This window comes from Quercus lobata, chromosome 2 (assembly GCF_001633185.2).
Source record: "Quercus lobata isolate SW786 chromosome 2, ValleyOak3.0 Primary Assembly, whole genome shotgun sequence".
Taxonomy (NCBI): Eukaryota; Viridiplantae; Streptophyta; class Magnoliopsida; order Fagales; family Fagaceae; genus Quercus; species Quercus lobata.
In genome coordinates this window covers 89815611-89871426 of record NC_044905.1, presented here as the reverse complement: position 1 = coordinate 89871426, position 55816 = coordinate 89815611, and the positions used below count along the sequence as shown (strand labels likewise).

The 55816-nt window shown below is 34.7% G+C and overlaps 4 protein-coding genes and 1 long non-coding RNA gene across 12 annotated transcripts; 2 read left to right on the top strand and 3 right to left on the bottom strand.

Annotated features, from left to right (window-relative positions):
- The first annotated feature begins 3012 nt into the window (after positions 1-3012).
- On the top strand, positions 3013-9380 carry LOC115977108. Its single transcript, XR_004088492.1, has 3 exons — positions 3013-3444; positions 4651-7650; positions 7736-9380. It is a non-coding gene; the product is annotated as an uncharacterized LOC115977108 (long non-coding RNA).
- A 3883-nt stretch (positions 9381-13263) lies between these two features.
- LOC115957124 (oligopeptide transporter 3-like) lies at positions 13264-16037 on the bottom strand. Of its 6 annotated transcripts, none has more exons than XM_031075365.1 (6): positions 15963-16037; positions 15646-15755; positions 14718-14854; positions 14354-14451; positions 13895-14000; positions 13264-13799 (listed from the first exon to the last, which is right to left on the bottom strand). In XM_031075365.1, exons 3-6 carry the CDS (start codon positions 14727-14729, stop codon positions 13776-13778), a joined length of 240 nt encoding a protein of 79 aa, XP_030931225.1. In that variant the 5' UTR covers positions 14730-14854; positions 15646-15755; positions 15963-16037; the 3' UTR covers positions 13264-13775. The 6 variants fall into 6 exon arrangements, 4 of the variants coding, with proteins under 4 accessions (XP_030931225.1, XP_030931217.1, XP_030931211.1 ...); XM_031075357.1 differs by lacking the exon at positions 14718-14854 and adding an exon at positions 15186-15268 and having other exon boundaries at positions 13265-13799; XM_031075351.1 differs by lacking the exon at positions 14718-14854 and adding an exon at positions 15186-15268 and having other exon boundaries at positions 13267-13799; positions 13892-14000; positions 15963-16036.
- An 8861-nt stretch (positions 16038-24898) lies between these two features.
- On the top strand, positions 24899-29210 carry LOC115977105 (probable galactinol--sucrose galactosyltransferase 6). 2 transcript variants are annotated; one of them, XM_031098766.1, is made up of 6 exons: positions 24899-25098; positions 25216-25277; positions 25367-26709; positions 27042-27251; positions 27389-27523; positions 28394-29210. In XM_031098766.1, the coding sequence occupies exons 1-6, from the start codon at positions 24966-24968 to the stop codon at positions 29007-29009; spliced, it is 2499 nt and encodes an 832-aa protein (XP_030954626.1). In that variant the 5' UTR covers positions 24899-24965; the 3' UTR covers positions 29010-29210. The 2 variants fall into 2 exon arrangements, with proteins under 2 accessions (XP_030954626.1, XP_030954627.1); XM_031098767.1 differs by having other exon boundaries at positions 24906-25098; positions 25232-25277.
- Positions 29211-29619: 409 nt separating this feature from the next.
- On the bottom strand, positions 29620-35378 carry LOC115977107. The gene is made up of 8 exons (XM_031098768.1): positions 34799-35378; positions 34517-34592; positions 34305-34431; positions 33859-33972; positions 32668-32866; positions 32511-32556; positions 31368-31443; positions 29620-30608 (listed from the first exon to the last, which is right to left on the bottom strand). The coding sequence occupies exons 2-8, from the start codon at positions 34571-34573 to the stop codon at positions 30358-30360; spliced, it is 870 nt and encodes a 289-aa protein (XP_030954628.1). The 5' UTR covers positions 34574-34592; positions 34799-35378; the 3' UTR covers positions 29620-30357.
- An 8629-nt stretch (positions 35379-44007) lies between these two features.
- On the bottom strand, positions 44008-49855 carry LOC115977104 (zinc finger BED domain-containing protein DAYSLEEPER). 2 transcript variants are annotated; one of them, XM_031098764.1, is made up of 2 exons: positions 49464-49855; positions 44008-46848 (listed from the first exon to the last, which is right to left on the bottom strand). In XM_031098764.1, exon 2 carries the CDS (start codon positions 46828-46830, stop codon positions 44302-44304), a length of 2529 nt encoding a protein of 842 aa, XP_030954624.1. In that variant the 5' UTR covers positions 46831-46848; positions 49464-49855; the 3' UTR covers positions 44008-44301. The 2 variants fall into 2 exon arrangements, with proteins under 2 accessions (XP_030954624.1, XP_030954625.1); XM_031098765.1 differs by having other exon boundaries at positions 44008-46845.
- Positions 49856-55816: the final 5961 nt, after the last annotated feature.

Here is a 55816-nt window from a genome sequence, read left to right as displayed (position 1 = left end):
AGCAATATTAAAATAACATTAAAAAAACCAACAATATATATATATAAAAAAATCACAACCCAAGCAGAACACCACAACCCAAGTAAAACACCACCCCCACTGCCAACACCCATAAACGCCTCAAATCCCACCCCACCACCGTCTCACACCAAAATCACCACAGCAAAACATCACATAAACACCCAAAATTAAACCCACCACATCAGAAAATCACAACCAGAACAAAATCATTGTCTATCTTTTATTAAAAAAAAAAAATAGAAAAACAAAAACAAACCCACCCACTGTCGACCTATCCATCAGAACCCATCCACAGGCCGGCCCACCCACCACCGAATTTGCACATCAAAACCCACCACCACCGATTTGCCCATCACCATCGCAACCCACCCACAAGGCGATCCACCCACTACTGAATCTGCCCATTGTAACCCACCACCACCGATCTGCCCATCACCATCTAAACCCACCCATTGCTGAACACACCCATCAAATCATCGTTAAAAAAAAAAAAAAAAAAAAAAAAAAGCCACAGCAACAGAGATCAGCATTAGGTCGAGGAGGTGGCGTGACGAGGCTAAGAGGAAGAGAGAAAAGCAACAAGAGAGAAGAAAAAAGAGTGAAAGAAGAAAAGAGGAGAGGTTGATAGGAATGTTTCAGGAAGAATGAGAAAGGAGAGAAAAAAGAATAAAGTGATGAGAGAGGAGAGAGAAAAGAGAATCAAAAAGTAATAAAATTTGGGTTATGTTAACGGGCACCGCATGGTGCCCGTTAAGCACACATTTTTTCTGGAAAAAATTGTGTCTTCTTTCTCAATTTATGTTACTTTTTCAATTTACAGGTACTATTTTATGATATTTTTTACTTTTTCTGATAACATATTTTTTGTTTTTTCTGCCCTTAACTAGCACCAAGCGATGTTGGTTAACATTCTCCATAAAAATTTTACCATTTCTATCCGTACGCTTTTATTTTTGAGATTGTACTGTTCACTCATGCCAAATATTTTGGCATTTAGAACACTTGATGTGAGTGGTTTTTTGGTATTTGGTGTGTCAAATGCCAAATATTTAGTATTTGACACACCTGATGGAATGCTCTAAAAGCATTTTTATCAGCTCTTTCATAAAAAATGTCATTTTAATACACCAAAAACCTACTTTATCATTGTAGGTGCTCAAGAAAATGATCCTTTTATTAACCAAACTAGTGGTACTCTTCATCCATTGGTTCATGCCTTATAAGGCATGAAGAGGAAATAGATCTTTCCAATGTGGGACAACAAGAATTCATGCCAAGGTAAGGTTAGGCAATCAAGCCAAAAATACCAAAGCCAAAGGCAAAAAATTCTTGAGCACCTACAATAAAAGGATCATTTTATTAACCAAACTAGTGGTACTCTTCATCTATTGGTTCATGCCTTATATGGCATGAAGAGGAAAGAGATCTTTCCAATGTGGGACAACAAGAATTCATGCCAAGGCAAGGTTAGGCAATCATGCCAAAAATACCAAAGCCAAAGGCAAAAAATTCTTGAGCACCTACAATCATTTTAGCACATCATTTTACAATATCCCATTTATCAGATGTTTTATTCTTCAATTCTATACATTAAAATAATATTTACTACACATTAAAATAATATATTTACCTAAAACCCAGCAAATATACAAATGCACAGCTAGTGACAGTCGCCACCACCCAAGAACCAACAACCATCGCCATAACAACAACCACCGCCACAAACTACAACCACAATCACCAGATCCTCCAACAAATTCCAAATCAAAAAATCTCAACAAAATAAATAAATAAAAACTCAAAATCTTCAACAAAATTCCACCCCAACAGATCAATCAATGACCAAACTCAACCAACCATCGGCTGTGAGAGCTGTGGAGGACAATGAGCAAAGATCAGCGACTATGGAGGACGACGAGCAAAGATCGGTGACTGCCCCTAGGCGCGCAGAGCTTCAGATCAGCAAGTAAAGGTTCAAATTGGCGAGCTTCAATCAACGAGCTCTACTTCAAATTGGAATCGCCTTCTTCTTCGTGACAAGAAAAGAAAGAGAGAGAGATAGTGACAGGAAAAAAAGAAAAGAAAGAAAGATAGAGAAAGAGGCGCAGAGACGGGTTGGATCTGCGGCAATAATACCGAAATGCAGAGAGAGAGGAAGAGAGTGAGAGATAAAAAAAATGAAAGTGAGAAAGAAATAGGGAGCAACGAAGAGATGGAGACCAGAGAGGAGAGAGAAAGAGCTGTGTTGTAGACGGAGAGAGATATGTGTTGGGAGGAGAGAGAAAAGTAAATAAAATAATCAAAAGAATTATAGCATTTATGTCCGTACGCTCTCATATTTGAGAGCGTACTGTAACATGTCTCATAATTTTGAGACATTTAACAACACCTCATGAGGGGCTGTTTTTGGTGTTTGGTGTGCCAAATGCCAAATATTTGGCATTTGGCACACCTAATGAGAATGCTCTAAACTAACTCTCTCTTTTGCTAAATACACAACAACAACAAAAAATATGTATCCCTAACCAAAAATATCCTGCTCTCCTGACACTATCACTCTTTTTTGTTACAATAAACAAAGGGTGATTACTGAATATCATCAAAATCTGGAAGTGAAAACTTATCACAAAAATCAACATTGATTTCACTTCATACGCTATTGATTTTTTTAATATACTAATAAATTTAGTTTTTTATTTTTATTTTTTTAGGAGGCTAGAAAATACTCTCGCGTATCATTTATTTCAGTTTTTAATTTTTAATAATAATGGGCCTTCGAGTTGGACCCAACTATCAGCAGCGGATCAATCAATTGGATCAACCACTTAAGACGGGCAAAGGCCCATAAGCTTAACACAATGTAAATACGAGCGATCCAAGTCCAATTTTTTTTTGAATTTCACAAAAATGTTACCGTTGAGAAACTAGGCTATATTAAAAATCCCGTTAAGCACAAAGTCTCTGTTTTAGCTTTGAAAACACGGAGAGAGAGAGAGAGAGAGAGAGAGGTATCAGCAATGGAAGCGTTTAAGAAACTAAGAGAAAGCCTCCATTAATCAATTTAATGTTTAATTCTAATTACAATTCTGGGTTTCCGTTTTTTTAGTATAGGATCCTTCTTGGTTTCGTTTGATTAAAATTCAATTCTCTTAAACGTGGAAAAGATTGTTTCCAATTTTGTCAGAAACAACACTGATCTCAATTCTCAAGAAATTCTCAAGAGTACATTCATGTTATAGCCGTTAAAATTATTAGTATCATACACTGAAAAGTCTGTTGTTATCGGTTATGACTTATATTTCCCTCAAAGTACTCTGTCTTCTTATTCTATTCTTTATATGATCAAAGTTTTTGGTGACTTCTTTTGACGCAGAGTTTAATGTGGGTGTTGCTTTTTGCCCACGGTCATGGAATCTTGCACAGGTAATTTCCTTTTATTAAGGTTAAGATCCTTAAAATTATTAACATAAGTTGAGTCAGTGATTACTGAAAACAGTTTTGGTTTAAGGAAAATCTCATATAGTATTTCTTATCCTTTTGTCATATAGTAGTGATTCTAGTTTTTGCATCTTTTTTAAGTTTTTGATATATATCCACAAATTTCAGGATTTGGAATTTGATTTTCATTAATGAAAAGTTTCTATGATATTTTGAGAAACTGTTAGATTAATAATTGACAAAATAGATTTTTACTTTGGAAAATTGAATATGTAAGGAAAGAAATTATATTAAAGTCAGTCTTGTTCAGAACAGCGTGAAAGCATTGCATGTTAATAGGTAAAATGAGTGAATAGATTATTATCCCCAAGCTATATTCAAACTCAGTAAATAATATTGCTAAGGATCTTGTCAAATTCCTAATATGTCTTTGTAATCATGTTGATTCTGCTAAACTAAAAAAATATAATCCTTTACACAAAAATTATGCTAAATTGATATATATATATATATATATATATATAAAACAAAATTATTAGAGACTTAAGTTCTTAAATCATAGTAACTGGGAAGTAGGTAAATAGGCAAGGATGAGGCATCTTTATTTAGGAAAGTATCTATAATTGGATTTCCTCCCTGAAATTGTATAAAGATTCTGTTTAAGAACTTAAGAGCTGACTTTTTTTTTATACTTTTTTCTTTTTAATTTGCATTACATTATGACAAATTCTGTTGGCATTAACCATTCTGAAGTTCAAAGATACTCAGGAGTTTCAGAGGCAAGTTTGTTGAATGTAATGGTTGTTTTTCTTATTTAGTGAATTACTAACTACTACTAGTACTATTCTTTGACAATTTTACTACTTATTGAGTCAAACTTTACCAGAATTTCTTTGGACAATTAAGCTTTGCCTGAATTAACTATCGGGAAAATTAGATTTAAAAATAATTAAGGAAGTGTACACCAATCAAATTTTTCTTATTTTAAATTTGTAAATTTCACTGGCAAAAAATAATAATCTCTTTTACAGAGTTTTTGAAGAAATTATGTCAAGTATCTTTTTGATTGGAGTTTAATGTCACTTAATTTTTTGAAATTTAAATTCTTACATTCTTTGTCACTTTCAACAGTATCTATTATGGCTTTCACACAACAGTATCCATGCCACTGATTAAAGATTTCTGATGCAGTTATTGCAGCAATTGGAAGGAAAATTTTCATGGTTCAGATTGTGGTTAAATCATTGTTAAAGGGTATCCTTTACTGAGGTGTATTGTGAACCTTGAGGGCACTTCACATTATTGACTGTATATCTTATAGTAATTTGAAAGTAGGCCTCATATTCTAGGTCACTTATTCAATTTCCTAATGCACTTTATTAGCATGTCTTCCTTAAGGTAAACTGTTAAGGATGTCATGGCATTGTCCACATAGAGTTTTTAAATCTTGAGCTTGTCTAAGGTATTGAATAGTGGACATGCATGTGCCAGCACAAAGGAACCAACCTTGATCTCTTACAGTGCCTTACATATCTCATCCATCCTCATAATTGCTCTTTCAGGCAGATACTAATTTATATTTAAAAAAGAGGTAAAATTGTTTAGATTGAATAAGAATTCTAATAATTCATTGTATAGCTTGTCAAATATCAGTGAATTAATAGTAAAAGAGGCTTGTAGTTTGATTTTCTTTTTATTGTGATTTACAATTGGTTTTGCTACCTGACCTTAAGACAAGTGTCACCTTGTATCCCTTTTACATATGTTCACTATTTACACTCTAAAGGATGAGTTTATGTAATAATTGAAGATAATAGACCTTCTGTGCACTGTCTTTTTAGTAGCATATGCTTTTTACATTTTTTTTTTCAACTTACTTAGATAAGACTCAAATAATATATATTTTTTCTGTGACAAAGGCTTGTGTAATTTATCAATCCTAAGTTTTTAGTTTAACTGTAACCGTTAATTACCTTTTCATTCGAGAATTTAACCTTTTATTGTGGTTATTACTTGAACATTGTCTGGTCTCATGAGGATATGCCTGTGAAGGTGGTAGACCACATTGATAATGAGCACAGTATTGACATTAATCCTGTATACCATACGAAAGTGTAGTTTAAATGTTATGCCTATATGTGTGTTTCCTTTCTTATTAACATTCATTATTCCTAGAATATATCACTATCACAGCTAGTGAAATACCATCATGAAGCTCAAATTTCAATTTTAATCAACACATTGAGAGATGGAATAGTTGGAGTCACCACTTTTTCAACTTCAGTTGTTTTGGTTGAATTTCTTTCTGCTGAGACTGTGTCTTTGCAAACTTCCATTTTTCTTACCATCAATGTCTTTTCTTACTCACGTCTTTTAATTACTAAGATTATTTTGACTCCTGAAACTTTAAGTTGGCTATTTCTATCTACTTCTATGTACTTCCATTTTCTTACCATCAATGTTACCATCAATGGATTCTCAAAAAAAAAAAAAAAAATGTTACCATCAATGTCTTTTCTTGTTCACATTTTTTTAATTGCTGAGATTATTTTGACTCCTGAAACTTTGAGTTGGCTACTTCAATATATGACAATGATCCTCCTCTTCCTCTACCTCTTCTGGATGTCATCTGCATCATTAAACAAGATTAGAGTCAACCATTCTAGGATATATATACAAGATATTTGGGATTAAGTTTTCTTTTCCTTTTTAATGTCTGATGTCATAGTCAAACTCCTATGGAACAGGTTGATGGATGTGACAACAAGGTCAGAATTATGAACTGTACTTTGGAAACTGATCTCAAGAAATTCATCTGGAGTTTCCTTCTAGAGAGGACGTTCATGTGGTTATTAGTATCATACTTTGAAAAGTCTATTGTAATTGGTTATAACTTACAAACTTACAGTTGTTTTCCCTCGAAGTATTTCTTATTCCATTCTTTACATAATGAAAGTTTTTGGTGACCTTTTTTTATGCAGAGTTTAATGTGGCTTTTGCTTTTTGCCATGGTCACGAAATTTTGCACAGTTAATTTCTTTTTGTGTTGGAAAGTACAGAAGACCCTGCTTACAGTGTTGTATCTTCGTTAATATCAGATTTTAAGGTATATATGTTTTTACGATTTTTGTATACTTTTCTGAAAACATATGCTCTGGTAATACTGAGAACAAACATCACAACATATTTTTTTATAAGTAAGTTTTGGACCAAAAGGGATGGGGAAGTGGAGATTTTGAACTTAGCGACCTCTTGTTCTCAAGGCGCTGTCTAGAATTGATTGTGCTACCCCTTGGGGTAAGAAACATCCCAGCATACATTATGACTGGATACATAGTTTGTGATCCTGAGTGCCAATAGCACTGATGTTGAAAGGAAAACCTTGCCTTCTAGTATCTTTCATGATATGTGGGTGCCTAGTGAACTTGTTCGAACTTCTTTACCATAGTTACATTTCCTTACTTGTATGCATGTTCAATATGCGCAAGATGAAGTTGATGTTAAGGTTGTTGTAGCTGGTTTGTCAACAACTTGCAGTCAGAAGGTTCACAATCAATTGGTATGTAACAAGTTTGGAACTTGGTATATGGTCTTTGCCAATGCATAATGAAGGCGAAGGTCTCTAATTACACTTTTTTTTTTCTTTTAAAAATATAAGTATTATTTCAAAATATTTCTATAATATGAACTTCTGATATGTTGTCTTTGTTTCTATTTTCTAGAATAATAATAAACTTTTATTCTGTTAAAAATTGAGTTGGAATATACGATAAGGCTAGATGTTAAGCCAATGAGCTCTAGTTCAATTGGCACCTTCTCCCCTTATAAGTGCTAGGTGAGGGGTAGGGTCAAGGGTTCAAGATCCACTTACCAATATAAAAAAAATGATAAGACTATATTTTAAATAGGATTGACTCTTATATTATGTTTCTACAAGGCAGGCATGTTGAAAGCAGAGCAGCCCTGCACTAACAAATTAATTTGGAATTTTGAGCTTATTTAGAATAAAATAATCTTGTGAGATGTCATATTGACTTTCATAAATTATCTTTCCTATAAGCATATGTTTTTGTTAACACTAATTCATATATGATGTGGTGCTGGTTGGAGTGGAGAAAATGCATAAAGACAGCAAGTATGTGTTATATTTGGAGGCGTTTGAGACCATCATTGGAATTGCTGAAGCTGAAGGTACCTTCTTTCATTTTTCATCTTTTCTTTTTCTGTTTGGAAACTGAAATTAAAAATGTCGAATTTTATTATTATTATTTTTCAGCGAAAAGAAATGGAATGGAAATAAACGATCCCATTGTTGCTTGCATTTCCGATTTGGCCTTCAAATATGCAGGTTCATTATAATTAACTTTTGCTCATTTTATTCTCGCTCTTATGTAATTGCTATTTAGTTAGTATTTACAATATGGCAATTTAGTCACTAAGAAGCTCTTCTTCTCAAACTTATACCTAGAATTAGGATTTTGAGTGTTTGGGTGTGGTATGAATCTAATGGAAGATTAACTGATTGACTTGCAAAAGGAAAAAAAAAAAAAACACTTAGGTACAATTCCTTAGATACTATGATTTATGCTTCCTAATTAAATTCAATCTTGTGGTCTTACAAGTTGTAACTATACACAACCAAGTGTATTGCCAATAATCAACATGGTTTTGTTGCATTGGCCAGTTAGTTATATGGGTGTATTTAATTAGGAACTGTTGCCAAGTTCTGTACATTGCAAAATTGTGAATCAAGTCAGAACCATTCCTCTTTGGAATGCTAAATAGTTGCTTATTGGGCTATGCTTAAGCATGTATTGGGGTTTAACTAGAGAAGACATTCATGTCATAACTGTTATTAGTATCCTACTTTGAATAGTCTATTGTGTTTGGATATAACTTATATTTCCCTCAAAGTAGTCTGTCATCTTATTCTATTCTTTATATGATCAAATTTTTTGGTGACTTTTTTTGATGCAATGTTTAATGTGGGTGTTGCCTTTGCCACGGTCATAGATTCTTGCACAGGTAATTTCCTCTTAATTCAGTGTTTCTTAATTTTTTGTTAGTTCTACTCATCTTATTAAGGTTAAGATCCTTAAAATTATCAACATAAGTTGAGTCAATGATTAGCGAAAACAGTTTTGGTTTAAGGAAAATCTCATATCTTTCTTATCCTTTTGTCACTGCTAGAACTTTTCTTTCATTCGTAAGTAGTGACACTAGTTTTTTGCATCTTTAAAAGTTTTTGACCTATATCCACAAATTTCAGGATTTGGAATTTGATTTTCATGAATGAAAAAGTTTCTATGATATTTCGAGCAACTTTTAGATTAGTAATTGACAACAGATTTTTTATTTTGAAAAATTGAATATATAAGGAAAGAAATTAAAGTCAACCTTATTCAGAACAGAGTGAAACTATTACATTCACTCCTGCATGTTAATTGGTTAAATTGAGTGAATAGATTGTCTCTTCCTTGGATGCATTTGTCTCAAAAGCTACAATTGGAGGATGAATTAGGGCATCAACAAGACTTTCCCAAGCAACCTGCAAATTATGGTAAAAAAACATATAAAAGAATGACATTTAAAGCATTATAATGTAGGACTTCTGAAATATTTTAATCCAAAATGTTACCATAATCGATGGAAGAATGACTGACATTCTAAGTGTTGTAATGGAGTACTAGTATATTTTAATGCAGAAATTACCATAAGAGATAAATTGAACAGGTAACTAGGGAGTAATTTAGCTTTTTCTATTTGCATGGATTGCCATAAAAACTTGGGCAGACAGTCCTATGAGCTAACATACAAGGACCACAACCACTCAAAAAGTTGATAACTAGACACCCTATACTGACTTAAGAAAGGACCATTTATATTTTAATGAAATATATAATGCAAAATAAATAATCTAATGTGAGATGTTTTGAAAAGTAAATATGTAAATTTTTTTTTTTTAAATATAGATTTTTATATTAATATAAACAAAAAAGTTTGCACAAACTAATGTAAATATTTTTAATTGCGTTACAGATGAAGCCCAGCTCAAATGTCCAACAAAATTATATATTTTTCAAATTCCTATCCACCTTATTCCCAGATTATGGACCGCTTTGATTTAGATCGTAGAATTCATTTAAAAAGAAAAAAAGAAAAAGAAATGAGATGATAGAGCACAAATGTGCCATTTTGTAGAAATGGTACCCATCTGATGAAGAATTAGAGCTAGGGGAATTATTATTTGTTCCAAATAACTACACTGTTCTAGATTCCTCATTCTAGATAAAATGTCAAATTCTCTTCATTTCATATTGACCACCATTTCTTTTCGCTGTCAAAATTGAATTAGACAACATCAAAAGGTATTAAAACTTTAAAAATTTTTGATGTCTCCAAAGTGGGTGTACGAAAAGATAACTTCGCTCTTAAATACGATGAATATTATCCATACAGTCAACGGTATCATCGCAATCTAGATTCATTCACTCACACCAATCAATCTTCACCAAGTAAGGGTACGACTAATGAGTCTTGGCTCCCTAAAATCTCCCTATCTCCCACAGTTCCACCGTTTTCTTTTCTCGACAACCCTACTAATATTTTGGTTTTGTTAAAGGATAAAAGTTATTCCACATGTACATTGAAAAAGTAATTAAAATTATGATTTGCATTTTTATGTGTTTAAATGTGTACTTAATAGAATGTGTATAATAAACATTACTCGGACCAGTTCTAAGAAAAAGGTAAGATGGAAGTTCTTAGGTTACCCAAACAAGATTAATATTGATGCTATAATTTTTGAAAGCATCAGTTCTATTAGAGTAGGAGCTATCATTCGAGACCATGATGGACAAGTTGAAGCAGCTCTTAGCAAGGCACTTCTGGTACCTTTGGGGTCACTCGAGGCTAAGGCAAAGGCACTAGAGGAGACCATTTCATTTGCCTGGAACATGAGCGTTTGAGATGTTATTTTTTAGAGTAACTCTAAAATTGTTTATGATGTGGTAACTGGAAGTAGTGAATCACCATCAACAATAAGCACTCTAATTAAGGGGATTAGACTGAAATCGCAAGACTTTCGAAGGGTAAGGGTATCACATGTTCTTTGACAGGGTAATCGCTTTACTCATTTATTAGTACAATATGCTAGGCATGTTGTTAATTGTGTAATTTGGATAGAGGAAACTCCTTATATGGTTAAGTATGTTGTGACTCATGATGTAATGTTGTTATCTTCGTCTTAATAAAGATTACCGACTTCTTATAAAAATTAAAAAAAATATTACCTTTTGTTGAAGTGGTACTTTAAAAAAAAAAAAAACCAGAAATACAAAATAGTATTATGTCTCTTATCTTGTTACTACTTGCTACACCTCATTTCCTTATAAGAAAGAAAAAAAAAAAAATTAGCATCTACCAATAAATTGGCTTGTAAGTTGTAACCATTTATAAAAATATAAAAAATAAATTGGCTTGTAATTAAAATCTCAACTGTTGTAAATATTTCTGTGAAACATACTCTAACTATACTCATTAAAATAAATAAATAAAAAGTATGTCTCACAGACCACAGTTGATGTGAGAGACAAATTGAGTCATTTTAGTGCCAAAAAAAGCACCCCTTCTACTAACCACAACACACCACGTAGGAAAGTTATGGCTTTTTTTTTGGGTAGCACAAGACTTTTCCCGACAAATTTGTAGGAGGTAGAAATTTTTGTTCTCAAAGGAGATTAGCCACACACGTGTCCTTTAACGTTAAAACCAGTTACCAATATAAATTGACAATTGTACCAAATGGTGGCATTCCCCTGTCACTTCACACACTTCCATCAAATTGTCACTAACAAAATCTACAATGATTATTATTATATTATTATTTAAAACATCAAATCAAATTTAATGTAAGTGGAATTTAAATCGTAAATATTTTATTTAAGGACAAATTCTTTTACTCAAGATTTTTTTTTTTTTTTTAGAGAAACTTTTTACTCAAACTAGTAAATACAAAATAATAAATATGCTAAGATAATCGCAATATGAAAAATTATTAAATATGAGGGTGAAATAGGAAACACTGTAATAAGATGGTGATTGAGAGGATAAGCCAAATTATGCAGGCGTGAAAGCGTAAAATTAGTGTAAGAAAACAAGTTTCTTCTTATAATTTTTTTGTCTTCACGTAAACGTCCGAGATTAAAGGCAGAACTCAAGCCCATGTCGCTTCTTTTTTTTTTGCTGAATAAGCCCGAGTCGCTTTTGGTGATCGGGAAACCAATCTGCTGATGTTAATGGTGAGTTTTATAATTGACAAAAAGTTAACCACCACGTGAGCAATCAATATCAGTATCATAATTTATCTTTAACATTAAATTCTTAATGTTGTTTCTTGTCTCAACTGTATGAATCGTCAAAATATGGTTTTTTAATTTCATGAAAGATTTCATGGATTTTAATTTTTTTTTAATATATATAAGTAAACTAAAATATTATTAAAACAACATTAAGACCCAAATACATCCTAAATAAGAGCTTGTTGAATACAGTAAGGAGTCTCTTTAATCCAAATTACATCATTGACAAGGTTTTGAACTTGTCTAGTTAGAATATGAGCTGGCTGATTACCGGTCCTTCGCACATGAGTATAGTGAACAACACCAATTTCTGAGCCTAAAGCATGCATGAATCCCTTCCACAATAGTAGCAACCGAGATAGGGGGTTCTATAACCCGCTTGAGAGCATTAGAGATAGTTAAAGAATCTCCTTCCAACACCCCAACTTGTAGCCCCAAATGTCTTGCCAACAACACACTAGCTTCATAGACTTTGGCTTCAACTTCAAGCACCCCCAATGGGGCTCTGATTTTTCTGCATAATGCAGCTAGCAATCTGCCTCGCATGTCTCTTATAACTACACCAATGCCAGCCAACTTCTTAGCGGGAAAGAGAGCACCATCCACATTAATTTTACATGAACTCGATGGAGGAGGAACCCAAGCTAAATGCAGAGCCCTTTCTAGTCTTTCAGCTAAATGCAGAGCCACGTTTGAAATAGCAGCATCATGTGTCTCAACAACAGACCAGTACTCTTGAAGGTAGCTTGCTACCCAAAGAGCCACAGCCGGACCAGTTTTGCCTTCTCCTCCATGGCAAATTTCATTTCTATTACACCACAATGCCCAAGCAATCATCACTAGTCGTGGACACACTACAAAAAAAAGGTCCTCTGGCCGCGTTTTTAAAACGCGGCTATATGTCAAAAAAACGTGGCTATAGCCTATAACCACGTTTTTTTAGGCCGCGGTTTATAATGTGGCCTAAAACCTGTGACTATAGGACTAACGGTCCTATGGCCGCACTTTTTAACCGCGGCTCCAGCCCAGGTCCTATAGCCCCGTTTAAAACGCGGCCTAAGGTTCTGGTCTTAGGCCGCGTTTTAAACGCGGCCTAAGGTTGTGGTCTTGGGCCGCGTTTTAAACGCGGCCTAAGATTGTGGTCTTGGGCCGCGTTTTAAATGTGGCTATAGGATCGGACCAATGGCCACGTTTAAAAACGCTGCTATAACCCTTTTTTTTTTTTTTTTCCTAGGCCAGATGGCTTAAGAAGGACCTCCACACCTAAGTTTAATCTTGCAGAGTAAATGTACTATAGAACTCAAAAAATATGCATTGAAGGTAGAAAAATTAAAAACTAACCTTGTAGTCAAAATTGAAAACTAAGAAACAACTAACCTCACAGCAACTTGTAATGACTTTCTAGCAATACAAAACTCTTTAACATATTCATTCACATGTACAAATCCTATATTTTATAATCGAGTTATTGTAATTAAATTGAACCATCCAACAGACATAACAAAATGGACAACCCTGTCAAGAAAATTTGACATTGTAAGAATCAATATGAAAGAATTTGACATTGTCTTCCACATCAGTTCAAAAGTTACCTCATAGGAACTATAATATTTCACTATAGTGCACACTGAAGCAATGGAAAAGCAATAGATATTCACCGGTAAATTCCACTAATCCAATCTCCTACAACTTGTTCCCAATAAAATGAAAAATAAATTGCAAAACCAAAGATCAACCAGGGCTTTCATCATGAATTTACACATAACCTTTCTATAACTTTTCCTTTATTTATTTATTTTGATAAATACAATTTTTCATCTATCATCAATTGAACTCCATACAATTATATTGCCTTTCAATATGTCCAGGGCATTTGGAGCATTTAAAGCGTACTATTCATTTCAAAGCAAACCTGATAAAAGGCCAAGCATTGAAGCACAAACTTTTCCATTGAGTCTAAGCAGCATCATAGTCCTTGACCTATGACCATCAAAATAAACATTAGTACATTAAAGCACAACAACAAGAACCATTCGACCACTTAATAAAATAAAATTAGAGCTCCTTCATACCACCTCTCTATATTCGCCAATAGCGTGGTAACAGGAAGCTCGTAAATACAAACACTCAATGTCATCATTCTCAATGCCCAAGCCAGCTGATAAATCCTTGATTGCCTTCCTGCAATATTAAATAGAGGCATTTTACCACCAAAAAGAAAAAAGAAAAGGAATACAAAAGTGTAAGAAACAACTGTTGAAACAAAATTAGTGTCGAAGGTTATAAAAAAACTAAGTGGAGGTTTCTGTCAGCTAAGTGGAGGTTATAAAACACAAATTAAGTATCACCTCTATTAAGTCAAACAACTAAACTCATGTCAGCTAAGTGGAGGTTTCTGTTGTGTTCAATCTAAACTATCAAAAAATATATGGTCCTCTCAAAACTAAGTCACCGTTTGCTTTGTCTCAGCCTTTCTTACTACACTATCAATAAATCAAGGGACCAAAAAAAATGGTAGGCAGAGGAAAACAGACCTAAACAGAGAAACTTGAGCAAGATGTGCAGGCCACGACATCTCAACAGGATCAACAAGGTATCTCCTAAGCATTCCAGCCCATCCATATCCCAAAATCTGCACACCAAAAAATTAAATAAATTAACCAAACACACAAAATATCTTAAAAATTACACTTTTCAGAACTGACAAGTAATGGTAAAAAAAATTATTTTCAAAATTATTATTATTTTTTTAGATAGGTATCTTCAGAACAGCATCCCAATGGGCAAAACAGCAATTTGCATGAGAATGGCTGAGATAGCCAGTGGCTGTGTACGGTAGGTGAAGAAAGTGTTGAGGAAGATGAGCACAGTGCAAGTAGTTATGCCCAAGAACCATGCCTTGAAAGTCATCACTGGGATTGATGGGTCATCAGTCTCTGGCACAACCAATGCCACATCCTCAATGGGACACCTTTCCTCTGAAGTCCAACTCAAAACCCAATAGACTTCCAAAAAGGATCAAACTAAAACCAACACTGTGAGTCATAAACCATAATTTTGGTATCAACCAATCTGGCAAGTTGGTTTCAAACTAACTTTTTAAAAGCTATTAAAGCTATAAAAAAAATAAAAAAATAAAAATCTTACCATCATCAACCAATGATACAGAATTACAATGCAATGCTACAAAATTAGTATTTGAAAATTCGCAACAACAACAATAATCAGAATCAAGAATAAGAATTTAGAAAACAGAAATTCATAAAACAAGAAAAGTAAACCAAAAAAAAAACTACTACTACTTTTGCGTTATAAGAAAGTCAAATACTCTCATACAAATTGAATGCATCCAAAAAAATTAATTACCTTTCCATCGTATTGTCAAGCAGAATTCAAATACAAGAGTAAGCTTTACTATTGACTCCTTCAAACACTGCTAAAAGAAAACACTTTCGGAAAACAAAAACAATAAAAAATTTATTTTTTTAAAAATCAAACAAATTCATCATAATGTAACAGAAAGCAGTAAAACTTAAGAGTATTTAACAGTCTTCCTCATATACATTGTGTGAACTAACGGAAAAAATAAATAAATAAAAATTTTCTGTAAATAAAATAAATAATTTAATACGTGAATTTAAACATAGAGAATGATTATGATTAAAAAAAATTAAGAAATTTGAAAGTAGACTACAATTTTTAACAAAACAAGAAGAGCGGATCTGAGCAGCAAAAAGTGCCCAAAATTCGCGAAAATTTTAAAAAATCGGGTTTTGTAAAACAACTAAAACAAAAAGGAATCTGTAAAAGACGAAAAAAAAAATACCTGTGGATTAGAATGGGACCGAATCTAGGGTTTCAAAACGCCAGAGACGAAGAATTCGCTCAGAGAAAGAGAGAATCATTCTAGACCTCCAGTACGACTCCACCACTCTTCTACTCGAATCCATTTCGCCAAAAAATAAAAAAGCCTTAAAACACCCAAAACCCAAATACCAAATTCTAAAAAACAAAACCTACAAACCAAGCGGAAATCTAATCCACACAAATAAATAAATAAATAAATAATTGGTAGATCTAAACCCTAATTAAAGAAGCCAAACAAAAAGAAAATCAATTCAAGAAAGAGAGAGACAAACGTACCAGAGAGTGCGAGAGAGAGATGTGTCGAATTGTTCAATGAGAGAGCGATTGGAGAGTGAGGCGTTTTGGTGAAGGTCTGATCTATAAACTATTTATACAAAGCCTAAAGCCGCGTTTTTAAACTGCGGCTATAGGCAAAATCTGAAGCTGCGTTTGAAAAACGTGGCCCCATCCCAAACTAAAGCCGCGTGTTTAAAACGTGGCTTCAGACCAAATTTAGGCCGCGTTTTTAGCTCAAAAAAACGCAACCTCAGGACCCTTCTATGGCCCCATGTTTAAATTTGGGTTTCTTTTTGGTGTGCTATTACTATTGAATGGAGGTCCTTAGGCCGCGTTTTGAGCTCAAAAAACGCGGCCTAAGAACCTGTCTATGGCCCCGCTTAAAAAACGCGGCCTAAGAACCCGTCTATGGCCCCGTTTTTAAAATGCAGCCATAGTTAAGGAAAAGAAAAAAAAATTGCCAAAAAATAAAGTACGAAGGTTCTTAGGCCGCGTTTTTAGCTCAAAAAAACGCGGCCTAAGAACTTGTCTATGGCCCCGCTTAAAAAATGCGGCCTAAGAACCCGTTTATGGCCCCGTTTTTAAAATGCGGCTATAGTTATGGAAAAGAAAAAAAAAATTTGCCAAAAAATAAAGTACGAAGGTCCTTAGGCCGCGTTTTTAGCTCAAAAAAACGCGGCCTAAGAACCCATCTATGGCCCTGCTTAAAAAACGCGGCCTAAGAGCCTGTCTATGGCCCCGTTTTAATGAAACGCGGCTTCAGTCTATCTTGGGCCGCGTTTTTTATAGCCACGGCTTAAAAAACGCGGCCCAAGGCCCCCGCGTTTTGTAGTGACACTTCTCCTCCCCAGCTGCATTAGTCATCATTTCTAGCCATAAAAGGTCCTGGAAAGAATTGATATGAACATCTGGAGGTAGCAGGTGTAACTTTGAAGTAGCCCAAGCCTCATGGATTTTAAGTTGATTTGTTAATGTTGACTGGTTAGGACAAGTACGAACTTAGGATTTTAAGTAAGAGGGGTAAAGTATAAGGGAAAAAAAAAAATTCTAAATAGGTATCCATATGGTATTAATAAATTATAAATATACAAAATTATTGTTTTTTAATGCATTAAGATGCAATCATCTACCAACAAAGACAACCAAAAAAAAAAAAACAAAATAATGTTTTTTTTTTTTTAATACTAAGCTAGTTAGAATTTTTAATTTTTTTTGAAGTTAGAGCTTTCACAAAAGTAATGTTAAAAATTTTAGATTTTAACACCTTAAAAAGCTACTTTATCTATTTTTACTATCTCACTTTATAATAAACCAATACCAAATATTCTATTTTTTTACCACATCCTTTAAAATAATATAAACAACTTATTAAAATAATAAGGAAGAGAGAGAATTTGAGTTTTTTAATTGAAAGAAGAGAGATAATCTTTGTGGGGCCAAAAAATTTGACAACCTCGGCCCACTTTATACTAAGCCCAAGGCTCATGCCGAGGAGGAAGAAATGACCGAGGACGAACAAAGAAACCCAGATAGCATAGAAACGTTGTCAAGGACGATCCTGTTCTCGGCATTCCAGATCCCAGAAGGAAAGAACGGCACGTCGTCAATGGCAACCTCCCAGAACATCCCCAGAAAAAGGACAAGTACAGTAGGACACCCATGGGGGTATGGTATAGGAGCAATTCAAGGAGGAATTGTCACCTCCACATTAAATGCACCCAACTAACGTTCTGGCCGCATTAATGAGAAAATGACCCCTGAACAGTGCGGTCTTGGTTGTCGCAACTCACAGAGGGTTTGGGAAGGTGGTTGATGGGACAAACACTCGAGTAATGACCTGCATGATCAACAGATGAAGGGCCAAGATCGATTGGAAGGGGATATATAATGTGAGAGATCCTCCAAGAATGGGGGATCGAAAAGGGGTAGGGAGAAAAAGAGAGGAGAAAACTGTAGCAATCTGCATGATCTTGGAAACCTCTGTAACCTAGCACTGAAGAAAGAAGAAGAACACTAAATTCCTCGGACGAAGTGCCCGAGGACAGAATTTCATACTTTAGTCTGTATCCTTGTTATTCAATCCATACATAACCGTGTCTAGTTGTTGTAATCCTGACTAAGACCTAGTTTTTAAACCCATTCTCTATAAATTTATTGTATTGGGCTAGTTGGGCTTGAGTCCACTCATTCAATAGAAGAAGTGTTCGAATCCAGTCCCTACAATCTTAATAAAATATTGTATTTTATTCTTATCAATTGGTATTTATATTAGTTTACTGTAATTGCAAAAAATTTAGCTTTAACTTTTCTAATAACACATGATTTTTTAGTTTTTTGGTGGTAAAATAGTTTTTTTTTTTTTTAATACTAAAATACTATCATTATTGTGACTGTTTTTTATTATTTTTGTTAAGTTTTTGGATTGGATAGTTGCTAATTGTGCTAGGCTAAGTGAGGAGGAAGGGGGGCCTAAAGTTTTAGAAGAGGGCCAACTACAAAAAAAAAAAAAAAAAAAAAAAAAAAAAAAAAAAAAAAAAAAAACCTAGGCCAGGGGGCTCGGGCCAATTTAAGCACCAAATATTAGGGAAAGATTAAAAAGTCGAAGTGGCAAATTTGGTGAAGTCCTTAGACGCTAATTTTCTATATCTTGGATCTGTGGCTAAGCTTGTGATTCATGTTTGCAATGCACAGTAACACACAGGTTGAAGACTGAAGAGCATGTGCCATTAGACTAGTCTCTAGACCATTACAAATTAAACCGCAAGTTAGATTGGTCGTGTTTGCAAGTTGCAATTGCAAACCTACAAATACAAATATACAATGCACATCTCACTAGAAGCTGAAATTGAAATCAATCAAATGGATATAGGTCCTAACTCCTAAGGACCTGACTTTTTTTTTTTTTAATGGTAAACTGCAAAATTTTATAACTACTTGAAAGCAATTGTTACATCATGGAGAAGAACTTGCTCAATAAACTAAGGGGTCTCTTCGATCTATACAAAGAAATCTTCAATGTTAAGGGCATGTTTTGCTAATAAGTGTGCGGGCTTGACTTTGATTTGATTGATATGTGATATCACTACTGATATGCATGAATCAATTTCTCCAATAATTCAAGTATATGTCGATTTTAAAATCACATTGATCTATAAAAAACTTCAACACTTTGTTTGGAAGCTGTGGCAAGGGAAGAGAATGGAAAATATAAGAAGGGCAAAGAAAACCATTCTTTAGTTGTGTTTGGATATAAGAAAGAAAGGAGAAAGAAGAATATAAAAACATTTCCTTTATTTGGTTTAAAGTTTAAACTTTTTGGCACGTATATTATTATATTTATACCCTTTTACATTTGACATGGTTAAAATTTTTGGTTTGAAGCCACTTAAAGGTATATTAGCCTCATTACATGCGCTTTGCGCTACAATGAACCTTTCTTTTTTAGCAAAAAAAAAAAGTGTTTTTATTATATATATATAATTTTTATTTTGAGAATCTAATTTATAAGTGGAGAAAATAATTTGAAAATTAACAGGAGAGTGGTCCTATTTTTTAGGCAATGTTTTAGTAGAAGTTAAATTTATATTTTTACTAAATTATCTTTTAATTTTATTTCCACTTAAATTTAAGGGTGTATAGATATTTTTGAACTTAAAAAAAAAAAAAAAAAAATCTAAACCGGAAAAACATGTAAATTTAGCTAATGTTTTTTTGAAACTGGCCCACCAACAATTTGTCTTATTAAGCTTTTTTTTGTTCTTCCAGTCAATTTGGACAGACAAGTTTTTGTGGGCCCATAAAAAACATTTTCCCTTCAATTCTTTTAAATTTTCTTTCCACCGTTGAAACCAAACAATGAAAATATCTTCCTTTTTCTTCTTTTCTTTTCCTTTCCGCCAATTCAAACATAGTGTAAAGGTGCGTGTAACTGGAATTGATACTCAAACACTGTCAAATAATACTGTACAGATGAGATGCCCTCTCGGGACCAAGAGTTCGCCAAAGAAAACTACCATTTGCCAGATTCCCCATGTGGTGTTTATTTATTTATTTTGGGTTGCTAAGCACCATGTGGTGGTGTAATGACCGCGTATTGAGGTTGTTTTATGCTTTGATACTAAAATTCTCCACTATATATATATACATATGCCATTTGCAAAATTTAATGCCAATGCTCTAAGAACCATTGTTTAGGAAAAATCATACAAATGGTGGGACATACCTAAAAATGGACTTGCATACCAATCATTCACAGTGGTAGGCCCATTATCCTTCTGAATTTATTTTTCATCGTCTTCTTTGGTCCCATCTTAATTAATTTCAGAAGATATTTTTTAAAATTGTTTTGCACAATCCAGCAAGTAACATAGTCGTGATCATTACGAGCGTGTGTATATATATATATATATATATAAGAGATTCGATTCTTAAAAAAGAAGTATAAGAGACTTTCATCAAAAAGAAGTATAAGAGACTCAACGTTTAAAAGAAAGCGAAAATTACATTTAAAATCTAGCTAATGGTTTAAGGGAGTAATCAAATAAACCCTGGAATTAATTAAAAAAAAAAATCTTAAGATTGTTTTTATTTATTTATTAGAAAACATGATGAGAAATAATTGTTAGTTTAAGTACTATTTGTAACTTTAAAAGCTAGATACGTGTGTGATGAGGTTTTTTTTTTTTTTTTTTTTAAAGGTTTATTGTTATAATTTTTCATTCATAACCAAAATTTTTATAATACCCTTCATATGTTTAATGCATCATAGAAGATCACAGAGTTAGCAATTCACAATATATATAGTTTATAAAGTACACTACACGATATAATTCAATTGAGAAAGTAATATATAAATTTTGTTCAAAGACTTACCAATTTTGATAGGAAAACACCTTACCATTGAGAAGAATTCGGTATATAAAACAGTGACTACAGAAGAAGATAATATCAATTGGAAATAGGATGAAAGAATGAAGAACAAATTGAAGGAATATTGTGGGTTTGTGTAGATTCCACAAAATTAGAAAAGGGAAGAAAGAAATAAATGAAATGAGAAGTTTTTTTTTTTTAATTTTTTTTATAGGAAGTTGTAATTGGTTTTTGTGTGGATTTCCTTTTATTTTTATTTTTTTAATGTGACGTGGGTAGTTTTTTTTTTTTTTTTTTTTGGTGTTTTTGATATAGAATAATGCTAGAGATACAAATTATTTTACAAAAAATTTACAAATTGTTGATGTGGTGAGTGATTAGTAGTAAATGAAAAAGTGATATTAATAGTGGGTCTAGATAAAAACCAATAAAAGGGTGGTCACATCAACATTTTGTAAAAATATTGTAAAATAGTTTGTATCCGTAACATTACTCTTTGATATAACATGGGAATTGGTAGTTTTTGTTTTTGATAGGAACTATAGGTAGTTTTTTTTTTTTTTTTTTTTTTTTTTTTTTTTTTTTTTAATTTATAAGGACTTGGGGTGGTGGGAAGGAATAAGTAACCTTTTTAATAGGAACTTTTTTTTATTCGATCTATAGGAATAAGGGACGTGGGGTATTTTTTTATAGGAATATTTATAATTTTTTGTCAATTTGCAATTTTAACCTCATTTCTTAATATTTTAGGAATATTGATAAATTAATTAAATCATGGGCATTTTTGGAAGTTAAAAATGCAATAACTAACTTTCTGAATCCTCTTAATATAATATATATATATATATATATATGACAAAACTTATATATTGTACTTTAAATGTTGTTCTTTAGGTTATTTCTCTTAAAATTTTGTCATGTGTCGATTTAATTAAAAAATACACTTCAATCCTATGAGAAAAAAGTCATATGACAGAATTTTAAGATGGGAACCTAAAGAATAACATCTAAGTACTATTCTTAAGTCTAATTGATGGTGGGGAAAAAAATGTTGATTTTCAAGATTTTATTTGACTACGTTAGAAGAAGCTAACAAAAGATATTTAAAAAAAAATCATTTTATATCATTTTATAAATATTGATATGAATAAAAATTTTAGTTTTTAGAAAACTCTATTGAAAGTGCATTGTAAATTTCCTACATCGTGGTTTCATGAATAAAAATTTCATTGAGTTTTGAATGTAAAAGTTATATGATAAGTTTTAAAATTGAGAATTTGGAATAGTTTTAGATTAGTTGGAAATATATTGAAAGTAGTTTAAAATTTAACATACACACCTCAAAAAATTATAATAAATTTAAAATGTGGTTGGTTCGTTTAAATCTTATGGGTGGACTTTTATATCAAGTTTGAGAGCTCTTAATGATTAGTATATGTAGAAGAAGTGAAGCTATTAACCCCCCATGTTCTTAAACAAGTAGAAAACTTCGTATTTTCGATTGTTTGGGTAAAATAATGAGTTGCTTTTTGCATAAATTAGAAAAAAGCTTTACCAAATGTGATTGATTGCTCTTCCCTAGCCAATTTAGCCTATTGGGAAGTCACCTTAAGTGGTAGAATGCAACCAAAATCAGCCAAGAAATCAACTTGTTCTTAGGGACTAAAAATGGTTTCAACTAAAGGTTTCAGACACATACAGTTACATGACTCTATTTGGGTGAAAACTTCAGACACGTGTGACATGACCTTCCCTCCATGTGTACTTGATCATGCAAGCATCCCCAGCCTGCATAGCAATACCTATGTTATGAGCTCATATAGAAAGTCTATACTCGCCATCCGAACCACACTCTCTCAAATCCCAAGCAAGCTGCTTGGGCCAAGCAAAAAGGAATAAAATAAAATAAATGTATAAGGCCTAAGAGTAAATCGGGCTTGGTATGTACTGAGCTCATGAAACTTCTTCACAAAAATGATTATCAATAATTACTATATCGTATTTTATTTATAGTTTCTATACAAACACCAGGGGTGGCTGCACATACATTTCAGGGGTTCATTTGAACCCCCTTACTATATATATTGCTCTATTAATTTAAATTATGTTTTAAATTTTGCACACCCTGATCACATATCAGCTTATCCTACAATCAAACAACAATTTAGTGTATTATTTATATATGGATGAGTGTGGTTGTGTGAATTAATAATTATATAGTGCAAGTGGAGTTGGGTTTTTTCATTTAGTTTAAAATATTTTTATAAAAAAAATGACAAATATATAACCACAATTTCATAAAAACAAAAATACCATACAAACTTAACAAAATAAAATGGTCATACTTACATTGATAATAGATAATGAAAACTGATAATAAACTTGATATCGCTCCGAATCAGTAAGGTGGATGGCCTGGCTTCGGTGGGCTGTCGAAACGGTTGATGGCCTGCAAGGAAGGAAACGCAATCAAAGAGGAGACCGGAGAAGACCGGTCGAACCCCCACCGATGGAGAAGTTAGTTTCGTAGAGAAGGAAGTTCCAAGTATTTTGGAAAATTGTCTGAGTGAAAATCTTACCTCTGTCGGGTTCAGACCGGTCCCTTATATAGGGAGCCTGGGACGGTTACTTGTCCAATAACCGTCCCAGGATTTGTGAAAACCAACAACTCCGGAGTTAACTACCTCAACGGATATAAAATTGTAACCGCTAATGGAAGTTAACTTATTCGAAGGGTTTGTTTGAGATAGTTGTGGGTTTAGTCGAAAGTCTAAGTGTTGAACTTCCGTCCGTCTGGCGTAGGACGGTTTAGTCGTCCAAGGATATCTAACGATTGTTCATGGACGAACCTAATGGACGATCATGTCTTTAATGGAGGACAGTTTATGGAGTGGTGCTATTATTCATGGACGTTTCTTCTTCTTCTAGATAAACACTGGGATCAACCTGCGTTGTAGGCTCTGGACGAGCCGTTTGGACGAGCTGGAGATGGATTATTTCCTGCTTCTCTATCAAAACTATCATAAGGTGATTTCAAAATATGAAAACTCGTAAAAGGAAATTGTAAAATTTCATATCTTTGTGTGTTTTTTTTTCAATAACTCAATGTATTCAAGTTTTTTTTTAATTAAAATTTTGTTTTATTTAAGTTTCTTAATGACCCTCTTAGAAAAAATTCTTAGAGCCGCCACTAATAATATTTTTCATAATAAGTATATATACTAATATTATTATAAATGTTTATTAATAAAAATTATTATAATAAGTATTTATAAAAAATAAAAGAGAGAAAAAAATTTTAAAAAATAAAATAAAATATTATTAAATTTTTTTTGCGCATTGAATGAGTTGTTGATTAGTTATTAAGTATATGGATATTGATTTGTTTAAACGTGATAGATTAGATGATTGTACACGTTGGCCACTACGTAAGATTTGAGCACTATTCACGAGATGCATGTAGCTTCACTCAATCAGTTTCTTAAATGCAAGATATTTGTCATTGCCTGCCTGATTTTATTTATCTTAATATGGTCAAAATTTTACACAAGCTTAGCTGCCACGAAAATCATATTATACTCATTCTCGTCTTAACTTAATAGTTAATTCATTGCAAAAGCCGAACATAACAAGTAAAAACAATCCACTGTGAAAGTGCCACCTGGGAAATAAATTTAAAAAACCACGCGTTTTTAACTTTTGAGGCGCGTGAAAGATTCTTCGGGTGTAGGTGGGTAACAGAGAAACGTCAAAAGCTGAGTACGTGGACACAGATCGGCACTTTTCATTAGCGTACTAAGGCAATCATTCAAACCACAAACAGTACCACACACTTTCTGTGATCACTTCAACCCTAAAAAACACGTGTACGATCAACAAAAATTAGCGTCTAGATTTTTTTTTTCTTCTTATTATCGTGTTATGATTGATAACTCTACGGAGAATAATGATAAGTTGTGTACTAATGTATACCAAGTGTATCTGACGTGGTAATCATATCCGTCGTCAACTTTAACTGTCAAAAACGTGTCGGGTATTTTGGTACCGTTGGATAAGTAGATAACGCAAAGCCACATCCCTCGAAATCAGGAACAGAAGGTCGAGACCCAGAAGAACTTAAAAAGTAAAATAAAAATGGTGTCAAATTTTAGATACAGTGCTCGATCTCCAGCTATAAATACTAGTCTCTTAAATCCAACCGCATTGCATTCTTCGTCCTCGTATTCTCTTTTGTTTCCAAAGCCACTCAAACAACTCTCGAGTTCTGGTACTTTTCTATTTTCCTTTATCTTCGTTAATTCAGTCTGTTTGGTTCCCGAGAAATTGAAGGGAAATTTACGTTGAATAGTTCAAAAAACTAACAAAGTTTGTTTTGTTTGTGCATGTTTTGGAATTCGCAGGTGTTTTTCTTATTCGAATCGAATATTTCCCGTACTTTCCTTTAAGGTATTTACTTACTAAACCCACATTAAAAAAAATAATAATTTAGAGCTGAATTCAATGAATCTAAGACTTTTAATTCCTTGGAATCGCAGAGAAACGATCTAAGAGCACCGTGCAAAGAAGAAGAAGACAAAATGACGATTAAGCAGGCGGTTAGGATCTCCGACAGGAAGATCCTAGTAAAAGACCGAACAATCCTAACAGGAGTACCGGACAATGTGATAGCAACGTCCGGTTCGGGGACCGGTCCTGTCGAGGGCGTGTTCGTTGGTGCTGTTTTCGACAAGGAAAACAGTAGGCACGTGGTTTCTCTAGGAACGCTACGTGAGGTCCGGTTCATGTCGTGCTTTCGGTTCAAGTTATGGTGGATGGCCCAGAAGATGGGCGATAAAGGAAGAGACATTCCGTTGGAGACTCAGTTCCTATTGGTCGAGACCAAAGACGGGTCCCACCTCGACGAAAACGAGGAGAACCCGGTTGTCTACACGGTTTTCCTTCCTTTGATCGAAGGCTCGTTCCGTGCGGTTTTACAAGGCAATGATCGCGACGAGTTGGAGCTTTGTTTGGAGAGCGGTGACGTGGACACCAAAGCGTCGTCGTTTACTCACTCCTTGTTTATCAGCGCAGGGACTGATCCTTTTGCTACGATCACAGACGCGATCAGAGCCGTTAAATCGCATCTGAAGACTTTCCGTCAAAGGCACGAGAAAAAATTGCCTGGGATCGTTGACTATTTCGGTTGGTGCACCTGGGATGCGTTTTATCAAGAAGTGACTCAAGAAGGGGTTGAAGCTGGGCTTGAATCTTTGGCCGCTGGTGGGACCCCATCGAAGTTTGTGATCATCGATGATGGGTGGCAATCGGTCGGTGAGGATTCAAAGGAGGAGAGTCAGAGCGAGATGAATCAGCAGCCGTTGCTTAGGTTGACTGGGATTAAGGAAAACTCGAAGTTTCAAAACAAGGACGATCCGACGGTGGGGATTAAGAGCATAGTGAATATAGCTAAAGAGAAACATGGGTTGAAGTACGTGTACGTGTGGCATGCGATTACTGGGTACTGGGGTGGGGTCCGCCCGGGTGTGAAGGAGATGGAGGAATATGGGACGTTGATGAAATATCCAACGACGACAAAGGGAGTGATAGAGAATGATCCCACGTGGAAGACAGATGTTATGGCGATACAAGGATTGGGTTTGGTGAATCCAAAGAGTGTGTACAAGTTTTATAACGAGTTGCATAGTTATTTGGCGTCTGCGGGTATAGATGGGGTTAAGGTGGACGTGCAGTGTATATTGGAGACACTTGGAGCTGGGCTTGGTGGTCGGGTCGAGTTGACCCGGCAGTATCATCAGGCTCTTGATGCTTCCGTGGCTAGGAATTTCCCTGATAATGGGATCATTTCTTGCATGAGTCACAACACTGATGCACTTTACTGGTAAGTTTTCCTTACTTGAATTAGTTCGATATAGTTAGTAATATAACATTTCATGATATGTTTTTCAGTTTATAACAATGAAATTACTGTCTATTTTAGGCAACAGTCTTATCTAACTTTTGTTAGCAAAAAAATTACTGAATTTTTTTCTTTAAAGTGTTGTATTACTAAAAATAATACTATACATTAAATGTTATCGTCATGAGCACTTGATGAAAATCATTGAACGGTTAAAATGAAAATAATTATTTATTTATTTATTTATTTATACAATTAGTGAGAATTGAGATATAATTTGATAAAGTGAGTGACAAATGATGTGATTGATGCAGCTCGAAACAAACGGCAGTGGTGAGAGCATCAGATGATTTTTTCCCGCGGGATCCGACATCACATACAATACACATAGCGGCAGTGTCATACAACAGTGTGTTTTTGGGGGAGTTTATGCAGCCTGATTGGGATATGTTTCACTCTCTTCACCCAGCTGCTGATTACCATGGATCAGCCAGGGCTATTAGTGGTGGCCCACTTTATGTTAGGTAAGTGAGTACTGAGTAGTTAGTTATATTAAATACTCATAAAGAGTCATTCATTATTTCACCAGTTTTATTTATCACTTTATTATGCAACTCTAACGGATATATGTGTATTTTTTATTGTGTTTTTGGGGGTACAGTGATGCGCCAGGGAACCACAATTTTGAGCTATTAAAGAAGATGGTGTTGCCTGATGGTTCCATCCTTCGAGCCCGTTTGCCTGGTCGGCCCACTAGGGATTGTTTGTTCACTGACCCAGCCCGTGATGGTGTTAGGTATTTACCTTTTCCTCTCTCTCTCTCTCTCTCTCATTAATTTTTTTTTTTTTTTTTTGAGAATCATCTCTCTCATTAATTGAATAGCAGTTTGGAGTTGCTAAAGTAAAAGTAGAGTTAGAACTTGGCATATAGAATTTTAGCGTGTGTTAAATAAATTATGATGATTTAAAAAAAAAAATGCTTGATTTATAAAGCATCCATACTAAATTGTACTGATTTTTCTTTTGAGGTAACAAATATAGGCTCATTAATGGTATAAAACTTTAAAAAAAAATGGTCTTTAATAAAAAAAAAATTGTTCAGAGTAATTTTCTAAATTAGATTTTTTTTTTTTTTTTTTTTTTTTTGTGGCTGAGAAAGTGAAATATTATATATATATATATTAAGTTATTAACAACCCAAAATAAACATATTACAGTAATCTAGAGTAGATATTTGTTGGACTTTCCATAGATACACAAAATACAAAGAGGTTGGACAAATCCAATATAGACAAAAGTTATTATTTAAAGTAATTCTCAAAACAGCTAAACCATCAACATACTTATTAGCTTCCCTAAACATGTGCTGCACTGAACCCTGCCAAGGCCTAGCTAGGATGCTCTTGCAATCAGTAATGAAAGCAGTTTTAAATTTTAAGGTTTAATTTATAACCTTTTAAACTGTATGCAATCTAGCTTTAAAAATTCAGAATCAATCCTAAGAAGACCCCAGTTTCATTTTTTAAGTAGTTTATTGATCAAGTAAATACTTTGAGATACTTATACTTTACCCAGCTTATGATGATTTTTTGATTTCAAAAGAAGCATATATATATATATATATACATATATAAATTCTAACAAAATAAATTAAATGATGCATCAGCTTGCTGAAGATATGGAATATGAACAAGTACACTGGAGTCCTGGGTGTATACAACTGCCAAGGTGCAGCCTGGAACAGCATTGAAAGAAAGAACACCTTCCACCAAACCAAATCAGACTCTCTCACTGGCTACATTCGAGGCCGTGACGTCCATCTCATAGCGGAGGCCGCCACTGAGCCCAACTGGAACGGTGACTGTGCCGTCTACTGTCACCGGTCGGGTGAGCTTGTAGTCCTTCCATACAATGCATCCATGCCAGTGTCACTCAAGGTCCTTGAGCATGACATTTTCACTGTCACACCCATCAAGGTTTTAGCACCCGGTTTTGGTTTTGCTCCCTTTGGACTCATCAACATGTTCAATGCTGGTGGAGCTATCGAAGGGTTGGAATATGAAGTGGAGAACAAGAGTTCAGAGTCGGTTGGTAAAGTTCATTTGGAGGTTAAAGGGTGTGGTAAATTTGGTGCATATTCAATGACCAGGCCGAAGAGGTGCATTGTGGATTCTAATGTGGTTGAGTTTGTGTATGATTCGGAGTTTGGTTTGGTGACTTTGAGCTTGGATCAGTTGCCTGAGGACGGTCAGAAGGTTCATTTTATTGAGTTTGAGTTATGAGCAATTCTTTGTATCAATTAGGTAAAGAGAGGTAGAGGAGGGTGAAATGTTGGGTGGGCTAGTTGGGATTCTGATGAGAGAGGGATTTGCCATTGTGTCTGTTGTATTTTAACAAACCCATTATTGTATGTTGGGTTCATTAGTTAATGTAAGATTCGGAGGGAAATAAATCTAAATAAAGTCTCTTTCTTTTGCATAATATATACCATGTCTTTACATTTTTTTTTCCTTAAAAAAAAAAAATAGAAAGAACACTAATCAAAATAGCAGTTTCAAACTGACCAGCACAATCAAACTTATATGAAGAAACATCAAGGCCCCAGACGATGATAATAAGAAGCATGGCTTTCTGTCCAGAGCCTTGCAGAGCAGCATTGACCACTTTTATCATAAAAGAGAATTTGCATTCGAATTCCCCTCAGAGCCGTGGAGTTATTTGTAAGCTGACCATTATCCATTTTAATTGAGTCATCAAGTACCTACAAACAATCATCAAAAAAAAAAAAATATTCTTGTTTTATTTTTGTTATTTATATTTATTCAGATAACAAAAATAAGAAAAAGAAATACAAATATGAATACAACAGCCCAGCGGGATGGAGAGAACCATTAACATATGATGAAGTCATTAATTACCACTGGGATGATCACAAATCAGATTACATGCATGTTCACTTTGCCCAAAATTTAAACCCATAAAAAAAGAAGTTAAATGGAATAAAATGGAGACATGCTCAATGGAGAGCTTGGTTTCCAATTGAACAGCATGGCAGACACCGGGATCATCACATTCTTCGTGTCACATACAAAGCCGTACTCTAATCCTGATATCAGTGAAGATAACAGTGACTTCCAACATTCTGTTTGTTAATTGGCGGGCTCAAACTCAATTACCGTATCATTTTGATCAGTGGAGCTAGGAATTTCTTCTGTTAACCCTCTACAATTTAACAACCAGCGACATGGCCTTCCATTCTCCTCCAAATAATTAACAAAAACTCATGTCAATTGCAAGATTAACAGGAAATTTTTGTAATAGGAAGCCTTTGAATGAATTAATTGAATGCATATTCTAAACAGGCCATCATTCATGATTTCACTCCTACACAATCGTTTGCTGTATTTACAAATCCACTGTACGTATTGATGGGGCATAATCAAATAAGAACCTAACCCAAGGATCCATTAGCATTCTTCCTTTCTGAAACAAAATTAGGAGGAGATGCTTTTGTGTGGAAGTGCAATAAGAATGGAATAAAAAATATCCAGAAACTATCCCTGCCCCTGAACCTTGCTCAACTGTGGAGGAAACTGTGCCTTCATGAAGCTGCCACAGGTGCCGTTGCCATTACATTTGTAATAGTAGTTGTTCCAGTTCTTGATCAAAGTCGTCATCATCTTGCTGTTGTTGCTCTTCTTGTTGTAGCTGCAACAGCGGCTGTTGTTCTCCACAAGGTTGCTGGCTGAATCCTGTTTGTCGATAAAAGATATCTTTTTGGACATTCCAGTCATCAGATATCTTCTCTACTGTATCTCCAATTAATTTCTTATCTTCTGATATGTGCGTTATGTCTTGGGTATCCACCACCTTGCTGGCCTCTTTAACAAGAAATCAAGATGAGAGGCATAAATAAAGAATTGAATTACCATAATTAAACTTCTTAAAGGACAGAAGGACAAAACTGTCTGTAACAAGGGAGACAGTAGAAGAATTTGCATTAAGTGGCACTACAAACAGTGCATGGTAAAATCAGTTTTTTGTTTTTATCTTTTTTAGAGGTGGGGGGAGTTACAAATAATATTGCATGTAATCTTGAGAGAAGATTTAACAGTGAAACTAGTTTAAAAAAACAAAATATAAATGTGAATGTTGTCATTCTAAAAGAGTAGAGAAAATGTGGGTATTAGGAATTTCATAAATAATTTGGAGATTATTCAGTTTTCACAATTCTTTTTAATAAGTATTTGGTATTGACAACGAACATGACATTTGTCAAGGATATGGATTTTAAGAGATATAAATTAAAAACAAAAAATCTATGTAACATCATTGAAAATCATATTGGCCATTCTGACCTAAAAGTACGTAGACAAGTCATACCAGATGTCCTCACTGAATGCCTAAGATTAGTTGATAAGATCTTTTAGGTTGCACTGTGTGAAGGAAATTAGAGTGAAAAATAATAGCTTAAAAAATTTCATCTGAATATCTTCAGGGTTGATGCACCATACTAGCTTTCTAGAATGCTAAAGATAGCACCACTAAATATCGTGATACCACTTGGAAACATATAAGTTGCTCCCATATTTCTCTGCTTATTCTGTTGCTGCTGAATTAGGTAAGGAAAAATAAAATACCTTCAATGGCCAATTTCTTCGACTCTGCATATTCTTTTGACATTTTCTGTAGCACATTCAAGTCAACTTCCGCACCCTGGTATTTGTGGGTAGGGGGGATGAACGATGTTAGATGCAGTATAAGCAAAACAAGCTAATTTGCAGAGAAGTATAAAATGAAATCCACAGGAACACAGTACCCAGTATGACAATGAAGGATTGCCTAATCAACAAGCTGATAAGTGGCTAAAAGGTATAACAGGCAAAACAAACTGACTGTCAATCTACACACACCTCAAAAACCTATGGGTGAATTGTAGATTTAACTGAAAGATGTGTGTTCATAAGAGGACATTAACCCCAGAAGAAAAATCATTTTAAGTTAAAAGTACTACTTTCAAAGTACAGAACAATTTTCAACAATGCAATTCGAAGTTAGCAAACAGCCAGATAACTGGTCAGTCCTCATTCAACTTTGGATCCGCCACCGACATCAATCAATGAAGTCGAATAAGCACTCCCGAAGAAAAATTCAATCAAATTTTACATACTCTTCTCAAGGTTATTACAACATTTGCAGCTTGTGTTTGATCTGGAGCCATCTAAGTTGGGTTAAAACTCACTTTGCTTTTCCCTAATTACATTTACAATTGGATTGGTTTGGGTTAAATGATCTCCAGCAGTCATCAGTGCTTTCCATTGATAGGTAAATACTCGACTCATGCACTGCAAAATATTGAACCCATGAACTTACCTTCCATCCTTTCTAATGGGGAAGAAGATGACATCAGTACAAGGAGCATTGGCAACAGTCATCAATGCTCAGTATGCCCTAAACCAATTGGTAACATCCTACTATAGTTTACATATCGCAATTTTGGAAGAATTTCAAAATTCTATGATTTATCACGTAGTTGAAATATATATATGGATGCAACCATTCAAAAGTGGTAGATTTCTTGTTGAATAAGTTCAAAAGTTGCAGAATTTTGAACTACTCTCAGCCCCTTAGAGCGAGACACTATAATCTGAAAGAAAAATAATGTATTTTTCACCAATTATGTCATTATAATGAAATCCAAAAAGTTGATATCCCTGATCATGCGTCTGCTGAAGGAGTGTAAAGATATATAAATGTATCTCATAAAGCACCATGATATTTACCAAGTCCAAGCGGAGGAAGTGCTCTATCCGAGTATTAGCAAATAACCTGTTAGTCAAAAGGAAAGCAGGAAGCAATAATATGTTCAGATTATGTGAAATCACGTGTAATATGTTTAGTAAAAAAAACATAAAATAAAGATAATATGTTGCAACATACTTATCATATGCAACTTGAATGCGGGCATTCTGTAATTCTGTGAGTTGATTTACTGTCTCTGTAACAGAGCCTTCATTCATCTCCACAGACCCAAAGAGGAACATTTTTTTCTCAAGCATCCTTTTGACCAAAGCAGATACCACATTTATACCTTTTTCTTTTGCATCAACAACAAGGTTTGTAAGTTTCTTCAGCTCTCCTGTCAAATGGGAATGAAGTAAGCTGAGAGAGAGAGAGAGAGAGAGAGAGGACATCCTAGGTTTTGGTTAAACAAAGCATATAATAACACTTTCATTAGAGTCCATTCATGAGTCAAAAATAAACCAGCCACCAAGCTGGCAGAGCTGAAAGGAATAGTACCAGAGAATAATATTCGAGTACAGATTAAAACTAATTGGTGCCTTTACCTACTAACAATCACAACCAACTCTTTCCATATCAATTTTAGGAAAGTAAAACAGAGAAGATGTTTGTGTTGTTCTTTTTCTCACATCAACAATGATTTCACAGTTTTAAGAATAATAAAGTGGCAGCTGACATGTATGAATTTTTCTTTTTTTAAAGGAAAGAAGAACTGAAGAAGAAGAAGGTAAAATTGACCTCCAGTCAGGAAAATTAATGGTTAACAGCAATACATGTTATTTCAATCATTCATGAATCCGAGTAGGGAGTTTGCCATCCACAACAATAACATACGCTCTGCCCCAACTACAAATGGATTTGACTTTTGAACCTACTCCTATAAAGCACTTCATGAAGCCATCAATTATCATACTTAGCATCACTTTGAAGATAAATACCATGGTCTGGAATTGCTAGATTAGGCAACATGCAGAACATTAAGCTTTAGGAAGTTCAACAAAAAAACAACAAAACAGAACAATCCATCAATGCACTGCAAGAGAAACCACAATTACACCTTCTATTGAATGCAAATCTACATCAATAGCATATATGGACATGATAATAGAAAAGATCATCAGAATTCGAGTATGGGAAAAGTCAAAGAAAAGCCTAAGAGAAGATGGTTTAAAATATTAGTTTACTTATGTCACAATAATATAGCCAAACACTACAAACTTAAACTGCAGGCATAAGGTAGGTAGTTTGAAAGGTTTAAATTCATACAATGAATGCAGTCGGTAAAAGCATTGAACGCACTTTAGTACCAAGTTTAGTGTACAATCATACCAAGGGATAGATATATTCTGAAAGGAGGTTTGAAAGGCTGAGTCTCATAGAGGCAGTAAAGGCAATAGAGCCCACCCAATCTGCGTGATAAAGAAGCATTACCTACAATGTAACCTGCACAGGAATACTCAAGAGTTACAATACCATGGCAAAAAAACAAAGATAATAGAGACGAGAAAGTTCCACACGCATCCAATGAGTTTTCTATCCATGACTTTTGTAGATTGAGGAAGTGCCATTTGAGCTAATATTCATTGGCAAAACTTAATGTAACATAAAATTTACGCAATTAGTAATTTTTGTGGACATAACAACCTCTGAATCAAAAAAGTTTCATATAAAATTCAATGAATTCTCATTCCATTGTTTTCATAATACAATAAGAGATGCAATTAGATAGATTAAACACAATTAATAAATAAATTGAATAATGTAAAAGAGCGTACCAATTGAATGGGCATACAAAGATTGCATAAAGAAGGCCAAGTTGGAAGAAGGACTAGCCTCATATATGTAGGAGAACTTTCTAGAAAGCCAAACTCTCTTCATATCAGCCAAAGCTGTAGATTCACCCTGTTAAAAAAATCCACAAGGATTAAAATATAAAAACGAATTAATAATTTAAATTAAGAAGAATGGTATAATTAGAAAATGGTACCTCAGCAAACTCGCCTATAAGCTCATCAATGTCCAGCTTGAATGGAGAGAGATCCATTTGCTTACGAAAAAAAAAACTGCAGATATTTGAAATCATAAGGTAAAAATCAAATTTGAAAAAGAAGAAGTAAAACATGGTATTGAAACTGAATATTCAAAATAGAAAATTTTCTCAAGCATTCATATGATAATGACTACCGGTATTGATAATCGAGGAAGTTTCAAAACCAGTTAAAGGGTTTGCCAATTCGTGAGAAAAAAGTAGGAGAGAGGAGGAGATTACCGTGGAAATGATGGGCACTAACCCCTTATTGGACGCCGGTCCAAGCTGCCCAAGAAAATATATTATTGGACGTCGCCGTCGATCCCCTTACTCTGTAGCTACAAAGACGTCGCCGTCGACGCCGCCACCGGCTCTGGTAAAACCCTGGCCTTCGTGGTCCTACTCGTCGAGATCCTCCGCCGCAACAAAACCCCTCCTAAACCAAACCAGGTTCGTTTCTAAATCCTGTTTGTTTGCCTAGAAAGCTCAAGGAAAATTAAAAAAAAAAAAAAAACTAAATGGAAAATTGTTTCGTTTTTCGTGGTCCCACTCGTCGAGATCCTCCACCGCAACAAAACTCCTCCTAAACCAAATCAGGTTCGTTTCTAAATCCTGTTTGTTTGCCGAGAAAGCTCAAAGAAAATTAAAAAAAAAAAAAAAAAAAAAACTAAATGGAAAATTGTTTCATTTTTTTCTTTTTTCATTTACCTATTTTTCTCGTGAAAGATTATTTATAGAATAAGTTTGTAATTTTGTTAATTTAAAAAGGGTAAGTTAGAGAACTCTTTTGTTAATAATTTATCTATTCTATTTTCTTTTTAAATCTTTTTAAATTTTTTTCATTTGAAAAAATAAAAATAAGGGTTTAGAGATATTTGAAACTCTTCCAAATCCTTCTATTTATTTTTTAATAAATTTCCAAACAAGTTTCATTAAATTAATCTCCCTTTCTCTACTCTACTCCCCTCCTTTTTTTTATTAAGGATTGATGGGTTTTCTTTACTTCCAGAGAGGGACAGAGAGAGAAAGCGACAGAGCTTCTGAGAGAGAAATCGGAGAAGAAAGAAGATGGAGCTTGTTTGGGGTTTGTTTTTGACTTTCACGGACGATGTTAACGTTGTTTGCTGAACTCTATTGATTAATTGAGAAGACAGGTGACACGTAAGCAAGAAGTGGCAAGCAACAAAAATAGTCCATGAACTCATTGGACTGAACTGGCCCAACATGCAAAAAGATCGAGAAAAGTGAAAACATGCGTCGGAACCAATCCAGACATAGGAGCTGATTTTCTTTGAGATTTGTATGGTTCTTTCTTGCTTTGAATGATAATTCGGTTTCAAAAACATTAGACGGGTGACTGATTTTTAAAATGGGTAGTTTAGGAACACTACCTAGATTATTTTATTTTATTTAAGAAATACATAAGGAATTGTATTTTTTATAGAAACAAATACACACTTAAAAGGGAGAGGAAAATAGGTGTTTTTGTGTTTTTCATAATATTAATATAAGGGATTATATCTAAATTTTATCATTTTAATTTATCATAGAAGTAATTGATTAATAGGGTGATTGCATTACATCAAAGTTGTCAAGTGCAACCAAAAAAAAAAAAAAAAAACCACCCGTAGGTGATGTTTAGTGGGTTACAACATCTTCTACTTGTCTACAAGCTTTAAAGCTTCCCTATAATTATGCTCCATTTTAAATTCTTGAAAAAGTTCGGAGAATAGTTATGCGTTTCAAACAATACTTAGTACAGTTTAGAATCTTGTGCATATGCACTGACATAACACACATGTCATATATATACTTATATAACTTTCTACCTAATAAATAATGAACTATTCATCGTATTATGTAAGAAGTTAATAAATTTGAATTATATTTAGGTAGACAAACAAATGACATCTAATGATGCCGAAAATCATCAGTAAGTCACACAGTTCTCACGTACTCAAGATAACACTTGCATAACACAGAATAAGAAGATCTTAGGAGAGTACTAGTGTGGTATCGGCTAAAGACCCTTCGAAAGTTAAGTTAGAAATCTTCTCACAACTCTAAAGTGCCAGAACTAAGTCAATTATGCGTACCTTGATTTCTGAGAGTTGTGGGTTTTTATAATAGTGTGGAACCGACCTTTGTCTCTTGCATAGGAAGATGTTTTCCTTATGAGGAAGATCCCCCATAAATGTGCGTATATAGCGGGATTCTTTCCATGTTGGGATTCCCTCAATTAGGGTTAATCGTGGGGTGCAAGATATTTCCATGTGGGGTTTATCCAAGTTATGTGAGTGCCACATGGCCTTGGTATCCGTCGTCCTTGGGCTCAAGAACCTAGAATCCGTCTGTGTAGAGGGGCTACCTGTCTATTATGAAGAGGGCCCATCCGTCATGTGGTCTATTCGTCCATCGCTCCATTTGCTGCCTTATTCCCGACGGCTCACTAATTCAGTACCGTTAGGTTTATTTAAACGGATCCATCATCCTTGGTTTTCGTCCCCTTCAGTATTGAAAAGCAAAATCCTTCCAACTCACTTTTCTTCTAATTTTAGATATAAAGCTAGATCTATGATTGAGATTTTTTGTGATTAATTTATACTGGGCTCCTCGTAATTTGTGTTGAATTAACTCACTTGGCACAAAAATTTTAAAAATTAAATGGGAGCGTGTAACACGGAGTTAGGTTTCAATAATAATAAACAATTTTTTTTTTTTTTTCCAGTAGTGTGTTGTACAATTTAAACTATGTACCCGTTTGGATTCAATTTAATCCGGTATTTACGTTTTGCAACAATGTTTATTGCTGGGACCCACGCGCACGCTGAAGCTGAGGAAACGCAAGGCTAAAACACAAGTTTTCTCTATATGCACCTTTTCATTTAATCCAAACACGTGTGAAACATTGTTCATGGACACCGTTTAATCTCTACGCACCGTTTCATTCCAAGAGCTGAAACAATAAATGCACAAGCCTTTTGCGCGTACTGTTCATGACTTTGGAGTGTGCTGTTCATCGCACAAGAAGCTTGGAGAATCAAATCATCAAAACGGTGCGTAGTTCAATCCAAACGGCTATTTCCATTCTCTTCACCTTTTTGCTTTTTCTTTCAACTACTAGTGGCAAAATGCTTTCAATCCCCTTCAATGCTCTGTCCGAATCCTCTTCAATGTCTTTCACCTACCCACCAACCACAAAGCTATCAAAACAGAGCACACCAGTTGATGAAAGCAAACCCATTATGCAGAACCAAAAGAAAAGATCTCCTTTGTTCAACAAACGCTCAAGCTCACCTTCTCTCCGCTTAGGACATCCTTGCCACCACTGTGGGTCTCTGCATTCATGGGTAAGTTGTTTACCATGAGGCTTCATCAATCTGTAGTTTTTTGTGTTTAACCATTTGTGTGTGGTTTTTGTATTCAACGTTTGTGTGTGGTTCTCTGTTGTGTTTTCCATGACTCTAGTATGTGGGTTTATTGATCCTTCGTGTAATACCATTGTTTCTCTTACTACCTTTGTTGTATTTGGATATATGTGAGTTTACTTTGCATTTTTCATGTGGGCATGCCTAACTGATTATGATATGCACCCAAACTGTTTGTTTAAATGCCTCAATGAGTATAGAAGGAAGTTGTAGCAAAAATGGTTAAGCAGAAGAAATCAATGGACGGTGGTAGTCATGATGAAAGAGCAGACTCGAAAGACCCTAAGGAACTAGAAGCTTTTTGTCGGTTATGTGCTGTTCAAGTCATGGAGGGCCAGAGGAAGGCCACTGGATTTTTGTCCAAAATTGGGGTTAATGAAGTGACTAGCTTAATGCCACTAGGTGGATGTAACAAGACAAACATGTTTCTTGTGAAGCTACATTGTGAACATTGTGGCTCAGATATTGGACTTCTCAAACTTTGGAGAAATAGTTAACAAAAGGAAGCACAATAGCAGTGAACACTTCATATAAGTATCCAGGTGTGTTGTTCAATGGCTCTATATATATCATATCCATCTACAAATTTTGTTTTGTTTGTATGGGTTTATTGGTGGTAGATTCAGTATGTAGCTGTTAAGTTTGTTGTTTTGTAAGGTAGACCTATTATTTGGGTTGCTTGGTTCTGACCTTGCAAGCTTAAGTTGTTTATTCATTTTAGTGTCTTTGAAATAAAGTTCTTTATTCATCCATATAAATATATAAAAGTCAAAATCTTGAATTTGCTAAATGGCTGTCCAAAGAAGAACAATGATAAAAGTCATGCTAATTGAGGGCTCTAACATGTATCCATTTAATGAGATTGGATTTGAGTTTAAAGAGGTAGCATTTGATCTAAAACTTCCAACTCATGTTATTTGATTTAGGCTATCTTAATTAAAAATGACAATGGATTCCCTTAGTGGTGGCTCTCTCCATAGATTGGATTCCCTCAATTCCATCCTTCACCCCAACTCCCATAACCTTGCTGCCAGACCAAAAATTGGTATCTGAACTAATTGTTCCTAAAACTAGACAGTGGAACCGAGCTCTTCTCCACAACCTATTTGACCATGAAATAGCCCATTCCATTCAACAAATCAACATTCCCTTTACTTCAATTGCAGATTCCATTATTTGGGCAAAATGTCCAAGTGGAAATTTTTTTGTCAAGTTAGCTTACCTAGTTGACCAAATGCCAGATTCTCAAATTCTAGTCCCCTTATCGCTGTTCAATGGAAGAAATTATGGGTTCAATGAAAGACTTAAATATTACATTTAGAAAATTGCATGGGATGTTCTCCACCCTAGAGAATTCGTAGCTCGAAGAATTGCTGGGTTGGATTCATTCTGTCCCTAGTGTCACCATCCTCAAGAATCGGTAGTCCATGTTTTGTTTGAATGTCTTTTACCATTATTGTATGGAGGCACACAAGTATCCCATCAATCTATCTTCCATCCCATCAAAGTTAGCATCTGAATGGGTTAAGTCCATCCTAAATTCTTTAAGTCTCCTTGTTCTCTACCCATCAATTGGCCCATCTTTCTCCTTATTAGCTGCAATAACATGTGACCAAATTTGGTGGAGCAAAAACATACTGATTTTCGAAGATCTTTCCAACCCTCTTAATCGGCTTGCTATTAATACCAATAGATCCTTTAAATCCCACTCTGAAGCATGGCTATCCATATACGCTTCTGCCTCTCAATGATGCCCCTATTAACAGGTTGGATCAAATTCAATTTTGATGCTGCCATTAGACCAAATGCGACATTCATGACTATTGTTGGCCATGATCTTATTGGTACTATTATCTCAGTTTGTATAGCAAAGGAACTTTCTCAATCCCCTGTTTGGGGCAAAGTCAAAGTTGCCTTGCTATGTCCACATCAATAAATCTTGGTTTCAAGTTTGTGATTTTTGAAAGCAATGCTAAGGTTGTCATTGAGTCTATAGTTTGCTCATTTTTTGATCCTCCATGGAAAATCTCTTCCATTATCTTGGACAAACGCAACCTTTTTCCTTAGTTTTCTATTGCAGAATTCTCTTTTTGTTATATATCATCCCGTTGTGCATGTATTTCTCCAAATTGTGGACTCCAACCCATCTTTTCCATCCCTTTGTGGGTCTTTTGTAAAGAAGTTGATGGATTGGTTCTCCCATTGTTGTCTCTGCCTTTTTTAGGGCCTGGGCCTCCCTTTCGTTTATATTAATATATCATTTTACTTATCAAAAAAATTAAAATTAAAAATGACAATAACCTTTCATTTTTCATGAATATGGTGTTGAGTATATTCATTTTAACTTTTAGCCTAGAGTACGTCTTAGATTTCATAATTCTAGGCAAATTGAAGGTTGGCATATTGTTTAAAACTTGTGGGAAATAATAAAGTTTTTGAACTTTATGCAGTGTCACTTGTTATTAGTTTCCTCCAATATTTCAACAATTTTTCCCAATAGCCTTGTAGCTCAACTGATTAAAAACTTTAGTGTTTCCACATAAATAAGCATTTTATATTGATTTAATCATTCTATATGTGCTTACAAATTTAAAATTTCATATAGTGATTGATGTATATACACATGTTTCATGCCTACTAAAAAATGCAAAAAATATTGGTTTGATAAAATAAAAATGTAAATATCTTTCAATTATTTTTTTACATTCTTGATTGTGCCTTTTTTTTTTCTTTTTTCTTTTGTTAGACTTTCTTTCAATTGTTGTTAAAACAACAAAATTTAATAAAAAATACCATATTTTAAATCAATTGTTACTCATATAAATTTTAGAAAAATGACATCAAATTTTCATTATACTTAAATAATCAATGCATCACTTAAAATGATTAATATAACAAAATAAATGTATTTATCATTTTATTTAATTTAATTTTTTTATAATTATATTTTTAGGATCAAATCAGTCTGGCAATTTTATTAACTTGCTGGTCAATCAGCCAAAACAAAAGGAAATATATCAGATAGAACACTTTCCATCCAAACTACAATTTTTATATTTGGATCTTTTCACCATTTTGGCTTTATATATAGGCAAAAATAAGCATTATTTGCATAGTGGGGAGCAGGGGGAATCAACCCTTGTGGGGAGCAATAGGAATCAATACTATTTGCATAGTAGCAAGAATTCGCTTTTACTATTCATTTGTCATCTAAAAGTAGTCGAAAGTAGAAAAGTAACTTGGCATTATTTGCATGGTGGAGAGCATCCGGAAAGTTCATTTCACATAAACCAAACGTTTGCTATTCATTTCACATCTATCAAAAGTAGCTGAAAGTAGTTCTTCTAACGAGTCTTTCATCAGCAATGGTTTTAGCAATTTTGTCAACTTATACTAACATAATTAGTCATCAGCTAAATCAAGGGTGGAAACAGGATCATAGAAATCTAACCCTAAAAAAAAAGTCTATTAGGATTTAGAAATCTAGATCAAAGCTATATTAGCAATAAGGTTAACACTAATGCCCATATACAGCTTCTCAACCCTATCTGGATGAAATACCAATGGCTTTAGGGAATCCCTAAGTTCATGGTTAACAATATAACCTCCCCACGTGTTAGGAGCTTTACTTGTTGCTAATGATGGCATGGGAAATGATGGTGCTTGGACAACATTAGGCTAGTCACATGGCTTTATGTTTTCTGAACACATTGATGGTTTCTCATGCTAGATTAGTAATGCTCCTAACAGCTCTTTAAAGGGGACATGTTCAACTTCCCTATTTGAGTTGGATTGATGAGTAGTGTGAAGGGGCAATATGTGGAGACACCTTGCTCCATATGATGCCCCAAGGCCATGGTAAATTGGGGTTATGGTGGGCAAAGTTGGTTTTAAGATGGGTGGCAGCATGTGGTGTCAATTTTTGAGTGATGTGCATGACATTGGTGGCTTGATGGCTAATTGCTTGTGTGTGGGCTTGGTGACTTGTGTGCAGGGCATGGGCTAGTGGGTGCTAACCTAGTGCATGGACAGATGCTAGTGGGCTGATGGCAGTTACCTTGTGTGTGTGCTACTACATGTGGGAATGTTGTGTAGGCTATGTTAATCGATGGGGGATGGCTTAGGCATAGACCAATCATCCCAAAATGTTTATTTAGATGCTGTGTAGGCTGTTGAATGGCGGGCAGAAGCCTCATGATCTACTGAGACATAGGTTGTGTATGTGCTGATGTGCAGGAGCAGTTACCAAGCAGTTATCAAGATAGTTTCTGGTTTTCCTAACATTCAAATCTACTGTGTAGGGCTAAAAACGTGGATAAGAAACCAAGACAATAGCAATTCAAGGTGTCCTAAATTAGACCACAAGTGGCAGATTGTCCAAGGTCTAGATTGATAAGGGAAGTTTTGTAGAATTGATAAACTCGTCTATATTAGGCACAGGTGACGGCCCTAATGAACTTGTTAGCCTCACCCACATGTCCATAAGCCTGAGCAACGACAAAGATAAGGTTGACGACCCTACCTAAAAGCTGACGATGTCACCTTTGGGGAGTCAAACACCTAAAGGTGACGACTGGAATGTGTAGATGAAGGTAAGAAGCCGACAGAAGGAAGCTGAAGGGAATAATAGAACCTCTAACGAGTCTAGCATGGCCTTGCTTGGCTTACACGCATAAGCATATAAGGAAATATTATGTGCACCACGCTTAATCTTAATCAAGAGAGTCCTATAAGGAAAGAACTTCGCAAAATACGCAAATTAAAGAGGATCTCTCCTACAAGGAAATACCCTCTTAACCAAAGCATGGATGTCAATCCTACACTACTATTAATACCCCGAGACCCTCACAAACCAAGATACACATAATTCACCCCAATTCTAGCATTCTAGAGTTGTGAAAAAATTCTCTAACTTAACCTTCAGAGGGTCTTTGGCCGGTACCACACCGATACTCTCCTAGGATTTCTTTCTCGTTGTTTCGCAAGCCTTGTTTTGAGCACGTGAGTATTGTGCGGCTTACTGACGATTTTCGGCATCATCACAGACAGTTAATAGGTAGTAACTGTCATAGCAGTTATTTCTGTGTATATGACCCTAATGCTGTTAGGGGTGTCAACAACAGATTAGATAATTGCCTTAGAGAGAATTCTATGTATTTCTCCAAACTTGTAAGGGTTTCCTTTGTACTTGAGATTAAGTAATAAAGGTTAGGGGTAAGTTCCCTGTAAACATAGTGTGTATTGTGTAAGTGTGTGTCCCTAATAATTTGTTCTTGAGGTTCCTGCAGTGAATGTGTGTGGTGTTGGCTGAAACTAAGTCTGGAACTTAAGGCCATTACAAGTAGAAAATTTGATAAAAAAATTGACCATGTGACACCAAGTTAGGATTTGTAACCAAAATTCAATGCTCTCGTGAAAGACTTGGCCTCAAGTTAGTAGCCTGACCATGTAAGTTACCAAGGAGTAATTATATATTTATATACCTTATCAATGAATAGTTAGTCCAAGAATATTAATCCTTTACATGGCATGTAGATTATTGAGTTTGACTTATTTTCAGTATTTTTTTAACTGGACATGTTATTTTATTTTAAATATATAAAAGTAAGTGGTAATGAGTTTTAATTTTCACATTTTATTTAATTAGTGGATGATGTGACAATTTCTCATTAAAACAAAAGGAAATTCCAGTTAAAAAAGTACTGAAGGCAAGCCAAACCCGGGTATACAAATGTAATAAGTGATTCTTCAACTAGCTTCACTTAGGTTATTAAATTCGAAGTTTAGCACTACAGCTATCATTCAGAAGGAAAAAGCAACCCAATGTCATTTATTTCCCAAAAAGAAAAAGAAAAAGAAAAAAAGAAGTAAATAGCTCATTGTGAATAACGCTTGCTTGTCTAGGCCGAAGTTCTAACCAGGGTAAGCTTAGGCTAGCTACCACTGGTTACAGACAATGCACTCCCACACAGCAGCCAAAGATGAATGTACAGAAAGGCCATCAAATTCGAAACTGAATCCTAAATGAAATCCAAAATTATGCAGTGCTTAATCAAAATGGATGCTATTGGGAATGCATATTCAACATATTGTACATCAGCGTTTCTTGGACTAGGAGCTATCACCCAGCAAACTCTGATACTTAATGGAACTGAAGCTAAAACTAGAAGCTAAATTAATTATATGTCCAAGCACCCAAACTATTCTTAGAATGGTACAAATTGCTAGACCTAATGGCGAATTTGAAACTAGACAATATGGCAACAACCTACCATCATACAAGACACAATGTGACAGAAGTGAAAAACCTAGAATCTAATATTCCATTCTCACAAGAGCGTTTGAAGCTTCTGAAGATCCATACTGCATCCAATCCTTAGCACATATAAGGGCTTCCACCGTCTCAGGTCGTAGAGAACTTCGATATCGATCCATCTCCTTGCTTGTCATATCAAATACAGAGTCAGGACCAGTAGTAGATACTGGAATGGACAAAATATCACGAGCCATCTTTGAAAGAGTTGGGTACTTCATCTTGTTTAGCTTCCACCAACCTAATACATCAAAATCCTGCACACGAGGCAACAAAGACTCTTCCAAATACTGATCCAACTCCGATTTCATCTGTTGGCTAGTAGTCTCCATGATGTATACATCAAAATCTGTGAGTCCATTGTCAGACAGGAGAGTTCCACCCTGGGATTCTTCTTGCTTAATGTTGCTTCCAGCATTTCCTTCGTCTGCATAAGTTGGGGTCAGAGGCAAAGGAAGTGTCACATATTCATGAAAGAGTTCATGAATTCCATCATCAACAATCTTGATATATGTGGGGGCATCTTCACCATAGATTTTAGTGAAACTGAACTCAACAAGCTTCATCTTGAAACGGGGATCCATAACTACGGCAATTGCCAAAACCAGGCTGCAATCCTTCCAGTATTTTTCAGTTTTTTCTAGCATTATTCTAGCAGCGTTGCTGACAAAGGGATCCTCGCTCATAACTGCACGAACCAGTTCTGTCTGAATCTTCCACACTTCATGAAAGAATGTAATTGCTGTTGGATTAGTTGTGTACGTAAGGATGCTTGCTGCTTCAAAGAGAAGTTTCAAGTATGTACAGAGGGTCTCAACCTGCTTCCAATCTTCCATAGATGGGGCTTCCTTGTAATCAGGGTCAGAAGTATCCAAACAAGAAAACACTTCCTTTAACTCAGAAGCAGCCACCAGCATTTGATATGTTGTATTCCATTGAGATTGATCGTCAAGACATAGGCTCCTTTCACTGGGGACTTGAAGCTGTCTTTTGAGCTCAAAAAACTTTTCCTCATGGGATTCTGATGTCTTCACATACTTTACACTGTCCCGGATTTTCTTGATTATTTCTTCCCCGGATCCTAACACATCTTTTGCCACGCTGCTGAAGGTACGGGCAATGCAATTACCAACCAATAATTGACCATTGAGGATAAGTGGGTTCTTAATTGCGAGAAGAGGCCTAAGAGTCTCAAGAGCAGCTTCACTCAGTGACTGACTAAAAGTGAGAGAAAATAACTTGCTCTCCAAACTCCAATCAGAAAGGCAAGCAGCAACTGCATGACTAAGGGCATTGTCTGAATCAGGATATGGTTCCATTATGACATTGAGAATCCGCCTGTGTGACTTCCAATCACTATCAATGAAGTGTCCAGTTATGAACACATAACCTACTGTTTGGCTTGAAGTCCACGTATCCAGTGTAAGGCAAACACGTCCAGGCATGCCCTCAATAAACTTCACAAGGCTTTGCTTTTCCATTAAGTAAGTTGCAACACAATCCCCTTGGACAGTATTGAAACTCACCATGTTGAATCGGGGCTGAAGATTCTGAACAAAAGCTAGAAATCCAGGATGTTCAACCATGTGAAGTGGGTAGTCGTGCATGATGATCATCCTAGCAATCTCATTGCGGCAACGATCCTGATCAAATGTGATGTAGGGCGAGCTAGGGCTTCTGTAACGTCGTTTTGGTGGATCAGTAGCACTGCCACTTCCCCCCACCCTCGATCGTGGGGTATATGGGCTTTGTTGATTCTGCCCCTGGTTACGTAGAAGCGCTGGGCAGGTCCCCTTGGCAATGTGGCGTTTCAGGTGGCTGGTACCAGCAACTTTAGAACCTGTACTATATGCAAAACTTTGTTTGCATTGCTTACAGCATGCCCGCCTGCATCCAGCACTAACATTTTCTATGGTGAAGTGCTCCCACACTATGGACTTCTTTTTCCTCCGCTTGTTAGGCTGTGTTTCTGAATTTGGAAGCTCATTGTTCACTTCTGGGGTGGTTGTTATCATCTTGTTTTCATCTGGGGTTGCCATTGTATGCTCAAAATCGGTTTCCATTGTGTGCTCATTTGAGATTACCAAAGCTTGCTCATCTGGGGTCGCCATTGTGTGATCATTTGAGATGACCAACGCGTGCTCATCTGGGTTCGCCATTGTGTGATCGTTTGAGATTACCATTGCGTGCTCATCTGGGGCTGCCATTGTGTGATCATTTGAGATTATCATTGCATGCTCATCTGGGTTTGCCATTGTGTGCTCATTTGAGATTGTCACTGTGTGTTCATTTGACATTTCCATTGTGTGCTCATTTGAGATTGTGTGATCATTTTGGGTTGCCAGTGTTTGCTCAGTTGTCAAGGTATGCTCATCTGGGGTTGTCATTGTCTGCTCATCTGGGGTTGCTTTTGTCTGCTCATCTGAAGTTTCCATCTTGTGCTCATCTGGGGTTGATTTTGTGCGCTCATCTGAAGTTTCCATCTTATGCTCATCTGGCGTTGCAATCTTCTCTTCGTCAGGGGTTGCCATTGCAAAAGTGAATTCCTGCTATTAGCAGCACAAACCAAAATTACACAAGCAACATGGCTATAGAAAGTATATATGTTAAGCATGTAACCAAAGAATTAATGGATAGATAGATAATGCTATTGTATAAAAGAAAACAAGGAAGACACTAACACAGAACATGAGCTATAAACATTAGAGAAACCATTCTAATGAGTATGTTACTATATAGCTCAAAACTTGGTAATTAGTAGTTAAGGAGAACATATTAAAACAATACAACTTTAAGTTAATGACAAAATCATCTGAAGAACAGTTGAAAACAAGTACCACAAAGAGATAATTCCCATGTGCACAGCCAAGAAAGTGCTTGCATGCAAGGTGGGATCAAGCACAACTTGCCTTCAATCCAAGGGAACACAGAACAACTTAATAGTTTATACATAGGGGCTACACTAGATGGTGAACAGACAAAATTTACCTTTGAAGATAACTCATTCAAAAAGATGTAAACTAAAGATATCACAAGTCAGAGCCAACTTCGGATTTGACAAACAAACAATCACACGTGTACCATTGCTTATGTTAATTAAAAGGTACAAATACTAATTCATGTCAATAAATGAGAGAACATGAAACATTTAGTACAGATATCAAAAAATTTAGAAATTGATGCAGAAAATGAAGCATTATATAAAGAAACATCAAAACATAAGCTAATGAGATGACTATGAGGTATACATACATTCTACCAGTCAGCACAAAACAAAATTTTTTTATTTTTTGATAGGTAAAAATAACTTTATTAAAAAAAGGCTGCTTCATGTACAAAGGACACAAAGAAGCCTAAAGAATACAAAAATGGATAGTGGTCATCACTCATCCCAGCATCCTAGGCATGGGAGTTGTGAAGCATTGCTCCATCAATCATTTGTACCATTCAGATATCGGCAACTAGTTTAACATAGAGGAGCTGTACCCCAAATACAAAAATGAAAAAACACCATGAAGAAGGGAAGAAGTGACTTTCTCGCTAGTTGGGCTGGGTGGTTTAAACAGCAATGTTATAGCAAATTTTGGAATGCACAACCACACTTTGTCTCATGTAGTGTGTTCAGGTGGAAAGGAATAGTAGAACATTTGATGGTGTTGAACTCAGCCAAAATAAGCATAACCTTTTGTTCTAAGATTGCTATTTCAATGGAAGGCTAGGCAGATGTCAGTTTGTTCTTTTGCAACGCTTGTGACCTTTTAAGTTTTGAAGCTTTTGAGGGGTACTTTTGTATCTTTTTTGTACTTGAATTGTACCCCTTTTTCATTCTCTTAAAACAAATATGTTTGTCCAAAAAAACGCATAAGTTAATGAGAACATAGGGTAGGGGGAAGTACAAATGAACCAGAAGGCATTCGGAAAATTTAATTAAAACAACCTTGATGAGATACAACAACTGAGAACTGTTTAAGTTTCTTTTCTTCTTTCAGCTTACAAAGGAAAATATCATGAGTGTCACCAAAAAAATTTGTTCCAAGATTAGTTTCTTCAATATTTCCTAAACGCTTTTTAATTGTCACAAGCCATTGGATGAAGACAGTCCGTCTTAGCAATTTTTGCATAATTTAACATGCATAAACTAATAGAGATAACTTTGTACCAGTTTATCAGTTCCCGAAAAGTTTCTACATTAAACAACTTATAGTCTTATAGTGATGTTCAATGTTCAACACTGTAACTGTGTCAATTTTTTGAACAACCAAGTTTTTAACAAATGCAAGCATACAAGAACATGGCTACACTTGCTTAAAAAAATATGTAGATATGGACTAGACCCCAAGTGGGTTTTTGTTGGACCCATTATCCCATATGCATGGACGACTTAGATTTGTGCAATATATTGAAAGTTACACGGCTCATATATACCTTAACAATCAATAACAAACTCGTTTCACATACCCAGTATGCTTTACTAAAAGCGTTTGGCAAACCAAACCTGTGTTACATATGCTTTCTCAGTTTAAAGCGCCCCAAGTCCAACACAGATTGTGTCCGAGCCACTAACTTCAAAAGCTCAAACAAACGTCCAGCACTATATAATACTATCATGGCTTAATAATAATGGGCTGGGCTTGGGCCACATGGGCCCACTCAAAAACATGAGAAAAGTCAACTTGACCTCCATAGAGACTCAAGAGTCCTCACGGTCCGCTTGAACCTTGATCATGTCCATCTTTTTAGATCTAATGTAAAATTGGAACCCACAAGGGTCAGGGTTAAATGGGTAATTTGCAATAGTGGGCTAAAACTAAAAACAGTACCAACACAACAACAAAAACCAAAACCAGATCTAGGGTTTGATTTGGGCTTCTTCAAATTCAAGATTAAAAAAAAAAAAATTTTAAAAAAATCAGCCCGGATCAAAAATAAAAAAACCCAGTAATCACAATCATGAATCAACAACAACCCGATCATCATCCTCAACACCCAAACGAAACCGATTTCTAATATCTGCAACTTTCAAAAGTTCACACAATAAATCAACAACCCCAGCTAATCAATCAACGAAAAGACGAAATTGAACACAAATAACAAAGAGGAACAAAAGCAAAAAGCATATCAGACACAATCGCAGAAAAATTAGGGTTAGGGTTAGGGTTTTTACCGGAAGAGAGAGAGAGAGAGAGAGAGAGAGGAGGAAATCAAGGATCGGAGACGAGAGAGCGTGAGAGCTCGGAGCTCCGAGCTTCAAAGGTCCGCGAGAGATCTAGGGTTTTTGCACAGAGTGAGAAAGAGAGAGAGAGAGAGATTGGGCTTGGAAAGAACCCGAGAAGCTAACTGGACCGAAATGAAAGGTAGTGGTTGGGACTGAGTTTGGTTTGGTTTTCGGGGATAAGAATTTGGGGGAAAGATTAAAAATAGGACTCGATGATTTTTTTTCCTTTTGGGTATTGGACTTTTTGGGAGAGAGGTCCAGACCACTTATTATTATGCTCTCTCACACACTACTATCACTCACTCATAGTCTCAGTCATAGTCTTTGAGTCTGAGTCTCTCTCTCTCTCTCTTTCTATAACTATATAGGCTCGGACCACAAAGCCCAGCCTCTCTTAACCAGTGGTTCGGCTTGGCTTAATAGGCACAATTGGGGAGTGTGTTTTTTACTTGTTGGTCTTTTTGTTTTTGTTTTTGTTTTTGGGGTTTGTACGTGTAGGGCGTGTAGCCCACCGAATATAGTGGACTACTACTACTACTATCACTATTTATCAATAAAGGGGTCCACATGAAAGAGTGGTTGCTTTTCGGGGGAGTGAATTTATTTGTTTATTTTATTATTCTTTGTTTTTAATAAAAGAAAAAAAAGCCCAATCATGTGTCCAAGAATCCCTTTTGATCTTTGTAGGACTTTTAGTTTTTAGATGCTACTTGTGAGGTTCAGATTCGATCTGACCCAACTAGGGTTTAGCTTGGGTTGGGAAAGTAAGTAAGGAAAGGCCATCTTGAGTGTTGACCCGTGATGATGTGAATTGTGTTAGGTTACTTAGCAATTAGTGGCTATTATTGTCTTTTTAAATGAGAAGAATTTTCAGCCCAAACCAGGTTGGTTGTTGGTTCAAATTTCAAATCCTTGCATTCATTTTGTTGTTTTCTTTTTCAAACAGTACGATGCAGGTTCAAAGTTCAAACCTGGTCTCATATTCCAATATATTAGTTTCATTATAATATTTTCCTATCATCGATAGGATATGATTTGAATATATAATTGCTCCATCATAATTGCTTCTTCTTTTTTAACATAGAATCATTACAAAAATAGGATTATTTTTTAAAGATTTGTTTCAATCTCAATTTCTTCATTTAACAATAACAATTTTTATCAATTGAATTAATTAGAATTACTTCATTATCATAATTGACGGTCAAAATTTTGTAACAACTCATAGCAAAGAATTTCGAATGTTGGTTGTCAATTAGCAATTGGTATATGAGAGAGAGAGAGTAACTGTTGTTAAGGAAACATAGTATCAACTCAATAGAGGAGTTTCTTCTCAAAAAAAAAAAAAAAAAAAAAAAACTCAATACAGGAGTTGATTTGCTCAGCAGAAAGACCAAGTTCAACTAAATCCGAGTAATATGTTTTAGTCATGAAATTAAATATTTAGAAAAAAAAAATTGCAGTAGTTTAAAAATTCCAATCTTTTGCTAAATTGAATATTACTCTTAAATAATTCAGACTAAACTTTCAAATTTCAATATACATTATTAATTTAGTAATATATTTATTCAATTTAGTGAAAGTTGACATTTAGTTTTTTTTTTTTAAGATACGATAAGAATTAAACTATGGTATTTGTTCCATGACAATTGCTCTTTATTATCAGGCCAAGATATCAATTGAATTTTTAAAGTAGACGGAACTTGAACTCTAAATATTTTATTCAATAACAAATTCAATTAATTGTAACTCACAAAGTTGAAAATTAGTTGAAGGTGAAGTTAAGTTCTCTAGAAGACTAGGATGCACAACAATAAATTTAAAGTCAAGAATTCAAAAAACCACTATAGTCAAGAGCATTTTTTAACACGATAGTACATCATGCCATTGGGCGGTGGTAGTGAGTACAGAGTAGTAGTGACTTGTGGGGTGGTTCATCCATCAAGTATTGGAGCTATTAGGTATTCCAGCTCCAACAAGAAGCCCACACGTAAGATCCAAAAACTATGGCCCATTGTCAAATTGATATATGAACCGAATGATAGTGAAATTACACTGAAATAAACTGGTGTGAGCAAATTCGAGTACACTTATTTGTCCCTCCAATTTTCTAGCCCAGTGGCTGCCCTACTTGACTATTTCAAGAGGTGCAGTCTTTTATGTTGTTGCTAACATATATAACTGGAAAGTTGAGATGGAGGACAGCTTGGGCTAGGTTTTAGGGTGGGGAGCCAATGACGTGGACTTGAGTCTAGGGTTTTTGTCTGATTTTTCAAAAGAATAATTTTGGACATTCCGCCGTACACTTAATTTCATAACTTGTCAACATTTACAACTGTGATTTATCAGTATTTTTCTATTCACTATTAACTTGTACGACTTATCACTTTTCTTTGATTACTCACAATCGCACAAGTCAATAAATTATAAAATTAGGTGTAAAAATGATTATATTTGTAGTATTATTGTTTTAATATTAACTACTTTTAAACCGGTGGCTTGTGTGATATTTGATTTGATAATTGATAGTGAAAAAAAATGTAATTGAGTAATCTTGAAAATGGAGGGGGGATAAGTGAAAATTGTAATTTGATTAAGGTAAAACAATCGCAACTCCATTGTAATTTGTAATTAATCAATGATCTTCTATCATTTACCTTACCGTTCATTTTCAGTAGCATCTTTAATTTGTGGCTCAATTGTTTAGGTAGGTTTTTTTATTTATTTATTTAATATTTTTATAAAGGTGATAGTTTCTTAAGTAGTTGTTTGTTTCTATCTTTTAATGCAGAATACTGAGCTTCAAAGAAACAAAAAGAAAAAGAAAAAAAAAGCTGACAAGTCATGTTTGTCATCCCCAGTGATTTAGCAAAAATAGCTATAGAGTTTGACAGTTTGTTGTTGCTTCCATCTTATACCTTTTTGTCGGCATGAATTTCATCCTTTGACTAAATCCTATGGTAAACTTAAGTCATTAGATTCCAGCATCATAAGATCCTTTCATAATTATGAAAGGCATATGTAACATACATACATATATTTTAGGCTAAAATTTAATTCAGTCAATTCACTTTTATTTCAATTGTCAAATTAGTTCCTAAAACATAATTTGTCAATTTTGCCTCCAACTTTGAAAATTCAGTTGAAAACATTCTTGACATATTTCTTGTAAAAGATCTTATTGCTTGATAAGTATTATTTAAAAATAAATAAAAATAAACACGAACTATATAATTCATGTCAAGTTAATAGTATTCGTTCCTCAATTATTGTTTCGGTCTCTTTTTTTGGGCCACACCCGGTGGACCTTAAAAATGGACGAGACTACATGGTTTTGGGCTCCCAAATGCCAATGGTTTTAATGGTTAAAACTATAAGACGTTGGGCCTTCAAGCCCAATATTGATAAACAAAACCATGTCGTGCAAGAGGCTACCAACTCCATTGGGACCTTGAGCCTAACCCATTTGGTAAGTAGTAATAAATTCCTCAGCTGAGGTTAACCTTGAGCTTTTATTGAATAATCCAGCCCACCACTAAACCAGTCATCCATGATCCATGTATGTGATGTGCCCTTATAGTCCTTGGGATTTTGTCTTAAGAGAGAAGTTGTTTGGTAGGAGAGGAAGACGAAACTAGGAGAATAAGGTTAAGGGGTGTGATGAGGAACCCATGTTTCAACGAAACTTGCAACTCAAACTCATGTTTTTTTAAAGGCATGTTTTTTGGATTAGAAGTTAGAACCCATGTTTCAAATGTTTCTTTAAAGGCATGTTTTATGGACTAGAAGTTAGAACCCATGGTTTCAACGAATGATGCATGCTTTTATGATGTTTGACGAGTAAGTTTTTTTACTTTTCAGCCCGCCAAATTTTCGTCATTATTCACATCACCACTTTTATCTCCTTAAAAGCATGTCACATTAATTGCATGAGTATGATCTCCAACAACCTACTTAAAATTTTAACCATATTTTAGCTTTAAAAAAAAAATAAATAAAAAAATAAACACTTTTTATATTGAAGTTAGCTTACTTTTTCAAATGCATGGATGGTTCAACTCTTTAGTTTGGATTGGTTGGAATTTGGATCAAAGCTTGGGCAACACCTCTTTTGATTGGATTGGATTGGATGGGTAGCTTGGGTAGAATCTCTTTGATATTTGTATAAGAAGTATTACATTCACAAAAATCACAACATTTTCACAACAAATTATAAATGGTAAGTTGTTATTGATTCTCATTTGAACCTACTATTAAAACTACTTTTTTGTCCAGGAATAACAACTAGTAACAACTTATCACTTATAATTGTTATGAAAATATTGTGGACATAATATTTCTCTGTTTGTATTAAGCAATGATGTATTCTTGATGATTTGGGTGTGTAATGGATCGAAGGCTAGTTTTGAGTCAAGTTTATGCTAGGAAAGTCATAGACTAGACTTGAGCTTTTAGAGAGGTTAGAGTAACATGGTCCGTACTAGAAATGATTAGTACTCACCTAATGGCTCTTTTCTAAAAACCCTTACAAATACTTCTTTTTGTGCTTTGCAAATGAAGAGGTCTTCTCTATTTATACAAAGCGGTTAGCCTAGGTTAGAGAGTTCAGAGTTGGAATTGGTTTGGGTTCTCCAAGATATAAATTTTTGGAGTAGTAACTCAAAAGAGTCGTAAGTCGTAACTATGCCCTATAAACTGAAAAAAGATAATTAAAAAAAAAAAAAAGTAAAAAAAGGGTTAGAGAGTTGGAATTGGTTTGGGATTCTCCAAGACATAAATATTTGGAGTAGTAACTTAAAAGAGTCTTAAGTCGTAATTATACCCTATAAAAAAATTATTTAAAAAAAAAAAAAAAAAAAAAAAAAGGAAGAAGAAGAAGGAGAACGGTTGAATTTTAGGGTAATCTGAAGTCAAGTGTCGTATAGACACTTGGACTCAAGTTCCATATTTTGTGCCCTATTTCTAATTTTTATGACTGTTGACCTTTTTTTATTTTTTTATGTGGTCATTTTTAAGAGTTTCATCTAACTTTGGCACTTACTATTTCCATTAGGGAAAGTTTATTAACTTCAAACACTTTTAATTAATTAGAATGATTAAATAGTTAATTAAATCCATTAAACTTCCTAGCAGATTTGACTCTTGGAATTAATTAGATGCATGCATCTTCACCGTTATTTTTTACATGCCTGAATACAACTATGACACATAATTAATTAATGATAGTTGCATCTTGCATGTGTTCGGCTCTAACTATTAGAAAGTACATTAACCGTTGAATCTTAATTAAGCTATAACTTTTAATTTCTAAGATCCAATTACAACACAATATATTGTTTTGATCGTTATAATTTCTAGATTTATTTTTAATGAAATATCGAAAGATCATATAACGACCCAAGGAAAAGTGCTAACTACATCTGCACTATACCTCAAAAGAATTAGTTATAATTAATTGAGGTTTCTTATAGTTGTTAATAAAGTCCAGATCTATCCAGTAAATGTCCGATGTGGGGCTCATCACACACCCACACACATCACACAATCAATCAAATTGGGGCATCACAGATCAAACGGTTAAAATTATAAATTTTCTGTTATGCTATGAAACTATAACTCTATCAATGATGCGTTAAATGGAGGTTGTAAAATGGGACGTCTACACCACCCTATTTAGCAAAGCCCTTTCCTCTTGTAGTTAGGGCTAAACTACCTCCTTTTAATCAAACACTACTAGTAAGGAAAAAACCACAACCAACTCACGCATCCACGCAAACTCACTCTCTTAGATGTAAAAGTTGCTCTTATATATACCCTGACTTGAGAATCACAAAAAATTGGGCTACAACAATAAGAGCAATGCTATATCCATAATATTTTCACAATAATTTTATAGCAAATCTTTTGTGGTAAGATGAAATTGACTTTAATTTGGGTCCAATATTGACAACTTTTTTACCCACCAATAACATCTTGTTGCATAAGATTTACTATGAAAATGTTGAGAACATAACATTACTCCAAAATAATTCTAGCCCCAAAACATAATCCTTAATCACTTAAATAATAAAAAAATGGCTTAAATAACAACAAAATAAAAATTAGCACAAATAACAACAAAATAACTCAAACTGAAAAGACTAGACAAAACAACAAATAAACAATATTTACTGAACCTATATATACACACGCGCGCTTAGCTACAACAATGAATTAAAGCCGGGGTTTAGGTGTGAAGGCATTTGTCCCAATTATTTTGTGCTAGTTTACATCAATTTTATCTTTGAAATTTGAAAAAAAAA

Excerpts from the sequence above, each read along its gene's own strand:
- LOC115977105 (XM_031098766.1), top strand. The coding sequence starts at position 24,966 with ATGGTGTCAAATTTTAGATACAGTGCTCGATCTCCAGCTATAAATACT. Across the intron at positions 26,710-27,041 it reads AACACTGATGCACTTTACTG|CTCGAAACAAACGGCAGTGG; the intron begins GTAAGTTTTCCT and ends TGATTGATGCAG. Across the intron at positions 27,252-27,388 it reads GGTGGCCCACTTTATGTTAG|TGATGCGCCAGGGAACCACA; the intron begins GTAAGTGAGTAC and ends TTGGGGGTACAG.
- LOC115977104 (XM_031098764.1), bottom strand. The coding sequence starts at position 46,830 with ATGGCAACCCCTGACGAAGAGAAGATTGCAACGCCAGATGAGCATAAG.
- LOC115957124 (XM_031075351.1), bottom strand. Across the intron at positions 14,001-14,353 it reads GCTCAAGTTTCTCTGTTTAG|GAAGGCAATCAAGGATTTAT; the intron begins GTCTGTTTTCCT and ends TTAATATTGCAG. Across the intron at positions 13,800-13,891 it reads TTGGCGAATATAGAGAGGTG|GTCAAGGACTATGATGCTGC; the intron begins GTATGAAGGAGC and ends TGATGGTCATAG.
- LOC115977107 (XM_031098768.1), bottom strand. The coding sequence starts at position 34,573 with ATGGATCTCTCTCCATTCAAGCTGGACATTGATGAGCTTATAGGCGAG. Across the intron at positions 34,432-34,516 it reads TTATAGGCGAGTTTGCTGAG|GGTGAATCTACAGCTTTGGC; the intron begins GTACCATTTTCT and ends TTTTTTTAACAG. Across the intron at positions 31,444-32,510 it reads ACTTCCTCCGCTTGGACTTG|GGTGCGGAAGTTGACTTGAA; the intron begins GTAAATATCATG and ends CACAAATACCAG.